General features: G+C 60.8%; 7 protein-coding genes across 9 annotated transcripts in view; 2 read left to right on the forward strand and 5 right to left on the reverse strand.

The window, feature by feature from the left end:
• Window positions 1–232: 232 nt before the first annotated feature.
• EFNA1 (ephrin A1) lies at window positions 233–3516 on the reverse strand. Its single transcript, XM_030965357.1, has 5 exons — window positions 3386–3516; window positions 1892–2187; window positions 1728–1793; window positions 1420–1470; window positions 233–1125 (listed from the first exon to the last, which is right to left on the reverse strand). Exons 1-5 carry the CDS (start codon window positions 3484–3486, stop codon window positions 1007–1009), a joined length of 633 nt encoding a protein of 210 aa, XP_030821217.1. The 5' UTR covers window positions 3487–3516; the 3' UTR covers window positions 233–1006.
• Window positions 3517–7834: 4318 nt separating this feature from the next.
• Window positions 7835–18745, reverse strand: EFNA3 (ephrin A3). Of its 2 annotated transcripts, XM_030965448.1 has the most exons (5): window positions 18552–18745; window positions 11420–11709; window positions 8865–8930; window positions 8650–8727; window positions 7835–8507 (listed from the first exon to the last, which is right to left on the reverse strand). In XM_030965448.1, exons 1-5 carry the CDS (start codon window positions 18662–18664, stop codon window positions 8386–8388), a joined length of 669 nt encoding a protein of 222 aa, XP_030821308.1. In that variant the 5' UTR covers window positions 18665–18745; the 3' UTR covers window positions 7835–8385. The 2 variants fall into 2 exon arrangements, with proteins under 2 accessions (XP_030821308.1, XP_030821310.1); XM_030965450.1 differs by lacking the exon at window positions 8650–8727.
• A 9732-nt stretch (window positions 18746–28477) lies between these two features.
• Window positions 28478–32948, reverse strand: EFNA4 (ephrin A4). The gene is made up of 6 exons (XM_030965451.1): window positions 32820–32948; window positions 30502–30794; window positions 29602–29670; window positions 29414–29473; window positions 29093–29345; window positions 28478–29004 (listed from the first exon to the last, which is right to left on the reverse strand). Exons 1-5 carry the CDS (start codon window positions 32924–32926, stop codon window positions 29257–29259), a joined length of 618 nt encoding a protein of 205 aa, XP_030821311.1. The 5' UTR covers window positions 32927–32948; the 3' UTR covers window positions 28478–29004; window positions 29093–29256.
• Window positions 32949–35200: 2252 nt separating this feature from the next.
• Window positions 35201–42788, reverse strand: ADAM15 (ADAM metallopeptidase domain 15). Its single transcript, XM_030965447.1, is given in 25 exon segments — window positions 35201–35329; window positions 35771–35892; window positions 36001–36072; window positions 36261–36329; window positions 36575–36683; window positions 36939–36992; window positions 37584–37722; window positions 37815–37926; window positions 37998–38075; window positions 38144–38294; window positions 38367–38475; window positions 38549–38744; window positions 38851–38943; window positions 39083–39260; window positions 39344–39492; window positions 39560–39644; window positions 39719–39888; window positions 39987–40055; window positions 40136–40198; window positions 40269–40428; window positions 40520–40596; window positions 40726–40804; window positions 41090–41166; window positions 41692–41807; window positions 42670–42788. Coding segments are annotated over 25 exon segments (2628 nt in total). The 5' UTR covers window positions 42743–42788; the 3' UTR covers window positions 35201–35301.
• A 3044-nt stretch (window positions 42789–45832) lies between these two features.
• On the forward strand, window positions 45833–53665 carry DCST2 (DC-STAMP domain containing 2). The gene is made up of 16 exons (XM_030965158.1): window positions 45833–46151; window positions 47911–48081; window positions 48203–48304; window positions 48400–48597; window positions 48698–48763; window positions 49255–49468; window positions 49543–49700; window positions 49781–49945; window positions 50026–50193; window positions 50290–50390; window positions 50467–50597; window positions 50691–50809; window positions 50877–50970; window positions 51072–51182; window positions 53289–53446; window positions 53520–53665. The coding sequence occupies exons 1-16, from the start codon at window positions 45833–45835 to the stop codon at window positions 53663–53665; spliced, it is 2421 nt and encodes an 806-aa protein (XP_030821018.1).
• Window positions 53666–55561: 1896 nt separating this feature from the next.
• Window positions 55562–59518, forward strand: DCST1 (DC-STAMP domain containing 1). Its single transcript, XM_030965159.1, has 14 exons — window positions 55562–55616; window positions 55733–55861; window positions 55943–56082; window positions 56172–56343; window positions 56474–56617; window positions 56718–56839; window positions 56918–57072; window positions 57297–57396; window positions 57490–57585; window positions 57660–57786; window positions 57902–58018; window positions 58093–58235; window positions 59072–59185; window positions 59267–59518. Exons 1-14 carry the CDS (start codon window positions 55562–55564, stop codon window positions 59516–59518), a joined length of 1866 nt encoding a protein of 621 aa, XP_030821019.1.
• A 3841-nt stretch (window positions 59519–63359) lies between these two features.
• PEAR1 (platelet endothelial aggregation receptor 1) overlaps window positions 63360–66597 on the reverse strand; it is a 13356-nt gene continuing 10118 nt past the window's right edge. For both annotated transcript variants that reach the window (XM_030965307.1, XM_030965306.1), the window contains exons 16-22: window positions 66228–66356; window positions 65692–65907; window positions 65490–65602; window positions 65295–65406; window positions 65099–65158; window positions 64448–64636; window positions 63360–63613 (exon numbers count right to left, since the gene is read on the reverse strand). In XM_030965307.1, coding sequence (XP_030821167.1) covers window positions 63462–63613; window positions 64448–64636; window positions 65099–65158; window positions 65295–65406; window positions 65490–65602; window positions 65692–65907; window positions 66228–66356 — 971 coding nt within the window. In that variant the 3' untranslated portion in view covers window positions 63360–63461. The remainder of the gene's footprint in view (window positions 63614–64447; window positions 64637–65098; window positions 65159–65294; window positions 65407–65489; window positions 65603–65691; window positions 65908–66227; window positions 66357–66597) is intronic.

Genomic DNA, 66597 nt, shown 5'->3' on the forward strand with positions numbered 1-66597 from the left:
CCCCTCAGGGGTCCCACATCCCTGGGGTCACCCCGTGGGGGTCCCTGGGGTGCAGCCAGGCCGTGTCCCCTGCCCAGCCCCCTCCTCACCAGCAGCGGGATTTATCCCATCCCCGGGGCCTGTCACATTCCAATGGGGTTTGTCCCGGGACAAACCCCTGCCCCCCACCTGGAAGCTCACTGCAGTGCAGGGGGAGGGGTCCCTACCCTCAGGGGAGGCTTTTGTGTCACCAGATAAAGCCGGGGACAGTGCCAGCCACTGTGGCACTTGGCCACTTAACAGCCCCGTGCAAACACCAGCCAATTAATTAATTAACCAGCCCAACCCCCCACGGGGGCCAGGAGAGCCTTGGCCCAGGGCGGTGGGGGAGGTCTCAGGAGCTCGGCATGGTTTTGGTTATTTATTCCCGACAATGGTATAAAAAGTCCCGTGTTAGAAAGCTGTACAAAGGGGGTGCTGGGGGCTCCCTCCGACACCCAGCGGAGGGGAGGGATGGGGAAGGGCCAGGGGATGAAGGAAGGGGTAGGGGTGCAGCACAGGGAGGAGTGGGGTGTTTCTCATAACCCCTCTCCCCTGGCTGCAGGGCATCTCCAGCCTGTCTGTGCTCCCTGGCCACTGACACTGGGGTCACCTGGCCACCCCCATGTCCCCGCCTGCAGGACACATTCCAGTTCCAGCCCACCACGGGGAAAGCCCCGAGGGTGTAGGGCGAGCTCAGCTGCGGGGCAGGGGTGCCAGCCCCCTGCCCCTCTCCAGTCTGGGGCACCTCAGCCCCTCCAGCTCCAGGCTCCCGCTCGGCCTCTGGCTGCCAGGAGCATCCTGGAAGGGCCAGGGAAGCCTGAAAGCTCCAGCTGCTCCGATGGCTTTGGGCCCTCCAGCCCCATAATACTGACAAATCCTTGCCTTGCCCAGATGTGCGCAGGGCAGGGCACGCGGGGCAGATGTGCGGGGACCACGGGGGTCCCCAATGGCCACAGCCTCGGTGGGTCCGGGCACGAGGGGCACCTCAGAGCCCCTGTGGCACCAGGAGGGGCAGGAGGAGGCTGATAAAGGTGAAGGGGCGGCTGCTGCTGCGCATGGCCGAGTTCTGCCCCACGCTCCTCAGCACGTGTGCAGCTGCATCGTCTGTGGGGGGAAAAGAGAGGAGCCATCAGCAACCAGCAGCCCCAAAAGACAAGCTGTACCCCAAAAGACAAGCTGTACCCCAAACCAGCAGCACATCACCCCTGCAGAGGGTTGCCACCAGCTTTGGTACCTCAGCCAGCTCCAGAGCCCCCCAAGAGGGGCAGACGAGCCCCAGTGCGCCCAGCAAACCCCTGGGTGGCTGTGTTTAGGCCAGTGCCCCCACAGGCTCAGCCTGGTGCCCCCAAGAACACCCTGCCATCCCAGAAGGGAACCCACCCTCAGCCCCCAACCCACCTGCCTGGATCCTCCCCTTCTGCGTCGAGGCCGGGGCAGGCGGTGCCGGAGCTGCGGAGCAAAGACGGGGTCACGGAGGGAAAGGCAGCACCCCAACCTCCCCAAAATCCCCAAATCCCGTTTCACTGTGGGCTGTCCCCCCCCTCCCCGCCCCCACCAACACCTTCCCGGCCAAGCTGCGCGTGCCCACACCCCGGGCTGGCCAGGGGCCACGGCCAGGCCGTGACTCAGCGCAGCCAAGGCCACGCTGGGAAGGAGGGGACGCGGCTGGGGGGGGCCCTGAGGGGGTGGTGATGTGTGATACTCACTGCCTTTGCCTGTCACCGTCACCTTCAGCTTCAGGCAGGCTTCGCCGTGGTGGTGGATGGGTTTGGCTGGGAAGGGAGATGCAGGTTAGGAAGGGATGGGGGCGAGCCCGATGGGGAATCCCTGCAGCACCTCGGAGCCCCCCCCGCAGCCCCCCAGCACTCACAGATGTAGTAGTAGCTGTGTCCCTCCCTGAACTCCTTGCCCAGCGTGAAGGGAGTGAAGCGTTGGAACTTCTCTGAGAACTTCTCGGGGCCGTGCAGGGCGCTGGGCTTGTCGCACTCCCAGCGGATCTGCTCCTTGGAGCGGGGCTTGCAGGCCTGGTACTCCTCCAGCTCCACCAGGTAGAGCGTGTAGCGCTCCATGGCCCGGGGGTCCACGCTGCCCTCCTCGTAGTGAGGGCAGATAATGTCCAGGTAATCATTGAGACGAACCTCCACCGTGTAGTCACTCCACAGAAACCTGTGGCAGGAGGGGGCGGCACGGGGGTCAGAGCTGGGTTAGGGGCTTTACTTGCACCCCCAAATCCCCCATACCCAGGGGGCCAGCAGCCTGGCCACGGCAGCGCTGCCTGGGGGCACCTTTGGGTCCACCCTTCCCTGTGCTGAGTCTTGCAGCACCTGGAATAGCTTCCAAAGGGCAGCGCCCCCTTCACTCTCCCTCCGGCTGGGCCCCCCGGCAGTGAGAGGTGAGCGCACCCCAATTCCCAGCGCTCCCCAAGGGCCGCGGAGCAGGGAGGGGAGCAGCTGGGACGCGCAGCCTGCCCGCACCCTGCCCGGCCCAGCGCTGCCGGAGCAGGAGGCGTCGCGGCTCTCGCTGTGGGGCAGCCAGCCCGGCTCCAGCTGCGCCCCACACCCCAGCCGGGGGGGGGGCACGCCGGGGCCCCACCTCGCCGGCTGTGGTGGCCTGGAGAGGGCACAGCCACCCACGGGGGCACCGCAAAAACCTGCGGGGGGGACACAGAGGGCACAGCCCTACAATCTGGGGGAGTCCTACACCCGTGGGGGGCACGGTCTGGGCAGGGGAGAACCCCACAAGTTGGGGAGGGGCCAGGAAAGGAGGGGAAGCCCCACATCTCCCCACGGGTGCCTGAGTGTGAGGCACCCCCACAGCCTGGGGGTCTGGAGAGTGAGGGGGTCTCCCCGAAAGCCAAGGGGGACACTCCTAAAGCCTGAGAGCGCTCATGCCCTGGGGAAGCACCTCTACAACCAGGGGGGAGTCACGGCTGCGGCCGGGGGGGACCCCTGGAACCTGCAGGGCCGTAGCTCCAGATGGGGTCACCCCGCAGCCCCGGCGGCCCGTGAGCGGGGGGCCCCGGTCCAGGTCTACCCCCCCGCACATCCTGCCCCGTGTTTGTCAACACGGTCCCCGGGGCCGGCGCCGGGGCTGGCGCCGCGCCCCCCCCGCGGGAAGGAAGCGGCCCCTTCGCACGGCCCTGGGAACGGAAAGGCCCCCCCGGGCGCACCTGGAGCGGCCCCGCCGCCCCCCGCACGGCCCCGCAGCGAGCCCCGCAGCGGCCCCGCCGCCTCGACCCGCACAAAGGCCGCCGGGGAGCGGAGCGGCGCCGCCCCCGCGCCTTCGGGGCCGCCGGTACCGGGCTCGGTGCGCGTTTGCGGTGGGGGGGGGGGGTTGGTCCCGGTGGGAAGCGGGGGTCACTCACCGGGGGTTGGAGCTGTTCCAGAACACCGTGTGCCGCTCGGCCGCCGCTGCCCAGCACAGCCCCAGCCCCAGCAGGGCCAGGGGCACCCCCGGCTGCCCCATCGCTCCGCGGGTGCTGCGCTCCACGGGCGGCCCCTCGCCCGCCCCCGCCTTATGTACGGCCCCGCCGCCGCTCCGCCCTCGCCGCCGCCGCCCCGCGCTCGCACAACAACACACGGGACGAGACGGGGAGGGGGGGGGGACACACACACACGCACGACACACCCCCCACCGGTATCGATCAAGGGGACAGAAATCACGGAACCATCCCCACACCGAGAGCAGCACCGGCGGGGGGACACACACTCCGGGACACCGGGAGCGGCAGCAGGCAGGGGGATACAAACCCTCCCTACCGAGACGGGCGCTAACCGGGACACAAACAGAACACACCCCAGCACCGGGACCGGGCCAGGGGACACAAACCCCCGTCCCCCCACCGGGAACGGCACCGGGAAGGGGACACAGCGCCCTGACAGTGACCAGCGCCCTCCCCGCACACAACACCGCGCTCCAGGTCCACCCCACCTCCGCGCACACCCCATCCCCCCACACGGGACCTGCACGGTGCAGGGCCACCCCCCAAAAAGTGACCCACACCGGGCAGGGGCTCCACACACACACTGGGGACTGTGGGTGCAGGATGGGGGCTGTGGGTGCAGGATGGGGCTGTGGGTGCAGGATGGGGGCTGTGGGTGCAGGACGCGGGGGCTGTGGGTGCACACTGGGGGCTGTGCATGCAGGATGAGGCTGTGGGTGCAGGATGGGGGGCTGTGGGTGCAGACTGGGGGGCTGTGTGTGCAGGATGGGGCTGTGGGTGCAGGATGGGGCTGTGGGTGCAGGATGGGGCTGTGGGTGCACAATGGGGGGCTGTGGGTGCAGGATGGGGCTGTGGGTGCAGGACAGGGCTGTGGGTGCACAATGGGGGCTGTGGGTGCAGGATGGGGCTGTGGGTGCAGGACAGGGTTCTGTAGGTACAGAGCCGGGGTCTGTAGGTACACAATGGGGGTCTGTATGTGCAGAGTTGGGGTCTATAGGTGCAGGACAGGGGTCTGTAGGTACAGAGCCGGGGTCTGTAGGTACACAATGGGGGTCTGTAGGTGCAGCACAGGAGTCTGTATGTGCAGAGTTGGGGTCTGCAGGTGCAGAGTTGGGGTCTGTAGGTGCAGCACAGGGGTCTGTAGGTGCACAATGGGGGGCTGTAGGTGCAGCACAGGGGTCTGCAGGCGCAGAGCAGGGGTGGGCACCGCGGGCACGCTGCCACTGGCTGGCAGGAGCGCGGTGCCGCGCTGTCGGCTCCCATTTGCTCTGACACGGATCCATCCGTGTCCCGGCCGGCGCGCGACGCTCCGCCGCGTGTTGTGAAGCGATAACTCAGCCGCATTTGCAAAACAACTTTCCTCTTGTTTATTCCATAATGATCCATTGATTGTGGGTAATGTTGCATGCCCTGCGCCGCAGCGGGCGCGCTGCGCTCCCCTGGCACGCGCACGGGGCTCCGGCAGGCGCCGGCACCGCAACCTGAGAGCGGCTGTGCCTCCAAATCCTCCGGGCCCAGGCCGTGGGGCTGGGTGCCCCACATCCCCCCACACCTCAGCCTCTCTCTCTCCCCACCCCCTTGCTCCCAGGGAGGCTGCTTTGCTCTCATCCTCCCTGCTTGTGGCCAGGCCTGACATCATCCATAATGACAGTGCCAGGCCTCTGTTCCCGGGATGCCGGCGCTGCCGTGGCTTGTACAGGGGAGGACTCCTGGGAACACGGCTGGGAGGCCACGTGCAGGCCACGGGGATGGGTGCAGCACCGATCCCGTGGTCCTGGCATCACCCTGGTACTGCCCCCTCCACGTCAGGGACAGACTCTGCCTGGGGAAACCAAGGCAGGGAGCACTGGCAAGGGAGGGCTGGGCAGCCCCTGGTGGTTGAGCCTTGTGCTGGGCCTGCCTGGGTATAATGAGCCTCCTGGGGCACCATGCTGGATCCATCCTGTGGCACTGGGATGTGGCACCCAACCCTGCTGGCCAAGGGGCTCCCCTGTCTCATCTGCCATGGCCCCAGCCCTGGAGCAGGGCCACCAGGTCACAGCGAAGTGGCTGGGAGTGGGGCTGGGTGGACACAGCGAGACCCAGTGTCACCACCAGAGCACTGGTGGAGGAGCAGGAATGGAAAGACAAGCCCATGTCCTCTGCTGGGGACAGTCTGAGACAAAAACTGAGGCTAGAGGTGCCCCATTGCCTCTTTTAGGACCCAACAGTGGGGCACAGGGTGGGCAGCGCCCTGGGTAGGGCGGGTACCCACCTGCAGCAGCACTGGGGGTGCCAGTGGTGGTGTGCACATGGTGCACATGGTCACGGCCACGCACCTGGGAGCAGGTGACAATGGGCTGGGATTGGTGCCCGCGATGGAGGGACAAAGGTGAAGCCGTCTCAGGCTGTAAACATCGCTGCTGCTCCGTGTGGGGCAGGTAGGCTTGGCCACAGGCCGCCGAACTCGTGACAGTGTTTGTGGTTTGTTGGCTGGGGACACCCGGGAGTGCCCCGGCCCCTGGCTGGGCTGACGTCACCCTGCCAGGCTAGGGGAGGAAGAGGAGCCGTCCAGTTTGTGGCCGGGAGCGAAGGCCGCGGTGACGCAGTGCCAGCTGCGTGCAGCCTGGCAGGTAGGCATGGCAGGTAGGCATGGCCTGGTGCCAGGCTGGAGGGGGCAGAGCCGCAGCCCCAGGGCTGTCCAGCCATGCCAGGACCTCGTGCCTTTGGCCACAGAGCCCTGACTGGGCAGGGGAGCTGCCCCGAGGTGAGGCAGGGCCTTGTGCCACACCTGGCACACATCCCCCTGCCTGGATCTGCTGCCCAGGCTGTGAGACCCCAAAGTACCCAAGGGGCACCCAAACCTCAGCACTGGGGTCCCAACCATGGCCCCCCACTCGACTTGGGGCAGCTGGGCTTGGGAATCTCCTCTACCAGTGCCCCAGAAGACTCTTGGTGGGTCTGGGCTGTCCCGCTGTGCTCATCCCTAGGGCATGGAGCACACCTGAGCCAGGTGCCCACCGAGCCATGGGTGGTGCCATGCATGCACAAGAAGCGGTGCCAGGGTCGAGGCAAATGGCAGGAGGGATCCTGCAGGCAGCGCTCTCTGTGCCAGGGCAGTGACTGTGGCTCTCACACCCCCGCAGGGCACTGGCCACCCAAGCTGTGCCAGGCTCACTGTGCCACGTGCCACCAGCATGGCACCGCACTGGCACTGGTGCTTTGGCCAGCCCCTGGCAATCAGCACCTGGCCGGACACGGCCCTTGGCAGTGGCAGCGGTGCTGCCCCACCCACCCCGTGCCCGCCCTGCCCTGGGCCACCAGAGAGCTGCGGGTGGCACCTGGGCACCCCGGGAGGGGGCCTGGGGCAGGGAGCTCAGCCCCATGCGGGCCAGGCCTGCCGGAGCGCGGCGGGGACGTGGCGAACCCGGCGCCTGCTGGGAGAGCTGCCAGGACCCGTCGGACGGGTTCGTCGGCTCTTCCCGCACCCGGACAAGCCCGGGCCGGCGGGACACCCAGCCACCGCCCAGCAGCGCCTGCTGGGTGGGGGAGAGTGGCTGCCCTGCTCTGTGGGGCTGGGAGAACCCCCCTCCCCAGGAATCCACACCTCGCAGCCCCTCATCCCTTTGGGGAGAGTTGCTGCCCCCTCCCTGGGGACACTGAGCCCCCCCAGCCCCACAGAGCGCAGGGTCAGGAGCCCACGAGTGCCCCACTGTGTCTGTGGGGGCTGTGGGGGTCTGGGTACCCCAGCAACACCCCCTTTAGATGCGATCGCACCCCAGGTACAATCCAGCCCCCACATCCCCTTGGCTGGAGGCGCTGGGGAGGGGGGGGAGCTGAGGGCGTCCCCCAGCCCGCAGGAGCCGCCAGCGTGTGCCAGATCCCCCCGGAACAGGCAGGAGCCGGCATGCCCGGCACAGCCAGACGCGCCGCAGGGGCGATGCCGCAGTTCCCATGGCGTTGCCAGCGCCCCGTGTCTGCTCGCTCCGTGCAGCTGCTGAGGATGGCAGGGAAGGATCGCCTGCTCCCAAACGCCACCCCAGCACCCCCGGGCCCGCGTGCCACGGGCCCCCCGCGCTGCCCTTACCTTCAATCGCTCCTGCTGTCCGCGCCACATCCCTGTGGGAAGCACCGCGTCCCTGCCGGCGCTGGGGGGGTCGATGGGGAGCAGAGCCAGCGGTGGGAAGTGCCCTGCATCCCCCTGCCAGCGGTACCGAGCCTGGTGTGCCTGGCAAGGTGGGTGGCACAGTGGAGATCAGCCCTCTCCTGAACGCCTGTCCGAGCCGGAGCCCCCCTGGGACCCCTCCGAGGGCTGGAAATGCTGCACGCCACCGTGACAGGGATCCCTTTTTTTATCCTTTTATTATTTTTTTTTTAATAGACTAAGAGCAGAATATGAAAATCACCAGCCAAAGCACTTGAAAAAAAGATCGAGAATGTTTTTTTTTTGTTTTGTTTTTGTTTTGTTTTTCCCCAAAAAGTGTCTGTGCGTTTGCATAGGTCGGGTCTTCACGGAAGACGAGGAAAATCCAACACGTTCGACTATGTACAAGCCAGCCCGGGGCCGGCACCGCTGCCTATGGTACAGTATAGATAGAATATCTCTGTAGTCGCTCTCTGTACAGTATGTATAGATCTATATGGGTATGTACAGACTGCCCGGCCCCGGGGGTCCCTGCTCTCATCGGGCTCGGCGCTGCCCCCCAGGCACGGAGCAGCCATGGCGGGGAGGCTGCGGGCAGGACCCCGCGCTGCCCGGGAGGAGCCGCATCCCTGCGGAGGTGCCAGTCCGGCCGGATCGGTGCGTGCCGGGATCCCCGCCTCTCTGCGGGCAGGGCTGGTGGGCTCGCCGTGTTTCCCCGCTGGCTCTCACGAGGGGCAGCAGATGGAGGGGGCCGCGCTCGGCAGAGCGGCGCTGGCCGGGCCCCCGCGGGCACCGGGAGCTACGAGGCCAAAAGCGTCATGAGGAAGAGCGCGGCGGCCACGGCCAGGGGCAAGTGTTCCCGCTTGGGGCTGGTGCCGCTGATGCTCTTCTCCAGCTTGGGCATCTCCGGGTTGAAGTTTTCTGTGGGGCGGAGAGGGAAGGAGAGGATGAGGAGGGCAGCAGGGCGGCTCTGAACCCCCACCCCGTGGCTGGGGCTGCCCCAGGGGCGGCGGCGGGGAGCGGGGCCGCGGCGCTGCGGGGCCGGGGGCTGTGCCTGACTCACCCAGGTCCTCGATCTTCACCTCGGGCCGCAGGGTGAACTGGGGCAGGGTGGGCGCCAGCTTCTCCCCGGAGTGCGACGCTGTGGAGGGAGAGAGGGGACGGGGGTCACGCTGCCTGCCCCGCACCGCAGCCCCCGCATGCAGCCACCCCCTCAGGAGGGACGGGGCACCCACGGGCCAGCCTCGCCGCCCCCGGGACGGGCACGGGGGTACTTACTGGAGGCGCAGCAGACAAACACCTTCATCTTCAGGCAGGCCCGGCGGTGGTTGTGCGTCGGCGTGGCTGCAAGGAGAGAACGTGCTGAGAGGGGCTCCATGGCAGGGATCCCAACCCCAGGCACCCCGGGGCTGGGTGGGTGTTGACAGAGAGGGGGCTGGTACTGCCCAGGGGTGTGCTCCGGGCTGGGGGAATGCAGCAGCACCCCAAATCCTGCACCAATGCCCTGCACCAGCGCCCCAAATCCTGCACGGATGCCCTGCACCAGCACCCCAAATCCTGCACCAATTCCCTGCACCGGCACCCCAGGCCTGAATAATCAGTTCTAGCATCCCAGCCCAGCACCAGTATCAGGCACCAACACTGCAATCCTGCAGCAGCAGCCCCTGAACCCTGATCCTGCAGCAGCATCCTGCATCCTCCATCATCATCCCCTGGCACACTCATCCACACCCTCAACCTTCTTCCCATCTTTTCCCACAACCCTATTTGTTCTTTGCATCATGTAACCCCCCCCATCCCTTTACTCCTTCAACTCCTCCCAGAGCTCAAGGTTCCCACTCTTCGTGGGGAAACAGCTGCCCAATTTTGGGAGTGCAGGTGAATCAGTCAAGGGGGATGGCAGACAGACCCAACTGAGATGGGACTGAGGGGACCCAGCTGAAGTGAGACCTGGGGTTTGGGGCTGTTTGGGGGTCCTGTCCTGGCGCCCCATGTACACATGTAGTAGCATTCACACGCGTAGTAGCACTCACACGCGTAGTAGCACTCACACATGTAGCAGCACTCACATGTAGTAACACACATGTAGCAGTACTCACACATGTAGTAGCACTCACATGTAGCAGCACTCACATGTAGTAACACACATGTAGCAGTACTCACACATGTAGTAGCACACATGTAGCAGCACTCACACAATGTAGTAACTCACACATGCAGTAGTACTCACATATGTAGTACTCTCACACATGTAGCAGCACTCACACACGTAGCAGCACTCACACACGTAGTACTCCTTACAATGTAGCAGCACACACACGTAGCAGCACACACACATGTAGTAACTCACACATGTAGCAGCACTCACACGTAGTAACTCACACATGTAGTAGCACTCACACACGTAGTACTCCTTACACATGTAGTAACTCACACACGTAGTAGCACTCACACATGTAGTGTACTCACACATGCAGTAACACACACGTAGCAGCACTCACACATGTAGTAACACACATGCAGTAACACACATGTAGCAGCACTCACACATGTAGTACTCCTCACACACGTAGTAACTCACACACGTAGTACTCCTCACACACGTAGTAACTCACACACGTAGTACTCCTCACACATGTAGCAGCATTCACACATGTAGTACTCCTCACACACGTAGTACTCCTCACACATGTAGCAGCATTCACACACGTAGTACTCCTCACACATGTAGCAGCACTCACACATGTAGTACTCCTCACACACGTAGTACTCCTCACACATGTAGTACTCCTCACACATGTAGCAGCATTCACACATGTAGTACTCCTCACACATGCAGTACTCCTCACACATGTAGTAACTCACACACGTAGTAGCACTCACACATGTAGCAGTACTCACACATGTAGTAGCACACATGTAGCAGCACTCGCACAATGTAGTAACTCACACATGCAGTAGTACTCACATATGTAGTACTCTCACACATGTAGCAGCACTCACACACGTAGCAGCACTCACACACGTAGTACTCCTTACAATGTAGCAGCACACACACGTAGCAGCACACACACATGTAGTAACTCACACATGTAGCAGCACATACACATGTAGTAACTCACACATGCAGTAGCACTCACATGTAGCAGCACTCACACGTAGTAACTCACACATGTAGTAGCACTCACACACGTAGTACTCCTTACACATGTAGTAACTCACACACGTAGTAGCACTCACACATGTAGTGTACTCACACATGCAGTAACACACACGTAGCAGCACTCACACATGTAGTAACACACATGTAGCAGCACTCACACATGTAGTACTCCTCACACACGTAGTAACTCACACACGTAGTACTCCTCACACACGTAGTAACTCACACACGTAGTACTCCTCACACATGTAGCAGCATTCACACATGTACTACTCCTCACACACGTAGTACTCCTCACACATGTAGCAGCATTCACACACGTAGTACTCCTCACACATGTAGCAGCACTCACACATGTAGTACTCCTCACACACGTAGTACTCCTCACACACGTAGTACTCCTCACACATGTAGCAGCATTCACACATGTAGTACTCCTCACACATGTAGTACTCCTCACACATGTAGTAACTCACACACGTAGTAGCACTCACACATGTAGTGTACTCACACATGCAGTAACACACACGTAGCAGCACTCACACATGTAGTACTCCTCACACACGTAGTAACTCACACACGTAGTACTCCTCACACATGTAGCAGCATTCACACATGTAGTACTCCTCACACATGTAGTACTCCTCACACATGTAGCAGCATTACTCACATATGTAGTAGTACTCCTGGCCCGCACGGAACTCGTAGCCCAGCGAGAAGGCGCTGTAGCGCTGGAACTTCTCCGAGAACTTGATGGGGCTGTGGGGCGCGTGGGGCCGGTTGCACTCCCAGCGCTTGAAGCCCTGGCTGGTGTTGCAGGTGCGGTAGCCCTCCGCGTTCACCATGTAGAGCACGTACTGCTCCAGCCGGTGCTCGGGCACCGAGGCGTTGTAGTGAGGGCAGTAGATGTCCAGGTAGTCATTGACGTTCACCTGCACCGTGTAGCCCTCCCGCCGCAGGCTGCAAGGGAGAGAAGGATGGGAGGTCAGCGTTGAGGAGGCCCTGCACTGCCCCAAAAAGGGTTCTCAAGGGGAGCCAGAGGCTGGGTGAGCTTGCAGTGAACCCTGGGAGCAGCGGTGGCCCCTGTGTGAAGCCCATGACACAGTGGGACCCCTGCACAGCCTGAGCCTCACGAGTGGAGCAGAATCCCCGTTCTGGAGGGCACGGGTGGACCTGGGGAGGGGACAGGCGCTGCTGGGGACAGGTGTCAAGCCACATGCACAGGCGCGATGGGCAAGAGCACAGGTATATGAGAAAGCCTCAAAGGGGAGACGATGCACAGACACGCCCAGAAGGGCAGCAGGGTCCCACAGGCATCAGGTTCTCCACGGGACAGCCCGTGGGTGTGAGGAGGACCCCGGAATTCCTTGGAATTCCCCGGCATTCCCCATTTCCAGCAGCCTGGAGCCGACCCACCGCTGCCGCCCACCACGGCCCCGGCACGCGCCGCAGCTCGGAGCCAGGATTTCTCACCCTGCTCCGGCTAATCCCGTTAGTTCGTTAATGCCGTAAAGGGTGGCCCTGGGGGAGCCTCATTTACATTGATTAGGAGCAGCAATCCCCTCAGATCCACTCAGGAGAGGCTCCGCTGGCTCCTAATCCGCGCCCGACGGAAATCCCGGCCGCGGTAATCCTCGCCGCCGCGCTGACCCGCTGCTCCTGCCAATTAATTACCGCCCGCCGCTGGCTCGGCACCGGACCCTGACCGGAGCCGCATCCCGCGGGACACGGACAGCAGCATCCCGGCCCGCGTGGCCCCTGTGAAGCTCCAGCTCCCGGCGCATCGCTCCGGATCACCCTTTCCCCACCTCTCAGGGCAAACCCCACCCCGTGCGCCCCCAAAGCAACACTCGGGGTTCCCTTGGCCGTGGGTGGCGGGTTCGCCGCCCCTCCCGGAGCTCAGCGGCTCGCTGGGTCTCTCTCCCCGGCAGGGCTGGGCAGGCAGCGGGCAGGGCTGCGCGTGCAGACGCCCCACCCTGCACCATCGCCCCCGGCGCTGTTTGAGGAGCCCCGGCGCTCCGCCAGCGCCCGCGGCACCGGAGCCGAGCTCGGAGACGGAGACAGAACCGTAGCGGGACGCGGTGTCGGGAGGCAAAGAGGGGGGACAAGAAGCGCCGCCTCCGGCATTGGGGGGCGACAGGGGGGAAGCTGATGGCAGAACTCATCACTCGTGGGACAGGGAGCGCAGCCCCACGCGGCCCCTCCCTCGCTGCGCAGCCGCTATTCCGCAGCCCATCCCGGCACCCGCCGGCAACTGCTCCGCTGGGAAGGTGCTGAGGCAGCCACCCTTGCTGAGCGGGCGCCGGGACCTTTCATCTTCCCCCTTTGATGTGGTGGGAAGGGGGGCGGGGGGAGAAAAAGGCTTGTTATTAAAGAAATGGCCCCAAGGAGAAAATCGCAATTAACTCCACGCGGGACGCAGAGCTGGGACGCCGGCGTACCCCAATAGCAGCTGCCCTACACCGGGGCGGGCACCTGCAGCTGGGGCTCCCCACAGCTGTGCCATGGGATGGAGGGACTAGGAGAAATGTCACAAGTGACACTCGGTCACGGGGTGCTGGGGAGAGGTAACCCCCCCATTCCCCTGGCGCACCCAGTGCTGAGGCACAGCCCCCCGGGAGCCCAGGCTGGGGCTCGTTAAGGCACAGCTCATTAAGAAGTGTGGCTGCTGATAAACAGCCTCACTAACGAGGCACCGAAGTGTCCCCTGGGCTGGGGGACAGCAGCACCCATGGCAGGGTGCAGGAGCCCCAGCTGGTGTGGCAAGGGGCCCATGGGAGTGACACCCACGGGCATTGCCAGGAGCCCACAGGCATCACCAAAAGCTGGGAGGAGCTGGGGAATGGCCCTATATGGGGAGAGCCACAGGGCCACCACAGCCCGAGGCACATCCAGGTGACCCCAGCAGCAGCTTTGGTCACAACGCTGTGTCCCTGCCATGCTTGGCTCCTCCTGCACAGTCACTGCAGAGCAGCAACTCTAGATACCCCCAAATCCCTCAGTGCAACGGCCCAAGTGCTCCAAGATCTGCTGACAGCATCATCCAGGGAGCCCGTGGGCCTTGGTTTGGGGTGGAAGGGCAGGAAGAGACACTCTGAGAGAGGGACCCTGCCTCTTTTCTCACCAGCACCCATCCCAGAGCAGGCACGGGCTGGTCCCTGCCAGCTCCACAGATACCAGGAAGCACCAGCAACCTGGGCTGGGATGGACCCTCCACATCCCAGACTCTGGCAGCCATGGCACGGCCGGTGGGGACGGTGGGCTCTGGCAGTGCCCGAAGGGTTAAGTGCGGGAGGAGAACGGGCAGCATCACTTCTGCACGACTGCGTTTGTAGAGCAGGGCTTGGCCAGGCGGTGGTACCTTCCAGCAGCCTGTCATGCTGGGCAGATGGATGTCCCCTGGCAGCACCGGCCCCGGGCTCGCTGCCCACCGGCCCCGCACCGGAGGGACGCTGGTGGCACCCCGGTGGCACCCCGGTGGCTACCTGGCACGCCGCAGGCACCGGTGAGCCGGGCGGCCGCTCCGCTCCGCTCCCATCTGCTGCCATAAATCCGGGCTGCGTGCCGCACGCTGGCTCCCACACTGCCGGGGAGCGCCTGGTGCACTGCAGCACGCCCTGGCAGCGGTGGCACGGCGGGACCGGACCCCCGTCGGGACCCCCACCCTACAGAGTCTCATTCCCATGGTGCTGGAGAGGCCTGGAGGGCAGCAGGGCCGGAGCCGGGCTCAGCACCCCGCATCGGTGGTGCCAGCAGTGAGGAGCAGGGCAGTGTGGTGTGTCCTCCATGTGGTGCCCCCCAGCACTGGACAGCCCCCAGCACAGCCAGGCTCTTTGTTCGGCTCCAGTAGCTTCGTCCTTTTGGCGCATCCGGGGCCCATCCATCACCCGGGGAACAAAAAAGTGCCATTGATTTACGAGTCCCCTTCCCCTCACCCCGCACCACAGCGAGAGGCAAAGGCGCATCGACCGCTGCGGCCGCTCCATCCCACCGGACGGAAGGACAGACAGACCACCCGCCTGTCCATCCTCCCGCACCCACCGCGGGGGAGCCGGGGGGGGCTCAGCGCAGCCCTCCCCACGCAGGCAGCGCTGCACAGTCACGGCGCCCAGACGGCCACGCACACGCGCGCTGGCTCGGCAGACAGCGCCTGCGACGCAGCCCACGCACACGGGTGGCACCGAGCCACAGCACAGCCCCCCCGGCCTCGCCTGGCGCAGCCGCAAGGCGCGGGCGCTACCGGCACACGGTGTCCCCGGGGCCACCTCCCTCCGAGGGGGGAGAGGCGAGGGCAGATCCGCACGTGGAGGGAGCGGGCAGCACCCGGCGGGACAGGGAGAGCCGTCCCCAAGCTCGCCGGGACTCCAGCAGCACCCTACAGGTGCCCCTCGTCGCTATTGACGGCCATACAATCCCTGTAATCCCGGCTAAAGCCGGCACCTTCCCGCGTTGCTAACAAGATCAATGAGGTTTCTAATTGGGTTTTAATTAAACCATCAATCTGCAACCGGTGACTCAATTACCAGCCCGGGCAGGAGCAGGTGGCCCCGGCCCTGTTGCACCCCGACACAGCGGCCGCTTCTCCCACGGGAACGCCGCCGGTGCTGCCGGGGCTCGGTGCCGCCCGGCGCCGTGACTCACGGGGCACGGCACAGCTCTGCCCATGGGCACCGCTCCTGCCTGGCATGGCTGCGTGCTTGGGCTCTCTGGGTGCCCAGCCTGGAGGGCAGAGTGTGGGCTGGGGGCTGGCCGAGCCCCCCAGACAGCCTAGGGGGTGTTTTTGTCACTGTCCCTACATTCAGCTCCACAGGTGGGCACGGAACTGCCCAGCACCTCCTGCTGGATGCCCCCAGACCCGCGGGTCCCTCCTAGTGTGGGTGACTCCTCCTCAGCCCTGCAAGTGCCCGTGGATGGGGCGGGGGGCTCTGGCCAGGCACTGCCCTGCTGTTGGGGTTTGGCTGCTGCAGAGGAGCCTGGGCCCCTCCAGACGTGCTCTGCAGGGATGTGGCTCCTCTCTTGTGTGAGATAGTCCCCAGCTCTGCACTGAGGCTTTCCAGAGCCCACTCCAGCCCTCTCCAGGGCCCACTCCAACCCTCTCCAGAGCCCACTCCAGCCCTGCTGCCTGCAACACAGCCTGGGCCAGATAAAAGCCACCCTGAAGAGGTGAGCATAGTGGCAGTGCCTGTGCTGGGGGGAGCTGCACGAGCTGTGAGCCTGCACAAAGTGCCACAACCCCCCTGCACACAGGTGGGCCCTGACCCTCACATCACAGCCAGACACCCTGTGTACCCCTGTGTCACCACAGCCCCCGCTCTGCCCCCTCCATGGCACCCAGTGCCCTCAGTATGAGCATCCTCAGGTCCCAAATCAGTCAGTAGCACAGTGTGGTACACCCCAGCCTGCTCTGGGGTGATTCTTGGGGTGCAGCAGTGTCGGGAGCACCGGCCATGTCTGTGTCCATGAATTGCTGTCCCCATCTTGGCATCTGGGACACACAGCAGGGACAGAGCCTCCGGCATGCCAGGGCCCAGCTTGCCTGGGGACACTCCAGGCACCCCTGACCCTGCTCAATGGGTCACCCCAGGGTCACAGGCCCTGAAAAAGCTGCTGCTGGGTGGACATGGCTGTCCTGCACCTTTGTCCCATGCCACCAGGCCTGTTCCTGGCAGGACTGGGGAGCGGAGGGAGGGATGAGTCAAGGGTCATCCCACAGCCCCAGGGCCTGCTGGCCGCCACCAGGGATGGAATGCACAGCTGGACCAACAACCAGGCCGAGCAGGAGCAGGATTTGAGGATCCCACCTCCACACCTCCCCTGGGCTTTGCCAACACACCCCAAACCCATGGCATGAAGGATGCTCTGCCTGCCTGGGGACCCTCCCTGGCCTCCTGGCACCCCCAACCATTCCTTGCATGGCCAAAGAGGCTGAGCTGCCACCAACTCCCTGCTTTCCAAGGCACCATCGGGCTGCTCCCTGGGCTGCCTCTCATCCTGTCATCCCACTGAGGGCATCAACAGGGGTACCCAGGGTATCATGGCATGAGCCCCAATAAATCTGTGGCCAAGGAGTGGCCACAGCCAGCAACCCCCTCCTCCCCGGAGAGCCCCGCAGGGCCGCGCTGGGCTTGTTTATGGCTCCACTTGCAGCAGGGTTGCCGGGATTTGCAGGCTGCGGCCCAGGGAGCCTAATTCCCCCCATAATTTATCTAATCCAGACACTTTGCCGTGCGGCTATAATTGCATCCGAGCTGCCGCACTGCCTAACAATAAATATCAGCTCCGGAGTCCCTGGGACACGGCTCTGCCGCAGCCGCCCCCACCGCGCCGCCCATGCCCTGAGCTGGACGCCGGCGGCTGCGCCAGACACGCCTGCGCAGGGGGTGCGGGCATCTGGCTGCGACACCCCCGGCTTGGCACAGCCCGGGCACTGCCAGCCCCTCCGCCCTGTCCCTTGAGAGGTGTCGGGGCAGCGGCAGGTCATGGTGGTGATGGGCTGGGGGAGTCACGGAGAGACAAGGGTGAGGCTGGCACAGCTGCCAGTGTTGTGGTGATGCCACGGTGTGGGGATGAGGTTGGGGGTGCAGGGGGTCCGGGCAGAGCAGGGGGGTGCGGGGGGATGCCGAGTGTGGAGGCACCTCGGCATTGTGCTGCGCCTCGGCACGTCGCACACACGCACGATTTATGGGGCCCGAGCTTCCGCCTGGCGACACAATCTCAATGGCAGGGGAGGGGGCTGCCGGGGCTGCTCCCACCCTGCACAAAGGGGTGTAGGATGGGGGGAGAGCCCAGGAGAGCCCCTGCACCGACGGGAGCCAGAGGATGCTCTGGCTGGATGCGTGTCCCCGCCACACCCCTGGGCACTCGCACCAGCGAGGGACCGAGAGGTGGGCGATGGCAGCAGGCGCAGATCCCCGTGGAGGGGTCCGCGGACGCACCACAGGCGCGCAGCCCCCATTTCCCGAGAGGGTCCAGCCCAGCCCGTCCCCATCCACATCGGCTCCCAGCTGTGGGTGCGCCGGCGAGGGCAGGGCAGCCCCGGCGCAGGGTGTGAGGGAGGGGCTGGGCGGCCAAGGCCACCGACCCCCGACTGCTCCGCTCCCGGCGGCCGCTCCCACCCTCCGCTCTCGCCCCCCGCTCTCCCCGCAGCCCCGGAGCCACCGCTGCCGCCCTGGGGGTGCCGCTGCCGCCGGGCAAAGACGGTGGGGGGCGGCAGGCACCTGTCGGGCCCCCCCCGCCTCCGCCGCGCCGCCGGTGCCGCTCCCGCACCCAGACATGCGGGGGGCGCGACTGGCGGGGGGAGCGGGACCCCTGCCCTGCCCGCCCCGGCGCGCCGGGAGATGGATGCCAGGGGGAGCCGGGCTCTCCCCGCTGCCCCCGGTGGGTCAGCGCTGGCGGGGGGCTCTTCCCCGGTGCCCACGACCCCGTCGCGCCCGCACCGGGAGCCGCCGAGCCCCGCCCGGCAGCGCGGCCGCGGGGACACGAACCGGCCGGGCGGCTGCGCCCCTGCCGCCGCAGCCATCCCCGACTGCACGGGCAGGGCGAGGGGCACCGGGGGCACCGGCAGCCGGGCAGCGGCGGCCCCGCCCGCACGAGGGCGCCGCGAGGAGACCGGCACCGGGGGTCCCGCAGTCCCGGTGCCGCCCGCCGCCCCCAGCGCATCCTTCAGCGCGATCCCCGCCGTGTCGCCGCCGCGTCCTTCCCGGCGGCGCCCCCCACCCCGCGCGGCCCCGGGGACACCCCCCAACCCCTCCACCACCCCCCCGCCTCCCGGTGCGGGTCCCGGCGCCCCCGCCCGCACTCACTGCGGGTTGGAGCTGTTCCAGTGCACGGCGTGCCGGTTGCCCAGGGCCCCCGGCGGCCCCCGGCCCGGTAGCAGCAGCAGCAGCGGGAGCAGGGGCAGGAGCCCAGCCGCCATCCTGCCGCCGCCCGAGCCCGCCGCGATCCCGGGGAATGGAGGGAGGGAGAACCGAGCCCGAGCCGCCCGCGCCCCGCGGCCCCGGCGCCCAGCTCCGCCCCCGCGCGCCCGCCGCCGCCGCGCGCCCCCGCGCGCGCTCCCGCCGCCACCCCGGGCCCGCCCCGGCACCGGCTCGGCACCGGCACCAGGCTCGGAGCCGCGGGTCCCCGCGGGTGGAGATACCGGGGCCGGGTCCCGGGAGGACCAGGTGGCACCGGGGTCTCGCCAGGACCCCCATGAGCGGGGGTGTTACCTGTGTGGGGTCCTGCTGCCATCGGCGTCTCGCTGGGACCCCCGCGGGTGCTCCCACACCTTGGTGCACCCCTGCCTGTCCCTGTGGGCTCGGGTGCCGCTGGGATCTCCCTGGCACAGCCACAGCTGCGGGCAGCAGGGCCAGGAGCCCGCGGGATTGGGGTCGCTGTGGCTGGGAGCTCCGGGCCGTGGGGCAGCTGCCCCTGTGGGTCTGTGGGAGCCGTGGGTGCGGGCTCAGGGCCCCAGAGGGTCCTCCCGGTGCTGCTGCCAGTGCCATGGGGGTCACATGCGCTCACAGAGGGGTCTGGCCACCCTGGAGGCACAGGAGTGGGTGGGAGGGAGTGTGCCCATGTGCCAGGACAGCCTGGCTACCGAGGAACGCAGACACAGTGCCAGGCTCTGCTGCCTGCCCTGACCTCCCTCAGGAGCCAGCACTTGGCCCAATGCCCACCCACATGGGCAGGCCCTTGTTCTTCCCACACCCCAAGGGTTCGTGGGGTGGAGGTTCCTGGGGGGAGCCCCGGGGGCTGGGGGGGCTCCCCTGGCTGTGGGGATTGAGCCAAGTGCCAGCTCCCACTGCCCATCCCTTAGCAACTGCCGTGCAGCGCCACCCAGCAGAGCCCAGTGCCAGGCGATCGGCGCCCTGGCACACGTGGGCACGCACGGGCACGCTCGCACCGGCGTGGGCACGCACAGCTCAGCGGGCACGCACAGCTCAGCGGGCATGCACAGCTCAGCGGGCACACTCAGCTCAGGGGGCACACTCAGCAGGCACACATAGCTCAGTAGGCACAGTCAGCTCAGCGGGCACACTCAGCACAATGAGCACGCGCAGCTCAGGGGGCACACACAGTCCAGGGGGCACACTCAGCTCAGTGGGCACACACAGCTCAGCGGGCACACTCAGTGGGCACATACAGCTCACTGGGCACACACAGCTCCATGGGCACACACAGCTCAATGGGCACATGCAACTCACTGGGCACACGCAGCTCAGCGGGCACACAAAGCTCAGGGGGCACACAGCTCACTGGGCACACAGCTCACAGGGCACACTCAGCTCAGTGGGCACACTCAGTGGGCACACACAGCTCAATGGGCACACACAGCTCAGCGGGCACACACAGCTCAGGGGGCACACACAGCTCACTGGGCACACGCAGCTCAGCAGGCACACTCAGTGGGCACACTCAGGGGGCACACTCAGGGGGCACACACAGCTCAGGGGGCACACACACAGCTCAGTGGGCACACTCAGTGGGCACACACAGCTCACTGGGCACGCACAGCACGCCCCCAGCTCCCACGTGAGCCCAGCAGCCCCAGCCCAGCAGCCTGTGCCCCAGCAGTGCCGGCGTCGTGCATCACCTGGAGCTTTGGCAACCTTGAGGAGCTCGTGAATGAAACCAGGAGGTTCCCAAACCGTGGCTGGGCTTGCTGAGCCGGCCCGAGCTGCTCCTGCCAGGAGCTATCTCGCTGGCGTGGTGAGCGTGGCTAGGGTGGTGCTGTGCCAAATGTCATGTTCCCATGTCCCCAGCGGGCCTGGTGACTCTCAGGTGCCCTGGTGCTGTCTTGGGGGGTCTCCTGGCTCCCCAGAGTTTTATGAGGAGCTCTGTGTGCAAGGAGAGCCACCCCATTTGTCCTCAGGGTCCCTTAGGCCGTGTGGATGCTGCCTCAGGCCATGGAGTGGGACGAGGAGGATGATGATGATGGGCAGGGCCCCTGGTCCCACTCAGCACTGTGGGAGACCCATGGCATGCCCATTCCCCATCCACACTGGTGGCACTGGGAGCCAAACCCCTGCAGAGCCCCGCCAGTAAGGGGGAGGGGGCCAACGGAAAGGCCCGAAGGACCAAAAAAGCCTCTATTAATTATTCATCCGGAGAAGTGAAGTGAAGAAAACACAACACGTGGAAAAGGGCTCTGGCTGCCTGGGGGTGGGAGCGGAGGAGAGCTGGGAGGGGGGCGCAGGGGCCGGGCTGAGGTGGCAGCGGCGGCGGTGGCATCCCAGGGTGCCGCACACCTCTGGGAGGACCCAGAGCACCGCGCTGCCACCATGGAAACGCCTCGGCTCGGCAAACCCATGGCAACACCCACCTCCACATGGAAACCCCCCCGCTCATGGCAACGCAGGCTCCGCCGGCAGCACCCGCACCACGGGGGTCCCCCCGCCACGCACGGCCCTGTGCGGGGACACGGAGGGACACGGAGGGACACGGAGGGACACTGAGGGACACAGCCGGGGGGCAGAACACAGCCCTGAGCATCGCGGTGTGTGCAGGTGCCAGCACCCCGCAGGAATTACTCCTGGAACTACACACAGAGGGGTTTGGGCACAACAGGAGGCAGTGTCTGTGGTGGGATGGCTGGGGACACACCCTGGTGGCTTCGCTCAGAGGGATGTGAGGCCTTGAGCTGTCCAAAGCTAGGGCATGGAGCAGCCCTGGTTCCCTGCTCTGTCTCCTCCATGCTGTGCCCCTTACAAGGACCAGCAGCTTTTGGTGTCAAAGCGGTGGGGAAAGCCTCGCACCTGCCGTCCATGAGCCCCGAGGGGCTGGAGCGTGTCCCCAGCAGGGCAGGGGACCCGCTTGGCCCGCCTGGGTTGATGTTTAACCGCGGCTTCCTGTGACAGAATGTCGCAACCGCAGAGCAGAGCCGGCATTCAATAAATCATCATCGCGCCGGGCTGGGGGAGCGGGGAGGGGGCAGCGCCCAGCCGAGCGAGAGGGGGAGCCGATAAATAATTCATTAAATAAATAAACATGGTGAGAGTGCGGGGAGGAGGCAGGAGTGTAACCAAGAAAGGGCTCGGTGAACGCGGGCATGAAATATTCACCAGCCACACCTAGCAGGGCCCAACGCGCTGAGCTCAGGGCTCCCGGCCCGCCTGCGGGAGCCAGGTGCCGGCACGTGTCCAGCCAGACACGGCGAGAACAAGCCAAAGGCATGCAGGGAGCATGGCCTGGGTCGGGGAGCAGGCAGCATGGCCATGTCCTGGCTCCTGGTGATGTTTGGGGCAGCTCCTCACAGCCCCATGCTGGTGTTTGGGCACGGGTCTGTCCTGCCAGGCTGGCACGCCTGGGGCATGCTCAGCACACGCCGTGTGCCCAGCAGCCCTGCTCCTCCCTGCCCCTTCCCTTTTATATCCCGTGTCAGTCGTTAAATTTGAATGAAGCCTCACGGATGGTTGCACCGCGCCAGCACCTCGACGACCGCTGGGCGGGCATCGCCTCGGGGAGGGCACGGGGCTGAGCCTTCCCATTTCCCATGGAGAGGGGGAAAACCCAGCTCTGGGGGAATCCTGGGGCTGGGCCTGGGTGTGAGGGCAGCGTGGACACAAGGGAGGTGAGGATGGGTGGCCAAATCCCTGGTGACCCACAGGTCCAGGCAGAGCAACCTCTAACCAGAGGGACCAGAGCGAGCCCTACTGCACAGAGGGACATGGGAGAAGTTCATTAATTAGTGGTCTGAGTTAATTTATGCAGAGCTGGATTCTGTGGCCTTGCAGAGGAGGGTGAGTTGCCACCAGTGAGGGAGCAGCGGTGCCAGGCGGCGGTGCCAGGGCCGTCAGAGGAAATCAGTTTCCTGGTGGAGCCGCTGGATGAAGCCGTGCGTGGCTCCAGCCCCGCTGCTCCTGCTGCCCGGCGGGAGGAAGCTGCAGGGTTCCTGCCCTGGGCGCCAGACGCCTGTTTGCCGGAACCCTGGCTCCAGCAGCTGTGCCAAATCTCACCCGCCCTGGGTGTGTGGGCACCCAGAGGTGCTGGGTGGGAGGTGAGAGCCACCAGCTCCTCGTGGCTCCCACGGCCGGCAGCCACGGTGCCAGGGTGAGCCCAGGTAGGAAGGGGTCACCACATGGTGCAGCACAGCCGTGCACTCTGCCAGCTTAACCCACCCTGGGTGCCAGCCTGGTGTGCCAGGCGGTCCTGTCTGTCCCCTGTGCCACATCTTCCTTGTCCCAGTCCTGTCCGTCCCCTGTGCCACATCCTTGTCCCAGTCCTGTCTGTCCCCTGTGCCACATCCTGTCCCCTGCGCCACATCCTTGTCCCAGCAGCCCACGCCGGCAGTGGAGGTTACCTGGCAGGAAGCGCCTGAGTCAGCAGCCGGCACCGGGTGACTCAGCTGGCTCCTCTGCTCTCCAAACCTCCCCCCGGCCTCAAGATCACTCCAATATCATCCGCCGGGGCCAGCCCCGGCCTCACTCCTGTCCCCTGCTGCTGTGACATGACCACAGCGTGGATGTGCTGGAGGGTGTGAAGGCCGTGCCGGGTGGGAGGCTTGGTTAGGGCAGGGCTGGCACATGGCCCCACTGCAGCCTCAGCTCTCTGGGGAAGGGACAAGGACACAGGGATGGGTTTGTGGCTGCCAGCCGCAGCACCTGGCTTCCCACTGGCTCTGGAACATGCTCTGCTCATCCCAGCCATGTGCCACCCTGGTGTGTCCCCTGTGAGGTGTCTGGTGGTGTGTAAACGACGTTAATCTGATGAAGGAGTGACAAGCAGCATCGATATCCTGCTGCCACTGCACACAGATCACGCCACAATCAGCATCTGGGAGCACTGGCAGAGGTGGCAGTGAACTGGGAGGTGCCAGGGACAGACCCACGATGTGCTGCACTCTAGGCTGTCCCCATCCTGCCCTGACCCTGCAGGTGATGCTGCCAGGGGACCTGCAGTGCCTCAGGCCCAAATGAGGGCTGGGGATGGGCACAGGGAGCACAGGAGCCATCCTAGGAACCCCCAGCTGGCACTGAACTTGGCAGTGTGGGGCTGCTCTGGTCCTACCACCAGCAGTGCCCACGTGCCCCTCGGGAACAGCCCATTCCCATCCCATTCCAGGCCATGGGTGACTGTGCCCAGGGAGAAGGGCAGGGTGACACCGTGCCCCTGCCTTGGTGCTGGGCAGAAGCGCAGGGAAACAAAGGAGCCAATGAGCTGGGGGGGCAGGGGGGGACTGGGGCTAAGCGTGCAGGCGCAGGAGATTTCAGGGCCTGAAATATTCATCAGGGCTGAGGCGGCGCCTGCCGTCACAGCGGCCGCGAGCCATGGCACGGGGCGGCTTCAATAATGCATCGCTGGAAACGGCTCACCAGAGGGGCTGGGGGCATGGGGAAAATGGGGGCTCCCTCCACTGGCTCACCAGAAATGGGGGTTCCCTCCATTGGATCACCAGAAATGGGGGTTCCCTCCATGGGCTCACCAGAGATGGGGGTTCCCTCCACTGGCTCACCAGAAATGGCTCACCAGAGGGGCTGAGGGTACAAAGAAAATGAGGAGTCCCTCCACTGGTTCATCAGAGATGGCTCACCAGAAATGGGAGTTCCCTCCACGGGCTCACCAGAGGGGCTGGGGGCACAGACAAAATGGGGGTTCCCTCCACTGGCTGCAGCTGCCCCAGGCCTGTGCTGCTGGCCAGGTGATGGGAGCTGGGTGCTGGACAGGGGACAGAGCAGGAGGTGCTGGGGGCACCACCGGGGATAGCCAGGAGAGCACCAGGAGGTGCTGGCAGGTGTGGGGTGCCCTGTGCTGCTGGCAGCCACCACCCGAGGGGCTGGCAGAGGACCCTGTGTGGGTACAGTGTCCCTGCAGCCTGGCAGTGTCCAGCTGCTCCATCTGGGCTAGGTGGAGTCTGGCTGTGAGCATGGCCCCATGCCCCCCATGCAGATGTTGCTGTCGCAGCCACTTTGTGCTCCTGCGCTCAATAATTCAGAGCATCCACCCGCCTGTGCTGCACTTGCCTCTGGCCATGGGCTGGCCACACCAGCCAGTCCTCCTGCCAGCTGCTGGGACTGGCCTGGCCTGTCGCTGTCCCTGGGCTGGGACTGCAGGCACCGGAGGAGCTGCCCTGGTGCTGGTCAGGCAGTTCAGGCTCTGCCCTGGCTAACGAGCTCTTTGCCAGGGAAGCTCGTTAGCAGCTTGAGGATCAAAGGAGCACAGGGCACGTGGTGGATGTGGGGAGCAGGGCCCAAGTCTCTCCAGGGCTCCACCTCCACCATCCCCACAGCATCCTTCCGCTGGAGAGGCGGTGAGCCCGGTGACACCCTGGCACAGAGCACCTCAGCATCCACTTGGGCACTCTTGGGAGGTGCATCTGCCCCAGCCTCTGCCCCCACTGTCTGGCTGCCCTGGAGACAGGGACACTGTGTTGGGGTGATGCCATGTGTCATTTGCACCCACCCATTGAAGTTCTAATCATTCTCCCCAGGGATGCAGAGATTGTCCCAGCACGGGGACCACGCAGGCCCTCAGTCTGCAGCAGCGCCAAGCAGAGCTGGCAGCAAGGGCAGCTCCTGCCCATCCCTGCTCTGACATTGTCCAGCAGGATTATTGACCAGCAAGATTACATCACACTCCAGCATGTGCAAGGGCACAGGCATGACAGGACAGACGGACACAGGCACGGACAAACAGCCGCCCTGGCCCAGAACGGTGATTTCACAGGCAACATCTGTGCCTCCACCCCTGCACGTGCGCACCCACCGGTGCCAGGCTGTCTCACACACACCGACTGCCACCCTGGCCCCTGGAGCGGGCACACCTGGCAGCAGGGACCGGCCAGCTGCTCTCCCAGCCCCCCAGGATGCAGGTGGGATGTGCCAGCCCCCGCTTGTGCCAGTGCCCGTGCCCTCATTGCTATGGCAGGAGCGGGCTCGGCGCGTGCAGCTCCGGTTAATTAAGCGGCGCGGGCCGGCTCCCTCCGAGCCCCCGCTGAGTGTTTTGCTCAATGATAACCTTGACGATGCACATCATCAGGAGGCTGCTCGGGGAACGGCTGCTCCGGCCCCTGCATCCCCTGCTCAGCCCTGCTGCGGGGCTCTGGAGCTGCCCGGCCACGGGGACATCACCAAGAGGTGGCACCATGAAGAGGTGGCATCATGAAGAGGTGGCATCACGAAGAGGTGGCATCCCTGAGAGCGGCTGGTGGGTAATGAGGGAGCTGGCCCAAGGCGGGTGATGGCTCTCAGGGTCCTGTGCCCGGTGCCCGCTGTCCAGTGCATCGTGCCCAATGCCTGGCGTTCCCAGTGCCCTGCTCCTCAGGGCTCAGCGTGCGTGTCCCCCCAGCACACGTGTCCCCTCGGCGTGTCGAGCCGGTGGCCCCGTTTCCATGGTGACACGGAGCCATTTCCCATCTCCGGGATGCTCTCGACAGCTCTGGGGTGGGCGCTGCCGCTGTTGCCCTCGGGAACAGGCAGGGATGGGCTCCCCTGCCCTGGGGGGGCTGTGCTCCCCCCTGTCAGCCCTCGGGGAGGGGCACTGTGCCCTGTGTCCCCTGTGTGTCCTGGGGCTACCTCGGGATGGCACCAGAATCTGATGTTATCCTTGTGCTGGGGTGCTGAGGGGTGTTTGGGGCACACTGAAGCCCCTGCCATGGCAGGGTTGGGTGGGGCCAGCGTGGCCAGGTGAGGGATCTGGTGCCAGGAACGGGAACACCGCAGAGATAAAGGGATTGTGCCCAGCAGGCTCATCCTAGTGCCACAATCCCCGTTGTGACAGTGAGCCAGGCCATGGGGTGGGCACGGCCACGCTGTGCTCCCTCCTCAGTGCCTGCTGCAGCTCCCAGCCCCTGGCACGACACGGCTCTTTATCCTGCTCTCCATCTCCCTGCTGCCTATTACCATTTCCCACCGCTCGCTATGCCAGGTGATAAATTTTTCCTTCCCACTTTCGGAAGGTTTAACTCCCACCCACCTGGGGCACCCCACATCCTCACCCCACAGTCCTCCCCACGGGCACCCCAGCACCCCGGGGCTGGTATGGGTGGCACTGGGGAGGGGGGTAGGGGCGGCCCCGAGGCAGGGGGGGTGGCGAGACAGAAGGGATGGGCTCTAATGGAGCCCATTCCTTGAATAGATTCAATTTCTGCCGCGGCGGCTGCGGGGTGCGGAGCCATCAATTGGATTCAGGGGACGGGGAATCTGATTTGGAGCGGCCGCGCCATCAATTAGCCGTTATTGATGGCATTGCTCATTGGAAGTCGATGGGATTTGAAGCTGGTGGCAGCTCCTGCATACCAAACAACACCGGCTCAAGGACAGGGCCCAGACTTAGCACCCACTCTGGGGGTCTCACAGGAACCCCTTGGCCTTGTCTGGGGATGCCTGAGGGTCTGGGGAAGGGGTGGTGCAACGGGGCAGCCCCCCCTGGAATCCCTGCATGGCTTCCTGCAAGGCACAGCCCACCGACATCCCTGCACAGGCGGCCTGCAGGGCACAGCTGTGCCCCAGCATCTTTGTATGGGGGTTCTTTGGGGGATGCTTGCACTCAGCATCCCTGCATGGGGGTCCCACAGGGCATGGTTGTCCCCTGGAATTCCTGCATGGGGGTCCCACAGGGTACAGCCCCCTGGAATCCCTGCATGGGGGTCCTGCAGGGCACAGTTGTTCCCTGGAATCCCTGCATGGGGGTCCTGCAGGGTACAGACCCTGATCATCCCTGCATGGGGGTCCCACAGGGCCTGATTGTCCTCTCTAAATCCCTGCATGGGGGTCCTACAGGGCATGGATGTCCCCTGGAATCCCTGCCCGGGGGTCCCACAGGGTACAGCCCCCTGGAATCCCTGCACGGGGGTCCCACAGGGTACAGCCCCCTGGGATCCCTGCCGGGGGTCCCACAAGTCACCATCACCCCGACATCCCCACCCACCAGCCCTACAGGCCCCATTGCCCCCCAGCATTCCCCCAGGTGGGTGCTTTGGGGGATGCCCCACCCAGCACCCTACATGGGGGTCCCTTGAGTATGATGCCCCCCAGAATGGTCTCACCCCCTCCTGGGGAGGGGAGGGTCCCACAGGAGATGCCCCCTGCACTGGGCAGCCCCTGTGCCCCCCAGGGGGATGGGGACCCCTCCCTGCAGGGCAATGGGGTGCAGATGGGGTGCAGTGGGGGAAGGGCAGGCAGCCGAGCGGGGGGAGGGGAGCGGCACGGTCGATGCTTTCTCTCTCAGCCTCTTGCCAAGCAGCTTCTTTCTCCCAGAAGCCATAAAACCTGTCTGACGTGCCCGGCACCACTGCGGCAGGCGGCCGGCAACGCCTGCACGGCCAGGGGCTGGGGGCCCTGCTGCAGGCGGCCCCGGGGGCGTTTGGGCCCCTCAGGAGGGTGAGTGGGGGGCTGCACTCGTGGGATGGGGGACTGAGAGTGACAGGGAACTCTCCTGCTGTTGGCAAGGCTGGGGCATGTGGCAGAGCCATGGCTCTGACAGGGACATGGTTGTGCCATGGGATGAGCCCCCACTGATCCCCCTTCCACTCGGGAAGGGGGAAACCCTGCAGCTCCCCACACCCCCCATTTTGGGCATCTTATGGGGTGCATAGCCCCATAGGTGATGGAGAGATGGACAGAGAACAGCTGCTCTGTGGGCACCCCAACCACACCCAAATGTGGCAGAAGGAACCAGGGTGCCTGGCTGGGGGCTTTGTATGAGTGACCCCCAAGCCCACTGTCCCCTCACCCCCTGCCCCAGCGCTCATCCCACCACCAGGTGTTAATTACCAGCAGCTCATCTGTAATTAAAGCTCTCCGGTGACAGGAGCTGACGACTCAATATCAAACTGCTGCAATTAAGGCCATGAGGGCTGTGCAGGGAGCGAGGGGCAGGGACACCCTGGAGGGGACACCCTGGAGGAGCCGCCCGGGCACCCGTGCAGGGCTGGGGGGCACGGGCAGGGGGACGGCGGGGGGGCTGCACAGCCGGGGCGCAGCGATCTTGCAAATATTGTATTGCTCAGTCACTACCAAGGGTTAAAACCAAACCGAGGGCACGGAGGAAGGCGTCTTCCCAGAAGACAGATCAGCGTGTCCTCGCTGCAGGAGGACACGGCAGAGCGGCGGATGCCGCCATCGGAGCTGCTGCCCCGCTCCGGGGTCGGGGGTCCCTGGGCCCCAGGGGAGGGGGTCCGTGGGGAAAGGCACGAGATGAGGTGATGGCCGTGGGGCAGAGCAGGCGTTCGCTGAGGGGACCCCAGCGCCGGGCCGGTGGCCGGTGGGGCAGCGCCGGGGCGCGGCGATCCCAGCGCGCGGACTCGCGGCAATCCCGGCGTGCGGCGATGCGATGGCCCTGGCAGGGAGAGAGCCCCGTCCAGGGATGCTTCAAGGCAGCACGCAGGTGCTCACCCAGCGCCCCAGAACCCGCCGCTGCCCCTCACCTTCCAGCCCGGAGCTCCCGGCCCCAGCTCGGCTTTGCGGAGGTCCAGCAGGCGGGTCATGGCCTGGGGCTGCCCCACGGGCTCGGGGGTTTGGCTGGGAGGAAGAGTCTGGAAGCGGCGGTGGGGCAGAGGAGCCCATCCCCCCGGCAGGGGCAGCGCCGGGGTCAGATCCAGAGCAGGGCCAGGAGCACGAGCGCCAGGCATGGGGTGCAGGGCTGCGACGGGACCGCGGTGCCCCGGGCAGGAGCCACATCTGCCAGGGTAGAAGCAGTGGTCAGGGCGAGCCGGTTCCCGACCTCCCAACCCCGCCTCCGTACTCACCTTCGGGGCCCCCGCGCCCTCGGGGCTGCGAATTCGGCACCTCTGTCACCGGCTCTGGCGCTGAAAAGAACCCCACGGTGGTCAGCGAGCGGCTCCCGTGGGTTACGTGGAGGCTCCGGTGTCCCCCAGTGGGGACCGGTGGAGCCCCCGAGTTTTGGGGCGCAGCCCCCCCCCCCAGCCGGACTCACTGGTGCCTCGGCAGCAGACGGTGACGCGCAGCTTCAGGCATCGCCCGGCGCTCTCGGGGCTGGGCACGGCTGGGCAGGGGGGGTCAGCGGGGACCGGCTCCGGTGCGGCCCCCCCGGGACCCCCCGACGGCGGCTCCGCGCGGGCCGGGGGCGCCCCCTCCCGGCGGAACGCGGGGACCGCGCCCCCACCCCGGAGCGCGCAGAGTCCCCCCGGACCCCGAACGGGGGGCATCCCGAACTGGGGACACCCCGAACCGGGGACACCCCGAAACAGGGACACCCAGAACGACCCCCCAGAGCACCCCAAACCGGGGGCACCCCGAACCGGGAACACCCCGAAACAGGGACATCCAGAGCACCCCCTGCATCCCGAACCGGGGACACCCCGAGCTAGGGACACCCCGAACCGGGGACACCCAGAGCCCACCCTGCACCCCACCTCCCCACACATCCCCCACCCCAGGACATCCAGACCCCACCCATGCGCTCTGATCCCCTTGTGCCCTCCTCCAGAAGCATCCAGAAACCCCTTTAACCCCGATCCACTTGTGCTCCCCTCCATGGGCATCCAGAACCCCTCTGCACCCCACACCTCCATGAATCCCCCACCCCAGGGCATCCAGACATCCCCTGCATCCCATCCCCTTGCACCCCCACCCTTGGGACACCCACAGCCTCCTGCACCTCAGCCCTGGCATCATCCAGAGCCCCCGTGTTCCCCTCAACCTCAGTGACATCCTGGCTGTACCCTGACCCCCCACATGCCCTAAACTCGGTTCCATGGGGATCCTGGTGACCCCCAACCCTGGGGAGCTCCACTCAAGCCCCCCTTACATGTTCTGACCCCGGGGACCGCACCCAGCGTGCTGTGACCCCAGCGCAGCCCCCGAGGGGACTCACAGATGTAGTAGTAGGTCTCCCCCGGCTGGAACTCGAAGCCGAGTGAGAAGGGGGTGAAACGCTGGATCTTCTCGGAGAATCGGACGGGCCCGAAGGGCGCCCGGGGCCGGTTGCACTCCCAGCGCTTGAAGGCGCCGGGGGTCTCGTAGCAGCCGCGATAACCCTCCCGATCCACCATGAAGAGCGTGAAGGTCTCAGCCCGGCCGGCGGGCACCGCCCCCTCGTAGTGCGGGCAGTAGATGTCCAGGTAGTCATTGATGGCCACCTGGATGGAGTAGTCGTCCCGCAGGAACCTGCCGGGCAGGACAAGCCGGGGGTCCCTTTGGGAGGGGTGCTCTGCTGCCCCAGCGGAGCAGGGAGCTGGATTTTTCCCAATAAACCCCCGACCGGACACCGCCAGGCATCAGCTCGGATTAGCCGCAGGCCGCTGGAGCTGAATGGGCTCGGCCACCGCGGCCGGGGGGGTTTGTGCAGCCACGCTGGCCGGGCACAAAGCCCCTCGCCCCAGGCACCCGCCCGGCCGCTGATCGGACATGACACGGCGGTGGGGGAGCGTGCGGAGGGACGCTCCGGGGCTGGCAGGGGGCACGGGGCGGGCAGGGCACGGCGGCAGCGCTGGGGATGCTGTGAGCTCATGGTTGTGCCGACGGCAAGCGCGGCCAGGCCGGGGTGGAGCAGCTGTGCAGGCACACACACGTGTGCACACACAGGAACACGCGCACACGCGTGTGAACACGCTTGGTCCTGAGAGAGTCTGGGGCTGGTGATGGAAAAGAGGGGCTGGCAGGGAGACCTCAGCCCTCAGCTTGGCCCCAGTGCAGCTAATGTTCACAGACAGTTCTGGCAGAGTCCAGAATATTCATCACTGGGATGGCAGTGCTGGCAAGGGGGGATTGAACCCCCGACACCCCACTCAAGCTGGGGGCTCCCCGAGGGCAGGATGGAGCACAGACTCCTGCTGACTCAGAGCATCCCACGGGTGACGCTGGCTGGGACAGGCCTGGGCAGGGCCAGGGCAGGGGGACGGGGCCCTGTCTGACCCAGCAGAGGGGCACACAGAGCCCCCCTTTGCGGGGCATCCATGGGTGGTGGGGTCTCACCTCTCCCATCTGCAGGATGGGAGCAGGGCAGTGTCTGCTCGCCCAGCCCTGCCCATCGTGTGCCAGTGTGCCCCAGGGCAGCAGGCCCAGAGCCCAGGACCTCCATGGGGAGGCCCCTGCATCCTGACCCTGCCTCCTGCTCCCTGAGAAGCCCCGAGCTGGGAAATTCCTAAAATGGAGGAGGTTGGGAAGAGGGATGGGAGCCAGACCCTGGCCTGCTGGTGACAGCCAAGCTCCCAATGGCAGGGTGTGGGCTGGAGTGGCCCCCACCACGGAAACCCACAGCTGCAAGAGTGCCACCCACCAGCCTGGTGCCACGAGAGGATGCCCAGAGTTCAGTGCCACCAAGGGTGTTCAGGCTCAGCACAGGTGGGTACCACCAGCAGATTGGCAGCACCAGGACTGCCCGCCAGCTTGGTGCCACCAAGGGCTTGGTGCCACCAGGAGTGCCCACTGGCCTGGGGGCAACCAGGGCTGCCCACTGGTGTGGGGACACCCAGAGCTTGGTGTCACTGAGGGACACTCACAAGCGGGATGCCACCCGGGGCTCAGTGCCACCAGCAGTGCCTGGGGCTAAACACCACCCAGGCGTGCTCGCTGCCCCGGTGGCACCCAGGGATGCCCAGTGGCTCGGTGGCACCGGGGGTGCTCAGGGCTCAGTGTCCTCCGTGGGCACCCGGGGGTCCGTACCAGCTGGGGCACTGCTGGCTCTGTACTGCCCGGGGCTCGGTACCACCGGGGGTGCCCGGGGCTCGGTACCACTGGGGGTGCCCGGTGCTGCTCAGAGCTCAGCACCCCCGGGGGGTCTCACCCACTCCACAACACCCAGGGCCGCCCGGTGCCTCGGTACCACCGGCGCTCGGTACCACCGGGAGGCACCACCCGGGGCTCGGTGCCGCTGGGGATGCCCGGGGGCTCGGCGCACGGGGGGCCGCTCGCCCGCTCGGCATTACCTGTGGGCTCGCTGCTGTCGGGGATGCCCTGGGGCTCGGTCCCACCGGGAGGCGCTCCCCGGCTCGGTCCCGCCTGGCGGCCCGGTGGCCAGCAGCCCCGCCCCCCCGGAGCCCACCGCCCGCGCCCCTCCCGTCCCGTCCCGTCCCGTCCCGTGGCGGCGGCGCGGGCCCGGGGCTCGCTGGGGCCCGGGGCTCGCTGGGGCCCGGGGCTCGGCGGGCCCGGGGCGTACAAAGGCGGCGGGGCCGGCGGGGGCGGCGGCGGTACCTGGGGTTGCTGCCGTTCCAGTGGACGCCGTGGCGGAAGCCGCGCACCGGCGGCGCCCAGAGCAGCGGCGCCCAGAGCAGGAGCCCGAGCAGCGGCGCGGGGCGCATGGCTCCGCCGGCGGCGGGGGGCGGCGGGGGGCCGCGGGCGGGGCGGCCCGGCGGGGCTCGGCACGGCCCGGCCCGCCCCGACAACTTCGGGCCAATCCCGCCGCGCCGCCGCCCGGCAACTTCACCGACTGCCATTAACCCTTGGCGGGCGGCACCGGCACCCACCGGCACCGGCACGGCCATCGAGACCGGCACCGACACCGGTAACTGCCCAGCGGCCGGTACCGCCGGTATCCAGCGGCACCGGGACCGGCACCAGCGGCCACGCCCCAGTCCGGCACCGCCAACATCCACCGGCACCGCCACCGGTATCCCTGGCAACTCCCCGGTACCTCTCCCAGCCCGACACCGAGCCGGTACCGTGAATATCCACCGGCACCGGGACCAACACTGCCCGGGCATGTGGGCTCAACATCCCCGGCAACAGCATCCCCGGCACCGGCACCGGCACCGCTGGCATCCATCGGCACCGCCCCTGGCACCGGCGGATCCGGCCCAATCCGGCTCTCTGCTAAACCCCAGCCGAGCTGGCACCGCCCCGGTACCGGCACCGGCAGTGCCGGCTGTCCCCCGCCGTTACCGGGCAGCACCCACCGGTACCGGCACCGGCAGTGCCGGCTGTCCCCCGCCGTTACCGGGCAGCACCCACCGGTACCGGCACCGGCAGTGCCGGCTGTCCCCCGCCGTTACCGGGACAGCAGCCACCGGTACCGGCACCGGCAGTGCCGGCTGTCCCCCGCCGTTACCGGGCAGCACCCACCGGTACCGGCACCGGCAGTGCCGGCTGTCCCCCGCCGTTACCGGGACAGCAGCCACCGGTACCGGGACCGGCAGTGCTGGCTGTCCCCCGCCGTTACCGGGACAGCAGCCACCGGTACCGGCACCGGCTGGGCCCTGCGGGCATGGGGAGATCCCACGGGGCAGCTCTTGCACACGCGTGTGCCCGGCCCACTGGGCAGCTCCTGCCCACACGGGGCTGTGCCCACGTGTACCCATGCACACGGGATGGTTCTTGCACACGCGTGTGCCCGTGGTGGTGGCAGCTGCTGGCCACGCATGTCCCTGCCCACCTGGCAGCTCTTGCACACCTGTGTGTGTCTGCACACACGCGTGCTCAGGTATGACAGCTCCTGCACATGTGTGACACCTGTGACCAAGCCTGTAGGGCAGCTCTTGCACATGTGTGTGTGTGTCTGTGTCATCAGAACAGCTCCTGCACACATGTGTGCTCACGTGTGACAGCTCCTGCCCAAGTGCACTCCTGTGTGTGTGACAGTCTTGCACACGCGTGTGGCAGCCCCTTTTCACTTGTCCCTGCCCAGAGAGCAGCCCCTGCACACGCATGTGCTCGTGTGTTCAGAGCAGCCTCTGCACACATTCACATTCCTGCACACCAGGCCGCTCTTGCACACTCGTGTGCCCAACATGCTCATGCTCACACGTGTTCCTGCCACATCTGTGCCCACCCCAGAGCAGCTCTTGCACACCTGTGCCTGTTCAGGTGTGGGTCCCTGCCCTGCACACACATGATGAGCACACAGGGCAGCTCTTGCACACACGTGTGTGTTTGTGGCAGCCCCTCTTCACTCATGTGGCCATGCACACATGGTGGTTTTTGCACACTTACACATCTCTGTCTGCCAGGCAGCTCTTACACACACACCTGTTCCCCATAAAGCAGCTCTTACACACACACACACACACACACACACACACACACACACACACACACACACACACACCTGTGCCCATAAAGCAGCTCTTACACACACACACCAGTGCCCACACAGAGTAAGCAGCTCTTGCACACGTGTGTGCCTCTATTGTGTGGTAGCGCCTCACCATGTGTGTCCCTGCCCACCGGGCAGATCTGGCACACTCGTGTGCCCATGGAACCACTCTCACACACTCGTGTGCCCAAAGAGCAGCTCTCACACCCTCGTGTGCCCACGGAGCAGCTCTGGCACGCACACACACACACACACACACACACACACACACACACACACACACACACACACACACACACACACACACACACACACACACACACACACGTGCCCACTCGCGTGTGTCCCCCGGGGTCCCCGCCCGTGCCCACGTGGCCCCCGGACACCCGGACACCGCCCCCGCTGCAGCTGCGCGCAGTCCCCGCCAGGGGGCGCCGGCGCTCGGGAGCCCCTTCCGCCGCGGGGCCTGCCGGGAGTTGTAGTTCCGCCCCGCTCCCCCCCGGTGCCGGTCGCGGTGCCCCGGAGGCAGCGCAGAGGCGGCTCACAGCCCCTTTATTGACGTGGCGAGAGAAAGAGCGGGCGGCGGAGCCCGGTGGGGTTCGGCCTTCCCCGCGGATCCAGCGCTGCGCATTCCCTGCCCGCGGCTCAGGCCTCTGGCGGGGCCGGGGCGGGCCTGGCAGAAGAAGGGAGGGCGCTGGGGTGAGGATGGGGTCTGCACAACTTCCCCCTGCAGCTCCCCCCGTGCACTGCTCTGCATCCTCACCCTGACCCCCTCCTTTCTCCTCTCCCGCTCTGTTCTGGACCCTCATTTCTCCTGGCTACCCCCTCTCCCCCACTCACACTCCCCCCAGGTCTTTGCAGGCCCCCATCCTGGCACCCCGCATTGCCCCCTCACACCCCGCATCGCCCCCTCACACCCCCTATTGCCCCCTCACACCCCCTGGAGCTCCCTCACACTCCCCATCGCCCCCTCACACCCCGCACCGCCCCCTCACACCCCCCCCCCTCACACCCCGCACCGCCCCCTCACACCCCGCACCGCCCCCTCACACCCCACATCGCCCCCTTACAGCCCCCGGAGCTCGCAGCCCCGCGCTGTCCCCCCCGTGCTCACCTGGCAGGAATCACGGTGACATAGGGGTGCCCAGGGGGGGTCTCGCTGCGGGACACCGAAGGGCCCGGGGGGTGTGAGGGCAGCGGCCGCTGCGGTGGTGGGGGCTTGGCTGGACCTGGGGGCTGCAAGGCCATGGGGGGGGGTCAAAGCTCGGTGAGGGGCTGACCCCCCGACAGGCTCGGGGGTAGGAATTGGCCTCCAGCCCCACACGCAGGTGCTGCTGCCGTTACCTGAGCGCTCAGCAGCACAGGGTCTGCGGGCAGCGGGCGTGTGGGGGGGGGCGGCCTGTCCGAGGGGGGGGCCTGGGCAGAGAGAGAGGGACAGTGTGACAGCGGGGGACAAGTCGGGGGGCGCGGGAACCAGCGTCCCGCTGGGCTGGAGGGGTCTGGGGACAGCCGTGTCACACAGGTCCCCGAGAGCTGGAGCGCAGCCAGACATGCAGCGGGTCCGGGGTGGGCTGGGGGTACCCCCCGCCCTGCCCGGGCATTACCTTGGGCACAGGGTCCGGCGGGAGAGGCCGGGAGGGCGGATCAGGCCGGGCTGAGCCGAGGGCAGCCGGCTGCAGAGAGAGGGAGAGGGGGGGCAAGCCATGCAGCATGCGGAGACCCCCCTCCCGCCAGGCAGAGACAGAGACCCCCCCACAGCGCACAGCCCTGGCTGGGATGGGCTCCAATCCTGGCTGTGCCAAGTGGCCGTGCCAGGCTGCTCCTCGTGCCAAGGAGTGGGATATCCCCACACGTGGGATGCTCTGAGCTGGCACCCCAGGACCGGAGAGAACTGGGCACCCGCTACCCCCATCCTCACCTTGCTGCCATGCATGACCTGCAGCTCCGTGGCCTGCCGCCACTGCGGGGGCCGGGGACGCGCAGGGGGACCTTGGCTGCTGCCCGACGGGGGCTCTGGCTGTGAGATCCTGCAGGGAAAATCCAGGATGAGACCCTGCTCGCTCTGGGTGTTTGGGGGACCCCGCACGGCCACCGAGCGACACCGACACCAGCAGAAGCCCAAGAGAAACGAACCCCTCGGCGCCGGAAGATGCGACACCCCGCACCCCGGGGCTGCCCCGCACCCCACGGGCACTGCCAGGGGAAGAGCGCAGCACCGGAGGCCTTGCGAAGCAGGACGGCTCGGGGACAGCCCCACGCCCGGGCGCCGGCGGTGACGTTACCCGCTCCAGCCGTCTGCGGCTCCGGGACCCAGGAACCGTACCCGGGTCTCAGCACTGTGGGGAGAAGAGTGGGGGGCTCAGCCCGGGGCTGGGGGGGCGAGAGGAGCCGCGGGGATGTGGGGTGACGGGGCTGTGACCTGCGCTGGGGACGCACAAACACACACAGGGACGGTCGCTCTGCGGGGACACGTGTGCACCACGCTCGAGTGGCCACCACAGGGGACACGTGTGTGTGTGCTCACATGCCAGGCACACGCATGCAGGATTGAGCGTGCCACCTGCGTGCCACATGCAGAGGTGGGCCGCAGCACGCGTGAGCAGAGTCCAGCAGGCCGCTGATGCGCCACGGCGAACGCGTGCAGAGGCGTCGTGTGCCACCTGCGTGCCTTGGCACACGCGTGCAGGGGCCAGTGTGCCATCTGCATGACACAGCACACGCATGCAGAGAGGGTTGTGTGCCACCTGCGTGTCACAACACACACATAGAAGTGAGTGTGTCACGGCACGCGCATGCAGAGGTGAGTGTGGCAGCCGCGATGCCACCGGTGTGCCTCGGCACGCGCATGCAGAGCTGAGCGTGCCGACACCCACGTGCCTCCCATGTACCCCCAATGTGCCCCCCATGTACCCCCCTGTCCCCGGTACCTGTACTGGCAGGAGGTGCCTTTCCCGAGCTGGCAGAGGCGCTTGTGCAGGCCGGCACGGCGGGCACGGCACAGCCCCAGTGCCAGCGCCAGCCCCAGCAGCGCGCTCAGCAGCAGGGCCGTGGGCAGGGCGCTTCTCTCTGCGGGAGAGCAGCACGTCAGCCCCCGCCGTGCCCAGCACCCCCCCGGCGCCGCACAAAGCCCCATTCTCTGTGCTGGCCTTGTCCCTCACCTCGCTCAAGGCCGGCAGGGCCGCTGTCCTGGCTGCCCCCCATGCCGGGGCTGTCACAGCTTGGGGGGGCCCACCCCCGCTCACAGTGGCAGTGCCCGTGGTTGTTGCACACCTGGGTGGGTGACACCGGCTGAGCTCAGCCCCTGAGGGGCAGGTCCCCACTGCCCACAGCCCCGCACTCACCCCGTGCCCGTGGCATTTGCTCTGGCACTGCTGGTCACCCAGCATGGAGATGTCCTGGCACCGGTGCTGGAGGCATATCTGCAGGGCATGGAGTGTCAGCAGTAGCAGACTCCCCCTGGACCCTTCCCTTTCACCCCACTGCTCACCTTCCCGGGGCCACAGGTGGTGCCAGGCAGCACCATGGCCGCATCCGTCACATCCTCATCCCCGGGCAGGGTGGTGCCCTGGCAGGACCCTTCTGGGCTGTTCCCACGGGAGCTGCTGCGCTGGCACTGCAGCATCCCACAGCTGGTGTCCCTGCAAGGACATAGGGGTCAGAGCAGGTGGCACGGCAAAGGGGACATGGAGAAGGACAGGGATCTCACTCACTGCTGGGTGCAAGTGACATAGGAGCCGTTGGGGAGCTGCCCACAGTGCCCACGTTCATCCCCTCATGCGTTCAGGGCAGCCATGCAGGAGCTGGAGACAGGACTGGCACCTGCAGCAGGGGCAGAGACCCTCAGCACCCCTACCTAGCTGCCAGCACCCCACCCCAGCCCTGCTCTACCTACCTGGCCCCAGCAGCTGCTGGCACTGCCCCTCGTAGGTGGCACAGGCCCCGCTGTAGCAGCGTGCCCGCCCACTGGCACAGGGCTGCCCGTCCTGCAGGAACGTGTCAGGGGGGCAGCGCCGTGAGACCCCGTCACAGAACTCGGGCAGGTCACACTCGCCCAGCGGCTCCCGACACACGTGGCCAGCAGGGCGCAGCTGTGGGGGGACATGGTCAGATAAACAGGGTGAGTGAGGGGCATGGTCAGATAAACTGGGGGACTCGCCCACCACGGGGAGTGGCTGGGTGCCCATCCCCACACACCTGGCAGTCCTCACAGCAGGCGTCCTCAGTGGCACACACGGCCCCTGGCATCAGCTGGCAGGAGCTGCTGTTGCAGCAAGGATCGGTGCACTCCTGAGGTGGGGGGGCTGCAGTCAGTGGGTGCCAGCACTGGGCACTGGAAACCACCCTGCCATCCCCAGACACCCCAGGGCAGAGCCATGGAGAAATGGGGTGGCTCCACGGCTTCAGGCCTACCCAGAGCCCTCCGTACCACGCTGAGGCCGCAGTCACATTCCTCGTCCAGCTCTACGAAGTGGTTCCCACAGGTGGGGCTTCCAGTCAGGACCTGGGGCTCGGGGACATTGGAGAGGCACCAGCCCTGGCCCTGCTGCAGGCTGCGCTCCAGGTCCTGCCGGCTGCAGTTGCTGAAGCTCAAGCCAGGTGTCAACCTGCAGAGGCAGGAGAGGTCCGTGAGGTGAGGTGAGGAAGGGGCTTGGCCCCAGCTCCCCGAAGGGCTGCCCGCTGCCCTCACCCTGTGGGCGGTGCCATGATGCAGCCGCGGTCGTGCCGGAGGTCGCCGCAGTCGCAGAAGCGCCCGGCGCTGTCGTGGCGCATGCCCAGGTTGTGCCCCAGCTGATGGGCCACAGTGGAGGCCATGACGAGGACACTGACAGAGTGATCCTGTGGGACAGGAGGGTCAGAGAGGGCAGCTGGTGGGAGGACGGGGTGGGGGGACAGAGGTACTGACCATGCTGACCCCTCCGGAGCGCGTGGGGGAACACACAGAGGCTTGAGTCGACATCCCCACGGAGACATCATCAAAGTGGGCACCTCTGGGGAGAGAGCACAGCGGGTTGGGGGACTGCTATGGCCTCGTCCCCCTGTCCCCACCCTGTCCCTCACTCACGTCAGGAGCTGGGCATTGTCGTGGGGCAGCTGGGGCAGCAGCTCCTCCTGGCGCCAGCGCAGGAACCGCTCCAGCACGGCCCGGGCGCTGCCGCCCACCGCGATCTTGTCACCCTCGCTCCAGACCTCCACGGCCAGCAGGGCCACCCGCACTCCCAGCGGGCGGAAGAACTGGGGGGGCACAGAGGGGTCAGAGGCCCCCCAGCACTGCAGAGGCAGGGGCACAGCTGGGCACTGTGCTGGGACAGACAGACACGACCGTGACTCACCACATCCACCTGGTTGGCGATTTCCAGGGTCCGGGTGTGAACACGTTGTAGGTTGGGGTAATTCTGGAACTGGGGAAATGGGGAGAGGGGTCAGAGGTGTGGCTGTGGCAAGGGCAGCCCCTGCTGTGGGGACACCGCCCAGCACTCACCGCAGCGTGGTCCACCACCATCACCAGCTCCACAAAGCGCTGCTCTGCTGCTGCCCGCTTGCCCTGGGGACAGAGAGGGGTCAGAGTGCTGATACACGGACACTCTGTGGGGCAAGACCCCTGGGTGACCTACCCTCTGTGGCCAGGGGGGCTCTGTTGCCTCTGCCCCGGGGTGGGAGCCCTGCCTGCAGCTCTGTGGCTCCAGCCGAAGCTGGGATGCCACGTGCTGCTCTGGGCTGCTGCTGTCTGGCTCCAGTGTGTAGCTCCTGGTGTCCGACAGCCAGAGGCGGCCACTGGGGAAAGAAGAGGAGCTGGGATATGGAGCCCATCCCATCATCAGCACAGTGGGAGTGGGCTCATGCACCACTGGGCTTCAGGGCTCACCTGAGTCCAGCACAGGCACAGAGGTTGGCCCAGGAGCCAGGGAAGCCCTGCACTGTCCCCTGGTAGCAGCAGTGCTCCTGCAGCAGAGAAGGGGCGCTCAGGATCCAGCCCAGGCTGGGGTCCCCCTGGGGAACAGGGACAGCTTGGGGACAGCACAGGTGACAGCCCCCAGCTTGGGGACAGCACAGCCGTGCTGGAGGCCATACCTGCTCTCTGGGCTCCTGGATCACCCGTGTGCCATCGGGCAGGTAATAGAGCAGTGCCCCAGTGCCCTGCACCAGCTCCCTGCCAGAGACTCGTGTCACCCACAGCACAGCCCCCAGCTGACCCTGCCCTGAGCACACCCCGGCAGGAAGGGAGGACTCAGCACCTCCCACGTCCCTGCTGTGGGTGCACCCTGGGGCCCCGACCCCACCTGTGCTGTGGATGGAGACAGGGAATAAGGGACCCTCATTCTAAGTGCACCAAGGACAGAGGCAGAGCCCCACAGTCCCAGCAGGACCCCCACCCTGCGTGGGTCCAGGAGCTCCATCCCACGCCCTGCTGTTGCCCCCAGAACCACAGACTCACCAGTTCTGCTCCAGCTCCAGCAGCAGCTGCAACCCCTCCAGCTCCAGCAGGACTATCAGACGGGCAGGGAACCCCCCCTAGCACAGGCCACGGTTAAGGGGGTACCCCCTGAGCCAAGCTGCCCCCTCCCCACGCACCCCCAGAGGCAGCGGGAGCCGCCCGGCCCTGCCGCGTGCCCGGAGGGAGCGGTCGGAAGGGATGCCCTGCCCGCCCCGCAGGAAGCGTCCCTCCCTCCCGGCCTCATTGTGTCGGGGAAAGGGGGGGGTTGGACCGAGCGGGGCCCCCACCCCGTTCCCCCCGCTCTTCCTGCCCGGTGCAGCGCTGCGGAAACACCGGAGAGACTCCCTGCGGTGGGCTGGGCCCTTCCGCCCCACCCGGGAGGGGCGCGGGGTGCGGACCCCGACCCAGAAAGGTTCCTCCCAGCATCAGGAGGGGAAGGGGGATTTGCTAGGGGCCCCCTTCCCCACTGCTTCTGGGTGCTGGGGACCCCGGGGATGTGGCACCAGGACATGTCCTGCACTGAGAAGAGGGCAGGGGGAGGTGACAGAGTGCAGGCACTGCCACAAGTGTGGGGGACGCCAGGAATGTGGGTGGGGGCTCACCTGGGTGGCTTCTGCCAAGCTGAGTGTCCGGTTATCCCACAGCACCCGCGGGGTCACTGACCAGGAGTGTCCTAATTCCTCACTGTGCTGCTGCTGCTGCTGCTGCGAGCTGTAACCTGCACATCCCAGACCCTCCTGGTCACCCAGCACATCCCAGACCCTCACAGTCACCAACCACAGCCTCAGATCCCCCCCAAGGTCACCCAGCACAGCCCAGACCCCCTCAGTCACTCAGCACAATCCAGACCCCCAAGGTCAACCATCACACCCTGGACCCCCAGCCTGCACCCTGGACCCTCCTGGTCACCCATCCAAGTCTGGTCACCCAAGGCATTGCAGCCCCCTCAGCCGTCACCCACTGCAGCCCCCCAGGACAAGTGGGAAGCAGTGTCAGGGACCCCCACATTCAGCCTGGGGGGAACCCCCCCTGTTTGGGGGCTGCAGGAGGACGGGATGGGCTCTTCGGCCAAGCCTTGCATCACCTCGGCCGGCTGCCCAGTACAACCAGCACAGAGACTGGGCAGGGCTGGGAGCCGGGCTGGGCTGACTCAGACCCCCCCTCCCGCCAGCTTTTGGGGAACCCCAGCCCGCCCAGGGCCCCGGGATGGGGTTTGGAGAAAGCACCAAACCCCGCTCTGCACGGCCACACCAGCCCCGGGAGCGCCGGCGACAGAACCGCGGTACCGGGGGAGCACCGAGCGTCCCGGGGACGGGGCACCGAGCATCCGGGGGGGCGCACTGAGCGTCCCGGGGGGGGCACCGAGCATCCCGGGGAGGGGGCACCGAGCATCCCGGGGAAGGGCACCGAGCGTACCGGGAGAACACCCCGGACATCCTGGGAAGGTGGCAACGAGCTTCCAGAGCGGCTACGACTCCCGATCCCACCCCGGTCCTCCCGTGGGTATCCCCGCCATGCCCCGACCGGGGCCGAGCCGCGCTCCCCCCCCGATCCCGCTCGGACCCCGGTTCCCCGCTGACCTGCGGCGCTCCCGGTGCCAGCGGCGAGCAGCAGCCCCGCGGCGAGCAGCAGCCGCGGCGCCATCGCCCCCATGGCCGCTCCGGGTCTCGCTGCCCCGCCGCGGCCGCCCCCGCCGGTTCCCGTCGCGCATGGCCCCGGCACCGGCACCGGCACCGACCCCGCCCGGCCCGGCCCGGCCCGGGGGCGGAACTTCCCTGCCAGCGCCGTGGCCCCGTTCCGCTCCTCCGGCACCGCCCAGGCCGGGGCGGAGCGGGGGTGGGTCCCTGTGCGCCGGGAGGGGCTGGTGGTGGCCGGGGTGCCGCTGGTGCTGCTGCGGGTGGGACCCCTCCCCATCCCGAGACCCCTGCCCTCATCATCCCGTAGAGTGGAGAGCCCCATCTTCACCACCCGGAGAGCAGAGGCACCCACCTTAATTAGCTCATGCTCTGGAGGCCCCTCCTTCATCATCCTGTACACTGAAGACCCCCATCTTCACCACCCCGGGTGGCAGAGCCCCCTGCCTCCATCCCCCAGGGCAGGAGAGACCCCCACTACCCTCAGCATCACCAGCCCTGCCTTTATCTCCTCGTGCAACAGAGACCCCCACCTTCATCATCCCAGACAGCAGAGACCCCCACCCTCACAAGCCAGACACCACACAGCCCCACTTTCACCTTTCTAAAGATATAAGTAAGGAGACTAAGAAAAAGATTTAGGAAAAGATTGTGTCAGGTCTTTTTGTTTTTTCTTTGTGACTGGTTTTTGTCAAGGGAGGTTGCTTCATTTTAAGCTTTCTTCCCCTCTTTTTCCACACAGAAAACTTTGCCTTTATTATGAAACACTACCGTCAACAAAAAGGATTATTTAAAGCAAAGAAGCAGATGTTAGTTTCCTTCTCTGTTTATCAGATTTTACACACAGAAGACCCCCCGCTTCCATCTTCCCTATATCCTCTTTCAACCTCGTGGCAGATGCACCCCACAGACCCCATTTCGCGCCATGCATGGGGCTGCAGCCTGCATCGCTGCTGTCCTGCAGGAGCCTGGGGGCTGTGACACCACCGGCAAGACATGAGCTGCCACCCCCTTCTGAGACACCACAGGAGCCCTGCTCCATCCCATCCTCTATTTCTGGGAGCAGGAAGATGATCCAAGCAAGGCTTTATGGCCCTTCTGGGTCACCAAAATGTTCTCCTGAAATGGGTTCCTCCCCCTGGTGTGCAAGAGGCCAATCCCAGCCAGAGCCAGAGGATTTGATTATCTTCAGTTCTGTGCAGGGGTCAATCCCCAATGCAACCCCAAATGAGCAAACTGTTCACTACTTCTATGTGGAAGAGGTTTCACAGTGACTTCTGTGAGAAGAGGATCTGTGTTTACCCCTGAAAGAATTTTCTACCAAAGTCGTTGACATAGAAACCAAGAAAGAAAGAAGGATAAATAAAAGAAACCTGTTCCAATAAGCATTTTGTTTGTCTTTCCTGACCAATGAGTAAAGTGTGAACTTATGAGTTTTGTAAGAATGTAGAAAAAGCATGCATGCTAGAATAAAACCAGGTTTGAAGCCTTCTGAAAATGGAGTGTGTTGCTTTGTATTGTCTCTGCCTCAACTATGACATTTCTACACTTTAGCGAACAAGTATTAAACATTGTCTGCAAGTTACCACGGTTCCTCATTAATTACTATTAATTAATATTTTCTCTTCTATTGGTTAAATGAGTCTCTTGCTTCTCATGCTAATTAGAGTGCATGCCTAGTGTTCTCCTTTTGGGTCAGTGGGTTTCTTGACTCAGTGGTTGTGATCTTGCCCTGCTGCAATTAGCCACTTTGCCCTTTTGGCTGATGCCTGGCCTTGTTTGTTCCTCTCCATCTCGTGGCTGTGTGGCCAAATCTCCCTGGTCTGTGTCTTCAGTGTCCCATGGGCTCTGGTCCCCACTGATTTATTGGCTGAAGCTTCCTCTCTCTACAACTGCTGAGGCTTATTGAACCTGCAATTACTGACACGTAATTACACAGAATTTCTCTGTTGGGAAGATGAACATCAGGGTGTTGAGCTTTTACTGGGTCTGGCATCTTCAAAGAGACAAGCAGCTGTGGGTTGCTGTAAGGTTGTTCATTGCATGAATACATCAGTCAGGAAGGCAAGAGTTCAGGGTGTGAAAATCCATGTTAAAAGCTTTTCTAGTACAGAGCCCCAAGCTGGAGTTTGGGTTATACTTTACACCAGAATCTTTGGTATCAGGTGTTCCGGGAAGTCTGTACCTCTCATGTACCTCAGAAATGGGAAAAGAGAGAGAGAAATTAGGATAAAAAGGAGGCTGCATCCTCCAAAAATTGGAGACACCCCAAGGGAATACCTGCATGGCCTCTTCCTTTATTTGAATAAAGTGAAAGGACTCCACTGTCTCCTTTTTGGACAGAAACCTCTGATTATGGAGTTTGTGGATTCATTTTCCTGACAAACCCCTGCATTTATTTCCCTCCCTGAGGAACTCAGAGACTCTTGCATTCCAACGCACCTGGTGCAGCAGAGCTCAACTGAAACCGCCCAGAGGTTCCAAACTCAATGGAAACCGTCAGGCAGGACCTGCAGCGGTGCAGCAGCACGCTGGAAACCTCTCGCTCACTCTGCTGTTCTCCCACCCAGACAAAGCTGGAGGGAGCAGCAGCAGCCTTGGCATGAGGCTAACTTCCATAAGAAATTAAAAATTAAAACGGAGGGTTATATATTAGAGGGGAATCTTTGGTATTAGGTGTTCTGGGAAGTCTGTTCCTCTCAAGTGCCTCAGAAATGGGGAAAGAGAGAGGGAAATTGGGATAAAAAGGAGACTGTGACCCCAAAAGTTTTAGACCCCAGGGGAATGTCCCATGGCCTCTCCCTTTATTTGAATAAAGTTACAGGACTCCACTGTCTCCTTTTTGGACAGAAACCTCTGATTATGGAGTTTGTGGATTCATTTTCCTGACAAACCCCTGCATTTATTTCCCTCCCTGAGGAACTCAGAGACTCTTGCATTCCAACGCACCTGGTGCAGCAGAGCTCAACTGAAACCGCCCAGAGGTTCCGAACTCAACGGAAACCGTCAGGCAGGACCTGCAGCGGCGCAGCAGCACGCTGGAAACCTCTCGCTCACTCTGCTGTTCTCCCACCCAGACAAAGCTGGAGGGAGCAGCAGCAGCCTCGGCATGAGGCTGGTCTCGGGTCTGGGCAGAGCCCTGCGGGCCCGGCGGGGCCTGCCCAAGGAGCGGGCCCCGCAGGCCGGGCCCAAGCGCGGGCCGCAGGAGCCCAGCAAGGCCCAGGAGTTCGCCCGCAGCCTCGGCGGCCTCACCCTGGGCCTGCTGCTGGCCAGCATTTACGGGGCCCTGGTGCTGCTGGTGCAGGGCCACAATGTCTGGTACTGCCTGAGCATCACCGTCTTCATGGGCGCCGGGATGGGCCTGGGCATGGCCTTCTCCATGAAGACGCGGATGACCGTGCTGCTGGCGCTGCCACACTTCTTCACCAGTGAGCGGCCATGGGGTCCAGGGGATGCTGGCTCCTGGCTGAGCACCAGGACTGTGTTAGAACCATAGATACGAAAAAAATTAAATTTTCTGGGTTAAAAACCACAGACCTTCAGGAGAACACTACATTTGACCTAAACCCGTAAAAAAAGTTTCCAAAATTAATTAATAATGGATTAATAATAAGATTATAAATTGTATTTAGCAGTTATATGTATCAGATAAATAAGATTATAAATTATATATAACAGATTAATAATAAGATTATAAATTATATTTAGCACATTAGTTATATGTATCAGATGAATAAGATTATAAATTATATATAACAGATTAATAATAAGATTATAAATTATATATGGCAGATTAGTTATATGTAAGAGATTAATGATAAGATTATAATTTATATATAGCAGATTAGTTATATATAAAACAGGTTAATAATAAAATTATAAGTTATATATAACACATTATTTATATGTAACAGATTAATAAGATTATAAATTATATATAACAGATTATTTATATAGAACAGATTAATAATAAGATTACAAGCTTTATATAGCAGATTAGTTATATATAACAGTTAATAATAAGATTATAAATTATATATAGCAGATTAGTTATATGTAAAATGTTAATGATAATATTATAATTTATATATAGCAGATTTGTTATATATAACAGATTAATAATAAAATTATAAGTGTGTAGTTGAAATAGAAGTGCGTAATATCACCTAGCAGAAAGTTTAGAGTTTAAAGTTTTAAAATATAGTAATATATATAAAATGAAGATAGACATTTAAAACAGTAGATAATCCTTCTTCTTCACCTTCTTCTTCATAAATCTAAGTAGTATTTTATAATTAAACTTTAAAAAGTCCACATTGCAAAAAACAAATGATTAGTTATTGAGTTAAAAATAAAAACAATTTAAGTGTCATTTCTTAATTATTTTTTCCTTTAAAGACCTTGTAAAAATAGATACAAAACCATTTTGTAATTTATTAGTAAAATACTGTAGAACTCACAGTTTATAAGACTGTAATATAGATAAAAAATAATAAACATCTAAATCCAGACACAAAATACCCTCTTGAGCACCTTCAATCCCAACTCTAACAGAAACAAAAAAGAAGTTAAATAACCAACATTAGTGGTGCCATGTGAGAGGATGGAATTCACAACCTTCAGATTATGAGACTGATTCTTTCCTGTCAGATTATGAGACTGACTTTTCCCTGTCAGATTATGAGATTGATTGTTTCCTGTCAGATTATGAGACTGATTCTTGCCTGTAAGATTATGAGATTGATGGATTCTTGCCTGTCAGATTATGAGACTGGTTCTTGCCTGTCAGATTATGAGATTGATTGATTTTTCTCTGTCAGATTATGAGATTGATTATTGCCGTGTCAGATTATGAAATTTATTTTCCCCTGTCAAATTATGATACTGGTTCTTGCCTGTCAGATTATGAGATTGATGGATTTTTCCCTGTCAGATTATGAGACTGATTCTTTGCTGTCAGATTATGAGATTGATTCTTCCCTGTCAGATTATGAGACTGATTTTTTGCTGTCAGATTATGAGACTGATTCTTGCCTGTCAGATTATGAGATTGATTGATTTTTCTCTGTCAGATTATGAGATTGATTATTGCCATGTCAGATTATGAGACTAATTATTCCCTGTCAGATTATGAGACTGATTTTTTGCTGTCAGATTATGAGGCTGATTCTTGCCCTGTCTTTGCAGAGGAGGGGAAGATGATGATCATGGTGCTGGCGCTGTGCCTGACTGTGCAAGGCCCTGGCACCAATCTCATGCACAACGTCTCCCAGCTCGCCAAGGCGCTGTCATGTGGGGCTGAGCTGGCCCAAAACCAGACGGCCGAGCGGCTGCAACGTGCCAAGGAGCCACTGCTGAGTGAGCAGGGGGCTGGGGGAAGGTGGAGGGACTGGAGGGGCCCTTCCTGGGGGGAACAGACAGCTTCAGGCTACCCTCACTCTCTGGGGTATGCTCAGAGAGATGTCCCCTCTCTCCGCAGACTTGCAGAGGAAAATCAAAGAGATTGGCCAGAATGCCAAGGTGCTGGGTGACCGTGTCCGTAAATTCATCCGCTCCATCACAGACTCCACCAGACACATTGGTGAGCGTTGGACCCCCGGGGGTGCCCCCAGCCCCAGCACCCCCTACCCTCCTCTCAGACCATCCCTGTCTCCAATGCCTGCTCCCTGCCCACAGCCCGGGCCCTGCGCAGCGTTTGGATGTGGCTGGCGAGGGCTGGGAACATCTGCAACCGCGAGCTGGGGGATCCCAAGACCAGCTGCTTTCGCTACATAGACAAGGCCAGGGACAAGTGTGAGCGCGCCCTGCCCCTCCTCTTCCACATCTGCTACGTTATCATCACCTTCAAGGCCCTCTGCGGCATGATCAGCACTCGTGAGTCCCTGTCCCTCTGCCACGGGGGGCTAATGGGGTGATGGGGCAGATGCGTCCCCATCATAGGGGCCCAGCCCTACAGAGATTCCCCTCTCTGCAGTTTCATTCATGTTCTGCACCATCCCAAAGTACATCCAGACCTTCATCCGGGCCAACGTCGGAACCCGTGAGTATCCAGTGCCATGTAGGGGTCGGGAGTTGTCAATGTTTTACATGAGAGACATCTATGGAAGTGATACAAAACTTTAAACCACTCTCCCTAAATAAACAAAAAGAAAAGACTATTAAAAAAGTAGTAAACTAACTAAAATTTTATTTTTTTACATTATCAGCAAGAAAAAAAAGTTATAAGAAGAAGAAAAGTATTCTAAAAGTTTTGTTCTAATTCTTATTGCTCTTTCTTTAATTTACTATTAATACATTTTTCTTTATACCCTTTTAAAATTTTAAACCTTCTTTGCCTTTCTCCTAATCCTCCCTCACAACAAGAAATAAGTACATTAGTTATTAGCCACCACACTCTTTAGTACATTAAACAAAAAATCTCAAAATTAACAAAATCTTAAATTAACAAACCAAAACCACTGCACGGGTCCTTTTCTGCACCTCTCTTCTGGTTCTGGCTGCAATGCACAGCACCTCTTGTCCCCTCTGCAGCCCTCACGGACGCCCTGAACCGTGTCCGTGCTGAGTTTGAGTTCAACATCTCGGTCGTGCACCACTTCAGCGTCAACCTCAACGCCAGCAAGAGCCTGGGGGAGGTGTCTGCTGATATCATGGAGGCCGTGCATCACCACATGGAGCCCTACCACCGCGTCCTGGAGCTCTTCTCCTACATCTCCTTCTTGGCCGTCCTCTTCTTGTGGTACCGGTGAGTAGTGCCCTGGTGACCCACGGGGATGGGGACCTGGTGTGGAGGTGCTCAGCTTCCCCCCGTGCCCCCAGCGCGGTTAAGTACCGGCGCCGCTACCTGCGGGACGACACCTTTGACAACGTTTACATCACACGGCGCTTCGTGGAGATGGACCTGCGGTGTGCAGAGCAGGGCAAACCCACCGTGCTGCCCCTGTCGGGGCGGGAGAGGGGCCGCTACATCCCCCCAGGTCAGTCCCACCCCGAGGGTATCCCCCAGCCCAGTCTGAGCCCCCTGACACGGCCTCATGGTGCTCTTGTGGCCGTGCAGGTGCGCTGTGGCTGTCGAAGACTGAGCGAAGCCAGTATGGGATTCAGCTATTTGGGTTCCTGCGCCACACGCTGCTGGGGTTCAGCATTATCCTGGCTGACTACAGCATCTTCTGGCTCCTTGACCTCTTCCGGCACCAGCTGAGTGCAGAGATCATTGCCAGGGGTGAGCAGCACCCTCGGGTGCTCTGCTGGCTGAGGGTCAGGGCTGTGGGATGGCCCCAGGTCTGAGCTGCTTGCCCACAGCGCCGTCGACCATGACCATCAGCGTCAACGGGACGGGCTACACCAGTGACATCTACAAGGACCTGGTCTCTGCCTTCAACACACTGCAGGAGGGCGAGGTCTCGGTGCTGTCCCAGGCCTGCCTCATCCAGCCCGTGGAGCCCGACCACAGCACCTACATCACCATAGGTGTGCAGACCGGGGCTGCTGCACCCTCAACGACCCAGGTGGGTGGGTGGGTATAGGGGGGTGCCCTCCCCACTTAACTCGTTTTCTTCCCACCAGGAATCCTGTACGGTATCTGGCTCTTCATCGCCGTCTTCGGTTCCTACATGGCACGCCTGCGCCGGGCAGTGTGTGCCTGCTACTTCCCATCCCGTGAGCTGGTGAGAAACCCCCTGTGTGTGTCCCTCTACACTCCCTGAGCCACCAGCTGCCCTCACCCCATCCCCTCCATGCCAGGAGCGCCTGGCCTACCTCCACAACATCATCCGAGCACGGCGGGAATGGGCGGTGTTTGCCCTGGGCCGAGGGGGCACGCAGCGCTTGGGCGATAGCGGGAAGAGCAAGCTCTTCCTTATCCTCATCTCCAGGTAAGCTCTTCCAGGAGATGAAGAAGGGGCAGCATCACCCCCGGGGGTTTGTGGCAAGGACCTCTGGGGTGGCACTGCCCCGTGTGCTTGCAGGTTCCCTCTCCTAGCTCGCCTCGCTCGCCGTCCTGCGGGCATCCAGCGCAAACACTGCCTGACCTGTGGGATGGCCGAGCGGCCGGATTTCACTGCCTGCATCACACCCAACTGCAAAGGTAGGAACCCCCACAGCCTGGGACCCCTCCCCAGAAAATTCCACCCTGACGTCCCCCTTTTCCACAGGGCTGTATTGCAGCGACTGCTACAAAACCCTGAACAACATCTGCTCTGTCTGCATGGCCCCCCTGAGCTACCCGGACTCTGGGGATGAGGAGCTGTGAGCAGAGGGGTGCTGGGAGCCCACCCGAGCCTGGGGGGCTGCAGAGGGTGTGTGTGTGGGGGGGGCTGCAGCTCAGCCCTGCCCTCTGTGCCCTGCAGGGACTCGAGTGAGGAGGAGACAGAGGAGCAGGGCACTGCATGGGTGCTGCGGGGCAAGGAGCGAGGGCAGTTGCTGCTGCAGCGCATCAAGGACATCATCAGGAGCTGGAGGTTCCCCTCCAGAACATCCAGGAGGCTGCAGGAGCAGCTGGAGGAGGAGGAGGAGAGCGAGGCGCTGCTCTCAAGGTGAGGGCTGCTGTGGTATTTTCTGAGTATTTTCTGGGTATTTTCCTCCCCTGATGAAGGGAGGAATGATGAATCTGACTCCATGTCCTTAGAAGGCTAATTTATTATTATATGATACTATATTATATTAAATAATGCTAAACTAAACTATACTAAAGAATAGAGAAAGGATACAGACAGAAAGCTAAAAGATGCTAAAGAAAACTCATGACTCCTTCCAGAGTCCCGACACAGCTTGATGGTGATTGGTCATTAAGTCAAAACAATTCACATGAAAAATCACCTGTCGGATAAACAATCTCATTCCAAAGCAGCAAAACACAGGAGAAGCAAATGAGATGATATTGTTTTCCTTTTTTCCCCGAGGCTTCTCATCTTCCTAGGAGAGGAATCCTAGCAAAGGGATTTTTCCAGAAAATATAATGATGACAGGCTGCCTGTGGGGATGGCAGTGTCCTCCTTCCCTTCCAGCACTGGTGTTGGATTATACTTTTTTCAGACTTAGAGATGGGGCAACTGAGAGGTGTTTCAAAAACTTTTATTTTATTTTCAGTCTCACGAGAAGGGTGAGACCATACAGATGTTATAATTCATGCTATCACAATCAGAATTACAATATGCTATAAGCATTTCTTAGTCAATAGCTTTAACCACACCATACTATAAATAACTTAAAATTAACGATCTAAAATTACCCCTCATGGGTCCTACTATAATGCATCATTCATTGTTTTATTTCTCTAAAGTATCTAGTCTTATTCGTAAAGCCATCACTTAAAACTTGTTTCCAGTTCCATTTCTCTCTCAACAGTCTGTCCTATAATATTTCTAAATCAACATTTCTTGTCTCAAAATTTACATACAAATACACACTATGTGAACCTACTGTCAAACTTTTAAAATTTTCGACAAATTTTAACTTTAAATATTTTCTGTAAATTCTAAAGTTCTGTCAAACTTTATGAATTTTCAGTATTTAAAATAAATGTTAAAAAATTCTATATGTAGAAAATTTTATAAATTTTCTATAAATTTCTATTAAATTGTCTATTAAAAATTTTCTGTAGATTTTCCATAAATGTCTATAAAATGTTCTATAATTTAAAAAAGTTAAATTTTTTCTGTACATAATTTTCTATAAAATTTCTTGATAAAATTTTCTATATTCTATTTCTATATTGTAAATTTTCTATATTATATATATACACATATACATATATCTTCTATATTAAAAATTTAAATAAAATTTTCTATATTTCTATATCATAAAATTTCTATATGATGTATTTATATACATTTTATATATTATAGATTTTTTCTATATTAATTTTTCTGTAAAATTTTCTCTATTCTATTTCTACATTATAAATTTTCTGTATTATATAGATATTCTATATTAAATTTTTTCTATGTAATATTTTAATAAAATTTCCTATATTTCGAGATGATAAATTTTCTATATTATATATATATTCTATATTCAATTTTTTCCTAGATTATAAATTTTCTACAGAATTTTCTATATTCTATGTCTATATTTTGAATTTTTGATATATTTTATATATACATAGATATACATTCTCTATTAAATTTTTTCTATATTATAAATTCTCTATAAAATTTTCTGTATTTTATTTCTATATTATAATTTTTCTATATTATATATATTATGCATACATATATATATACTATAAATATTTTTAAATAGTTATGTTTTATATATGTATGTATGTATGTATATGTATGTATGTATTCTATATTAAATTTTTTTCTATAATTATATAATAATAGAATAGAATAGAATAGAATAGAATAGAATAGAATAGAATAGAATATATATACATATACATATATATATATGCATATATACATATACATACATACATACATACATACATACATACATATATATATATATATATATATATATATATATATATATATATATATAATTTTCTATAACATTTTCTATAAATCCATTTCCCACGCACTGGGACTGCTGCTCCCCAACACTCCTCTCCCCACCTGCAGACCCGACTTTGACTCCGAGGATGAATCTGCGAGCAGTGACAGAGAGCTGCAGGAGGTGGTGGTGTTAGAGACACCCGAGCCTGTTCCCTCTCCATCGGAGCATCCCCCGGGCATCAATTCTGGAGCAGAATCCCGTGCTCAGAAACCTCCCAACACGAGTGAGCTCCGCCACCTCTCGTGTCCCCGGCAGGGCAGTGGCAGGGCAGGGCTGACACCCGTGTCCCCTCCCAGCCCTGAAGCGAGTGATGCTCTCGGTCCTGCCCGGCCCGTGCATCCGCTTCCTCTGGAGCCGGCCCGACCAGTACCGCTGCAGGAAAGCCTTCCTGGGAGCCGGCTTCGGGATGTTCCTCGGCCTCGGTGAGTGGGGGAATCCCTAAGGTCACAGGGTTTGGGGAAGCTGCAAAAGGCAGGTCTTAGAGACAGCAAAACTGCTATGAATTTTCTATATTATATAGATTATACATCTATCTATCTAATCTATCTAATCTAGCTATCTATCTCTATCTATCTCTGTCTCTATCTCTATCTCTATCTCTATCTCTATCTCTATATCTCTATCTCTATCTATATCTATATCTATATCTATCAACATATCTATATCTATATCTATATCTATATCTATATCTATATCTATATCTATATCTGTATCTATATCTATCTACCTATATATCTATCTATCAATATATAAATATTTCAAGATATCTCTATCTATCTCTATCTATCTATCTATCTATCTATCTATCTATCTATCTATCTATCTATCTATCTATCTATCTATCTATCAATCAATTCCATATTAATTTTTTTCGATATTATAAATTTTCTATAACTTTTTCAAACCCATTTCCCACACACTGGGACTGCTGGTCCCCAACACTCATCTCCCCACATCCAGACATGACAACAGAACAATTTAGAGATAAGCGGTAGCCAGAAGATTTGTGAGCAGAAAAGTTATGTGAGATGTAGGAAGTAAGGACAAATAGAACAATGGTCCTTAATTTGGAGATAATTTGGGGAAAACTTTGGGAGAAAATTGAGGACAAAAAATAGAAAAATAATAATAAATAATAAATACATTAAATAAATAACTAAATAAACGCTATTATTAATATATATATAGAATAGATATTTAAACAAATAGTAAATAATAAATTATAAATAAGTGAATAATAATAAATCATAATTTCCCAATTTATCTCCGAAGTAATGACAAAGAAAATGAAAGTATTAACACTTGGCTAGAATAACTCCCTAAGTTACAGAAAAGTTTATCTAGTGAGATATTAGGAAGTTCTAAGCTTAATAATGGAGCTCTGAGAATTGTGTATTAAGGATTACAAGCAAGTATTGTATTTGAAATAAGCAAGCATTGTTTTAACCAAAGGTACATGTGCTTATAGTGGTTGGATAGAACTACTGTCCATATGCTTTTACTTTGTGTGATTGGTCCAAAAACTTTTCAAGTGAGTTGTAGCATTAAGTTCTTGGTCTGCTGCCTGGGATGTGAGCTGCTGGCATCTTCCCATTGTCATAACTGTGTAATGAGAGTGATGCAGGAAAATAAACAGCTCAAGATGCATTCCACAGCAGCCCCATCCCATTTGTGATGTTGTACATAAAAAAATATTTTTGTACATTTTGTACATTTTGTACATGTTGTGGCATTGCACAATGATGTGCTTGGTTTTGCTGAAGGGCTTTAGTAATTTTCTTAAGGGCTTTTTGGCCTTTAGGTGTGAGGGTTCTGGGAGACTTGATGTTACAGTCTCTTCTTAATTTGAAGTTGAAAAGTGGTGTAAGTTTGTCATTGGTGATCTCTAAAATTGGCCTGATCTAATTGATTTCTTTTAAATCCTGTAAATTGTTGACATTGGTTTTGAATTTTATATTTTGTGGCTTAATTGTTTGTTTTGTGATTTTTTAATTTTAAGTATTTCTATGGTGAGATTTTTTTGACTTTTGATGTAGAGCCTTCTAATCTTGTGTTTTGAAGTTCTGTAATTATGCTGTCACGAGTCTTTTGTATTTTTGTGCGTGTTGGTGCTGTAATGAGTAGATTATCTATGTAATGTGTGATTATTGTTTGTGCGTGTCTCTTTTGAGCTGGAGATAAGATTTGTGTTACCAACTATTGGCAAATTGTTGGTAAGTTTTTAAGTCTTTGAAGAAGAATTAGGCACATTGGAAGAATGGAAGAATTGGAACATAAGGAACATTAGGAAGAATGAGGAACATTGTTGGGTGTTCCAGGGCTCTGCCACTTCCTCGTCATGCCTCTGGACATCTCAGAGAAGCTGAAGGTGAAGCTTACCTGGTGGCTGATAGGTGAGGATGGGGCACGGAGGGGACTGAGGGCATGGGGACCCATCTGAGAACCATCAGCACCCCCAGAGAAGGGGGTTCTCTGTGGGACCATGGGCTCAGCTCTCTGCTCTGCACAGGGGTGACTGCCCTGGGCTGGGCCACGTCCCCCCATTTCCGCTGTGCCAACCTGCTCATGGTGCCCAAGTTCCTGGGCAAGGAGGGTCGGCTCTACGTTCTCTCCTTTGTCTTCGCTGCCGTCTACAATGGTAGGGTCTCCTCCATATCCCTGTGTCCCTCAGTGGGCTCCTGGGAGCTGGTGGGCTCTGAGCCACCCCTGCTGCCACCAGGACCCGGGGCCAACCTCTGGTACAACCTGATGGAGACGAAGCGCTCGATGGAGTGCGTGGTGGAGCTCCAGGTCAACCACACGGGACTCCTCTGGCATGCATCTACAGCCCCCCTGCGCCAAGTCATGGATGAGCTGGTGGTGAGGAGGGCTCTGGGCAGGGGTGCTGGGGGGCTGGGGGAGCAGGACCAAGCCTCTGCCTGTGTCTGTGTGTGTGTGTGCCCTGGTAGAAGAGTGCGGAGATGCTCAACGCTGAGACACACAACGTCTCCGAAGCCTTCATGCAGCTGAACGAGCAGGTGGCCAGCGAGGATGGCTATGACCTGAAGCAACGCCCAGAGACGGGCAAAGAGTCCAGCACCCAGCAGCTCTATGAGACAAAGACCAAACTTCGCTGTGAAAGTGAGCGGGGTGGGCAGGGACTGGCAGCACGTGGGGAGGGGGCTGCCCCGGATCCCACTGCTGTCCCCACAGGGTTGGGGGCTGGATCAGTGGGCTGCACAGGCAGCTGAGGGCTCCTCCTGCCCCCCAGCTGTGATCCAGACGGGTCTGCTGCGCTGTACAAGCCACTTTCAGAAAATGTACAAGAAATGCATGAAACGAGTGAAGTTGCCCCTCTTCAGACACCTCATCTGCCTGCCCATGCAGTTTGGGTTCCTCTGCCACACAGTCAAATGTAAGTGACCCTGACCCCGTGCTCCCTTGGAGGGGCAGATCCAGTTCTGTCCCCTGGCATGGCAGCCACAGCCGGCACTGTCCCTGTGCCACCTGTGCAGTCATGAGGCACTGGTGTAAGGAGAGGATCCCCGTGGATGGCAACTTCGGGCACATGTACGACCGGGTGAACGGCTCTGTCAACAGCCTCAGCCAGGAGTTCAGCGCCAGCGTTGCCTACCAGGTGAGTGCCTGGGCACCCTGTGGGTGCCTGTCCCCTGTGCCCATGGCCCTGCCCTGCCCCATGGCCCCTCTGCCACAGGAGGAGCACCACGAGATGCTGGTGGGCACCGAGGTAGCGGCGCAGATGCGGGAGGACGTGACCTCGCAGCTGCGGCAGGAAGGCGCCCGCCTGGGCCTGGCCGTCTCCTTCTTCCGCCTGCTGCTGTCCTTCACCTTCCTCTTCGTCTTCTTCTCGTGAGCCTTGGCACGGTCAGGGGCACAGCGGGTGGGGGTGACACCCCTGGGATGGTCACAGCTGGCACAGGGGCTGGGGGTGACACCCCTGTGCCAGCTGCATGGCACAGAGGGGTGGGGACCTTCTTTGGCAGCAGGTCTAGGGGGGGACATGAAGACAAGGGAGGGGTCCTGGGGGCTGCACCCAGCGCCTTCTTCACCCCAGACCTATCCTCTCTCACCAGGGCTTTCCGCTACACCTATCAGTACTGTCACAAAATCGGCTTTGACAACTGCTACATCACCACCTATTTCCGCCAAATCGATGCCCGGCGTAGAGAGCAGGTTGGGCAGGGGGAAAGGGGTGCAGAGCAGCCCTGTTACCCTCAGTGGGGTGTCCCAGAGGCTGCACTGAGACACCCCCTGCCCCTCACCCAGAACAAGCAGACGTTGCTGCCCCTGCTCAAGGAGGAGGTCCCGTCTTTCATCTTCCCGTGCAAGCCGGCCTTGCAGCGGCCTGAGCGGCAGCACATGGTGAGGGGCTGGGGATAATCAGGGGGGCCAGAGCTGGGGACAGCAGGCTGTGACAGCTCCCCTGCTCCCTGCAGGTGATGGAGCTGATCAGGTGCATCCCACTCCTGCTCTTCCTCCTCTTTGTCTGTGGCCTGGACCACTTCATCTTCACCATTCTCTTCGTCATCCAGAATCATTCCTTCATTGAGTATTCTTACCAAGGTGAGCTCACGGCCCTGGAGGGCCAGCCCGTGGTCCCACCATGCCCCTCAGCAATGCGGGGACCCCCTCAGCCCTCCCAGCCCTTCCTCAGCCTCCCTATCCTCCCATCCCACAGCCAGCCACCACTTGTCTGTGAACGTGATGGGCACATCCCTGATGGCACAGCTGCTGCGGGGCACCATCGGCGCCCTCAACACCTCCTTCGAGTCTGAAGTGGAGACCTCCAACCTGGGTAAGCCCCCCCAGCCAGCCCCACAAGTGTCCAGGGGCTGCCACGGGGGACTCACAGCGGTGCCCTGTCCCCAGTCTGCCTGCCACGGCCCACGGCGATGACGAGGCAGCAGTACCTGAACACCTGCCTGCCCCTGGTCTTGCTGGCCCTGCTCTGCCTGGCCCAGGTGTACCCGTTCCGCCTGCGCCGCGCCATCGCCGCCTTCTACTTCCCCAAGGTGAGCAGCCCGAGGGCTGGGCACAGCCTGGGGGTGGCTCTGGACGGGGTTTTGCTGACCCTCATGGTCTTTGTTGGTGGACCAGCCACACGTTTGGGTGCCAAAATATTGGTATTACCAATATAGCCAATAGGGACATGCCTTGGCTTGCCTGGCCCCTGCGTCTGAGCCAAAAAGTGGCAACTGTGGTGTTTCAGAGACATTTTTGGCCAGCTGGATGTTGCAGCTGGGCATGTGGAGACAAGTCCAGGCCTGCAGGAGCTCCCATGGTGCTGGGATGGAGCTTCCCCCCATAACAGGGTCTGCTCCTCAGGTTTATCTCTGCCAGGGAAGCTTTAAGGCGATGGTGAAGGAAAGGAGTCGGTTCTGATGGAGGGTTTGGATCCAGAGCTTTATTCTGGCCCACAGGCCTCTGAATGCAGCACCAGCTCCAACAGAACTCCCTGAGCCCGTGGTTGCTGTTCCTTTGAACCCCGGGGAGAGGGCAGGGAAGGGGCAGGGAGCCACCAAGCAGGGACAGGAGGGGAGGGACAAAGGGACAAAGGACACCTGGATGGCCCAATGTCCCCCCAGGGGTTTGAATCTGCCAATCACTCGATTCCTTCTGGAATTCCAGGGCTGACAGAGAGTACTCAGCAGGGTTCAGGGTGGGGAAAGGAGAGGTGACTGACACACCTGGGAGGGAATTATCAGGGGAGGAGCCCGGGGTTCTGAGGTAAACCATGAAATCACACCGCAACACTTCTTCCCCAAGGTGAGCAACCCGAGGGCTGGGCACAGCCTGGGGGTGGCTCTGGGGGGGGTTTTGCTGACCCTCAGGGTCTGTGCTGGCACAGAGGGAGAAGGCTCGAGTGCTGTTCCTGTACAACAAACTGCTGCGGCAGAGGAAGCATTTCCTGCACCTGCAGCGCGGGCGCGTGGCCCGGCAAGCCCGGCTGCCGCCCGAGCTGGTGAGTGGGGACAGGGACACGGGACTGCCAGGTGGGGTTGCCACTGTCCCCTGACCCCGCACGGGCCTGTCCTCGCTGCAGGGGACGGTGGTGATGCGGTGGTGCCGCCGGCGCTGGCCCCGGCTGCGCCGCTTCCTGCGCCTGAAATGCACCTTGTGTGGGACCCCCGAGACCCCCCAGCACCAGCCCTGCCCCAACCCCGACTGCTTTGCCCTGTACTGCGAGTCCTGCTGGAGGGTGATGGGGGCCACCTGCCTCGCCTGTGGGCCTGCAGACCCCGACCTCGCTCGGGAGAGCAGCGAGGATGAGGAGGAGCAGGGATATGCGGGATGAAGGTATTTGGGAATAAATGTTTCAACCCCCCCTGTGCACGGTGTGAAGTGGGGTCTGGGGATGTGATGCTGAAGGTGGGGTCTCTGCTGCACTGGATGAAGGAGGTGGAGCACCTGCTGCTTTTGGAAAGGTCAATTTTGGGTTAATAGCCTTTGACATTCCAGTCTCTCACATCTGATATCCCCCCTGCTCCTGGGCACAGGCACCCGCAGGGTGCTCAGGCACACACCTAGTAGAGGATGCTGGCCCTGAATTCCTGGCTGGGGCTGTGTATGGAGCTGTTCACCTGGAGCTGGAGTCCCCTGGGATCTTCTCCTTGCACCAGCAGTTCTTGGCTGCAGGGATGGAGGGGGTGGTGGCAGCAGAGCTGGAATCCCCAGGCATCACTGTGCCCCCCAAAAGGTCAGGGGAGGGGTCCCACACATCACCCTTGACCACCTGGCAGAGGAGCCTGGACTGCATGGGCAGGCACATAAGGTGGCTGATGAGGGGCATGGGCACTTTTTTCATGCATTTGGCAAATCCAGGTGCTGGAAATTGTCTCTCAGTCACAGCTGGGGGAGCAGAAGCTCTCAGCTGCCTGTGCAGCCCCCTCCCATGTCTGGCAATCCCTGCCCACCCCACTCCCATCCAGGGGAAAAGGGAGGAGGTTGTTTTCCATCTCTGTGCAGTAATGAGAGGGATCATAATGGTTATCCAGAGTCTTTGCAAAGAGAACAGTAGTTATTGGCAACAAGTGAAATGGCTTGGATTTGGCACTGAGTGAAACAAGGAAAGGAAAGGAAAGGAAAGGAAAGGAAAGGAAAGGAAAGGAAAGGAAAGGAAAGGAAAGGAAAGGAAAGGAAAGGAAAGGAAAGGAAAGGAAAGGAAAGGAAAGGAAAGGAAAGGAAAGGGAGAGAGAGAAAGAGAAGAAAGAGAGGAAAGAAAGAGAGAGAAAGAGAGAAAGAAAAGAGAGAAAGGGAGAAAGGAAGGAAGAAAGGAGGAAGAGAAAAAAGAGAAGAGAGGAGAGAAGAGGAGAGAAGAGGAGAGGAGAGAAGAGAAGAGAAGAAAAGAAAAGAAAAGAAAAGAAAAGAAAAGAAAAGAAAAGAAAAGAAAAGAAAAGAAAAGAAAAGAAAAGAAAAGAAAAGGAGAAGAGAGAAAACTGTGCCCGCCCTTGGATCCCGTGGTGTGCTCACTCTCCTGGCTGTGCTCCGCTGCTGGGATCACCCTTTCCCCCCGAACTGAGTCTTTCAAAGTCCCCGAGGTGTGGCGGGGCAGATATGAGCTTTCACCACCACACCCACGGGCTCTCCCTTTCCCTCGGGCACAGATGCAGACCCGGCCCCAGGGAAGCCCCTCCTGCCCTCCCCAGTGCCGAATGTTTGAGGCACTCACATTTCACCTCCCAGTCCCTCTCTGTTGTCTCCAGCCAGGCTGCCCAGCCCTGCTCTCTGCATAGAGCAGTAAATAAATCAAATACCTCGCCCTGTGTGGGGCTCGGCCTCGCACGCTGGGTGAAAGAACCTGCTCTGGGACAACACCACCCCCCCGTGGCTCCGAGCCTTTCAATCTCCTTCCCGGGAGTTCTTCCAGCTCGGTGATTGCTGCGTCGTGAACAGAAGGAAGAGATGAGATAGAAGAGAGCGAATGAGGAATTCTACAATGAATAACAGCAACGCAGATCCTTACGAATAGAAAAAATATAAATCCTACTGACAACATCACTTCTATTTGCATCAGCCATTTCCCCACCCTGGGAGCCCCAGAGGCCGCAACACGAGGACAATACTTCTTTTACCTTCCCTTTTCCTTTCCTTTTCCTTTCTTTTCCTTTTCCTTTTCCTTTTTTTCCTTTTCCTTTCCCTTTTCCTTTCCCTTTCCTTTCCTTTCCTTTCCTTTCCTTTCCTTTCCTTTCCTTTCCTTTCCTTTCCTTTCCTTTCCTTTCCTTTCCTTTCCTTTTCCTTTCCTTTCCTTTCCTTTCCTTTCCTTTCCTTTCCTTTTTTTTTTTTTTTTTTTTTTTTCCCTTTCCCCTTTCCCTTTCCTCCCCTTTCCTCCCCTTTCCTCCTTTTCCCCTTTCCTCCCCTTTCCTCCCCTTTTCCTCCCTTTCCTCCCCTTTCCTCCCCTTTCCTCCCCTTTCCTCCCCTTTCCTCCCCTTTCCTCCCCTTTCCTCCCCTTTCCTCCCCTTTCCTCCCCTTTCCTCCCCTTTCCTCCCCTTTCCTCCCCTTTCCTCCCCTTTCCTCCCCTTTCCTCCCCTTTCCTCCCCTTTCCTCCCCTTTCCTCCCCTTTCCTCCCCTTTCCTCCCCTTTCCTCCCCTTTTCCTCCCCTTTCCTCCCCCTTTCCTCCCCCTTTCCTCCCCTTTCCTCCCCTTTCCTCCCCTTTCCTCCCCTTTCCTCCCCCTTTCCTCCCCTTTCCTCCCCTTTCCTCCCCTTTCCCCTTTCCTTTTTCCCTTTCCTTTTCCTTTTGTCATTTGCAAGTTTCACTCATGTTTCAGGACTCCATCCACCAAACCAAGGTTTTCTCAGCAATTTTGTTCACCTTGGCTTAGGCTCCTTCCATGGAAGCAGCAGCGTTGTGGACACAGCATTCCCCACTGGTGAATTTAATATTCACACATCCCTTGTTCCTTTAATCATGTTTCTGCCTCTGGTGCATTCTGCAGTGTCATCTTCACAGCCTGCTGAACCACGAGTTTCATTCTCCAGGAGCACACCGAGTCCTGCTGCTCACAGCTTGTACTTGCCAAGCTGAATTTCCCCGAGCCTTTGGTGTCTCATTATTGCGCTTCTGGCAGAGAAACCTGCTTCAAACCCCAGGGCCAAAGTCATTCTGAAGGTAGAGTCACAGAATCATGGAATCATGGGATGGAAGGGACTTTAAAGCTCATCTCATTCCATCCCCTGCCATGGCAGGGACATCTTCTGCCATCCCAGGTTGCTCCAAACCCTGTCCAGCCTGGCCTTGGGCACTTCCAGGGATCCAGGGGCAGCCACAGCTGCTCTGGGAAACCTGTGGCAAACTTCCCCACCCTCCCAGGGAAGAATTTCTAACCTAACCCTGCTCTCTCTCAGCTGGAAGCCTTTCCTCCTTGTCCTGTCACTCCAGTTCCCGATGAACCCTGTTGGGTGTGGGACAATGCAGGTCCCTGCTCCCACTGCTGCTCCATGGCAGGCCCAGCTGGGCTGTGCAGGGATTGTTCTCCTTCCCAGGGTGTGGGACAGGCTTTGTTGGACTTTCTGGGATCCCTGCTCCCTCCCAAGGTGCCCAGAACTTTCCATGGCATCACACAGACCCCTGCTCCTTCCCAGTGGCCACAGTGGGATCTGATGGAGTTTCCACAGAGCAGAGCGGACCCTGCTCCCTCCCAGGAGCACCATGGCTTCTGCTGGGCTTTGTCCACATCCACACAAGCTCCTGCCCTATTCTGAGTCAGCTGCAGTCCTCCCCACGCTCTGCCCAGCCCACAGGAGCACCTGCTCCCCCCAGAATGCTCAGTGAGCTCCACCAGCAGAGCTCTGGGGGCTCTGCCAGCCTTTCTGCAGGCCAGATGGCTCCTTCTTCCTCCTGGGGCACTTCAGGGCTTCTCCTTTGCCTGGGTGTCATGCAGGCCCACAGGTGAGCCCACTCTGACTGCTGGCAACACCGTGGGCTCCATCAGCCTTGTCCTGTTCCATGGGCACTGCCACACTTGGAGTAGGACCCAAAAACTTTCGTGTTCCCACCTCCTGCACACCCTGGAGGGAGCTGGGGGGAACCCAGAGCAAACCTGGGGACCCCACCAGTCTCCCCCTTCCTCCCAGAGCTGCATGGTTCCCTGGCACAGACAGTGCGGAACATCAAACATCAAACACCAAATCCACACCAAACACCCTTTATTCGCCACCCAGTGGGAAGCAGCAGCAGTGCCAGGGTACCCCAGTCCCCGCAGGGACCCTCTGTCCCCTCGTGGCTGGTCCCTCCATGTCCCTCAGCGGTCCTTCCTGCGCAGGGGTGGGGACGGGGGGTAGTGGCGGGCGGGGGGCACGTCATAGTGGCTGGGGATGTGGCTGTTCTTGGGGGAGTCGTAGTGGCTGGGGGGGTCTCTGCTGGGGGGGCCCTCAGGCCCTTCAGGACAGCTCTCTGTGGGGACAAGAGAAGGCTGAAAAGGGACACGTTCCTCCCAGGGTCATGAATGTCACCGATGTCCCCCTGGGGACAGGAGCAGTGCTCGTCCTGGGTGTGGGGAACAAGAGTTCAGGACAGACCAGAGCCCTGCCCAGGGCTGGGGAAAGCACCCACGTGTCTGGGGGAACCTGGTGCTGTAGGGAAAGTGGACAACCCCCAAACCCCCATTCTCCCACGGGAACCCCAAACTCTCCCCAGGGTTGCTCAGATCCCCAAATTGCCCACCAAAGGATGCCCAGACCCTGAAACTGCCCTCAGGCCCTTCAGGACAGCTCTCTGTGGGGACAAGAGAAGGCTGAAAAGGGACATGTTCCCCCCAGGGTCATGAATGTCACCGATGTCCCCCTGGGGACAGGAGCAGTGCTCGTCCTGGGTGTGGGGAACAAGAGTTCAGGACACACTGGACCCCTGGGCCCCTGCCCAGGGCTGGGGAAAGCACCCACATGTCTGGGGATAAGCTGGTGCTGTAGGGAAAGTGGACAACCCCCAAACCGCCATTCTCCCACGGGAACCTCAAACTGTCCCCAGGGTTGCTCAGATCCCCAAATTGCCCCCCAAAGATGCCCCCAAAGGATGCCCAGACCCTGAAACTGCCCTCAGAGATAACCAGACCCCCAACCCCCATCCCTGGGGATGACCCTGAGCTGCTGTCACCAGGGTCATGTCCCCCCCCAGGGCTGTCACCAAGGCTGTTCCCTTCCTGGGGCTATGCACTCCCCATCTCTGGGGTTGTGACCCCACTGACCAGGGCCACCAGGGCCACCAGGGTGAGGGGATGCCCAGCCATACCCTGCTGTGGTGGCTCCTCAAGGAGCCCGATCTCGGCGTAGGACATCTCCCTCTGCACAGGGGATTTCATCTCCATGTAGCTGCCCTCGTGGGCCTTGGCAGGGGCAGGGGGCAGCTCCTTGATGGTGGCGTAGGGGTTCTCACTGGCCAGGGAGCTGGCGCTGGCCCTCAGCCCCTCCCAGGGGTGCTCTGGGGGACAAGGAGTTGGGGGTCCTCCCCCATGGCAGGGAGCACAGGGGAGAAGGAGCAGATGTGTCTCAGGCAAGTCCCAGCCCCATCCCTTTTCTACCCCATCCCTGTCCCTTCCCCATCCCATCCCTGCCTCTTCACCATCCCAACCCATCCCAGTCCCTTCCACATCCCAGCAAATTCTGTCACTTCCCCATCCCATCCCATCGATCCCATCCCATCCCATCTCATCCCGTCCCATCCCATCCCATCCCATCCCATCCCATCCCAACCCATCCCATTGATCCCATCTCATTGATCCCAACCCATCCCATCCCATCCCATCCCATCCCATCCCATCCCATCCCATCCCATCCCATAGATCCCATCCCATCCCCATCCCAATCCCAACCCAACCCCAACCTTTTCCCACCCCTTCCCCACCCCATCCCCATCTCTTCCCTTTCTCCATCCCACTCCCACCTTTGCTCTCCCCCTTCCTCAGGCCATGGCTGTAGGTGTAGCTCCTGTCCAGCTGCCTCCCTGTTAAGGGAGCAGATTTGGGGTCCCCTCTGCCTCATCTTCTCCCCCCAGCATGAAAGTTACCCCATCCCAGCTCCTTCCCAGGGGACCCAGGTGCCCACCCCACTCCAGATCTGCCCCTCCACCCCCTCCTTACCCCTGGTGCCCATGGCTGATGCCCCGAGGTGTTTCCAGTCAGGAGGCAGCGTGGCATTGCCCTCGGGGCTGTAGGGTCTCTCCACGCCAGGGAAGAGTTGGGTGCCAGGCGCCTGGAGCCCAAAAAGGGGACGGGTTGGCCTTGAAGGAGGTGGCAGTGGTGCCCCACACTGTGCTGTGCCACAGCCTGCCAAACCTTGAGGGAGCTGCTGGCTCTGTCCTGGGCACCGGGGGCTGGCAGCGGGCACTGGGACAGCGTGTGGTAGCTGGGGTTGGAGTAGTAGTGGGCATGGTGGCTGGGGGGCACATCTGCAGGGACACGAGCGGCACCTGAGGTGACAGCCTGCTGCCAGAGAGCCACCAGGGCTGGGGCCACACCTCCACCACGCTGCACTGACCTGGCACCATGTAGTCAGATGTGTCCGTCTGTCCTGCTCGGTAGGCCACGGCCAGGTGCCGCCGCTCCTTGTCCTTGTGCCAGCGGTGGTAGCACAGGGCTGTCACCACCACGGCCACCAGCAGTGCCACCAGGGCCACCAGGCTCAGCACCATGCCCAGGGGACTGGAGGCCGCAGGGGGGGCTGGCTCGATGGTGTAGGGCACGTCAGGATGCCCTGGTGGGGAGGGGGGGATAAACTGGGCCTGGGGCAGGGATGGGAAAAGGATTGGGATTGGGTTGGGGATGGCATTGGGATGGGATGGGATCAATGGTATGGGATGGGATCAATGAGATGGGATCAATGGGATGGGATTGATGGGATGGGATGGAATCGATGGGATGGGATCAGTGGGATGGGATGGGATGGAATGGGATTGGATGGCCCCAATAGCCCCATACTGGGACCACAAGGTGGTCCAACAGCCCCATACTGGGACCAGTCAGCCCCAAGGTGGTCCAATAACCCCTGGGGACCCCCGTCCTGCCCCCACTCACCAGCCTGACAGCGGGGCCCAGTCGTGCCTGGGGTGCAGGGACACGTCCCGTTGGTGGGGTCACAGGTGGCGTTGTGGGGACAGTGGCAGAGCTGCTCACACTGGAGCCCAAAGGTCCCGCGGGCACAGGCTGGGGACACAGCGGAACGGTACAGGTCCATACTGGGACTACTGGGTGGAACAATAGCTCGTACTGGGGTCCAACTGGGACATACTGAACCAGTGAGCCAAGTGGCCAACAGCTCCATACTGGGGGGGGTCCAACAGCCCCATACTGGGACCAGTGAGCCACAAGGTGGTCCAATAACCCCATACTGGGACCACCTTGTGGTCCAACAGCCCCATACTGGGAGCAGCCAGCCCCAAGGTGG

Source organism: Camarhynchus parvulus, chromosome 25 (genome assembly GCF_901933205.1).
Source record: "Camarhynchus parvulus chromosome 25, STF_HiC, whole genome shotgun sequence".
NCBI lineage: Eukaryota > Metazoa > Chordata > Aves > Passeriformes > Thraupidae > Camarhynchus > Camarhynchus parvulus.

What these genes read in the sequence shown, in the direction of transcription:
- EFNA4 (XM_030965451.1), bottom strand. Translation starts at nt 32,926, where the DNA reads ATGCGCCCCGCGCCGCTGCTCGGGCTCCTGCTCTGGGCGCCGCTGCTC. An exon ending in TGGAACGGCAGCAACCCCAG is followed by an intron (nt 30,795 to 32,819) that starts GTACCGCCGCCG and finishes CCTGCCCGGCAG; the next exon opens with GTTCCTGCGGGACGACTACT. An exon ending in CGTCTGCTGCCGAGGCACCA is followed by an intron (nt 29,474 to 29,601) that starts GTGAGTCCGGCT and finishes GGTTCTTTTCAG; the next exon opens with CGCCAGAGCCGGTGACAGAG.
- EFNA1 (XM_030965357.1), bottom strand. Translation starts at nt 3,486, where the DNA reads ATGGGGCAGCCGGGGGTGCCCCTGGCCCTGCTGGGGCTGGGGCTGTGC. An exon ending in TGGAACAGCTCCAACCCCCG is followed by an intron (nt 2,188 to 3,385) that starts GTGAGTGACCCC and finishes CTCCTGCCACAG; the next exon opens with GTTTCTGTGGAGTGACTACA. An exon ending in ACACAGCTACTACTACATCT is followed by an intron (nt 1,794 to 1,891) that starts GTGAGTGCTGGG and finishes CTCCCTTCCCAG; the next exon opens with CCAAACCCATCCACCACCAC.
- DCST1 (XM_030965159.1), top strand. Translation starts at nt 55,562, where the DNA reads ATGCCTCTGGACATCTCAGAGAAGCTGAAGGTGAAGCTTACCTGGTGG. An exon ending in GCTTACCTGGTGGCTGATAG is followed by an intron (nt 55,617 to 55,732) that starts GTGAGGATGGGG and finishes TGCTCTGCACAG; the next exon opens with GGGTGACTGCCCTGGGCTGG. An exon ending in CTTCGCTGCCGTCTACAATG is followed by an intron (nt 55,862 to 55,942) that starts GTAGGGTCTCCT and finishes TGCTGCCACCAG; the next exon opens with GACCCGGGGCCAACCTCTGG.
- EFNA3 (XM_030965448.1), bottom strand. Translation starts at nt 18,664, where the DNA reads ATGGCGGCTGGGCTCCTGCCCCTGCTCCCGCTGCTGCTGCTGCTACCG. An exon ending in TGGAACAGCTCCAACCCGCA is followed by an intron (nt 11,710 to 18,551) that starts GTGAGTGCGGGC and finishes TCTCCCTTGCAG; the next exon opens with CCTGCGGCGGGAGGGCTACA. An exon ending in CCAGGAGTACTACTACATAT is followed by an intron (nt 8,931 to 11,419) that starts GTGAGTAATGCT and finishes CTCTCCTTGCAG; the next exon opens with CCACGCCGACGCACAACCAC.
- DCST2 (XM_030965158.1), top strand. Translation starts at nt 45,833, where the DNA reads ATGAGGCTGGTCTCGGGTCTGGGCAGAGCCCTGCGGGCCCGGCGGGGC. An exon ending in TGCCAAGGAGCCACTGCTGA is followed by an intron (nt 48,082 to 48,202) that starts GTGAGCAGGGGG and finishes CTCTCTCCGCAG; the next exon opens with ACTTGCAGAGGAAAATCAAA. An exon ending in GGGCCGCTACATCCCCCCAG is followed by an intron (nt 49,701 to 49,780) that starts GTCAGTCCCACC and finishes GTGGCCGTGCAG; the next exon opens with GTGCGCTGTGGCTGTCGAAG.